Source organism: Seriola lalandi, unplaced genomic scaffold (genome assembly GCF_002814215.2).
Source record: "Seriola lalandi dorsalis isolate HSWRI2012SDOR001 ecotype SW California unplaced genomic scaffold, Sedor1 jcf7180002053930, whole genome shotgun sequence".
NCBI lineage: Eukaryota > Metazoa > Chordata > Actinopteri > Carangiformes > Carangidae > Seriola > Seriola lalandi.
The window spans coordinates 470,979-529,354 of NW_019524483.1; the positions used below are offsets into that span (position 1 = coordinate 470,979).

The following is a 58,376-nucleotide window of genomic DNA, read 5'->3' on the forward strand; positions in this document are numbered from 1 at the left end:
CTTCATTCTGACTCGCATGATGGTTAATAGTTAAAAATAAATAAATAAAAATGTAATTTGAAAAGTTTCAAAACTATTTCCATACAGTTCACACCTTTTAACCTTGGATATTAGCAGTTTATTTATTAATAATATTTTTTTCATAAATATGGGTTTTTTTCAGTAGCTTCCATGTTATGTAACCTATTGGTTAAAAATCTATTCTAATGTGTTATGGCCCAATCAGGGCACACTCCTTTATATTGTGTGTTAGTACTTTTTTATAATACTGTATCAGTATCTTACAATTAATATCTTTTTCTTCATTAGCTTCCATGTCATGTGACCTACTGGTTCAAAATTAATTCTAAAATGTGTGGGGGTCTTTTGAACTGAGTGTCTGTTGAATATCCAACTTCAAACTGATTTCACTTTGGTGATGACTGGATGTTGGTTAATGCTCTTATTAAATTTAGAGATGCAGTATCACTGACTTAACGAAGAAAATGCCTCTCTGCATAAACACATGTGACTGTAGCCATACTGTGATTTAAAATAAATGTCCAGCAAATAGCATCACTAAAGCAACAGACTGTAATCACTCCCTTTTGGTGTAATTGTATCTTTGTGTCTTGTACCACTGTGGACACATGGAGGAGTAACTAACTGTTGAGGCCTGAGAGTGGCGCCCAAGAGCTTTACAAAAAGCAGGGCAGATGAAGGGCAAGTCATTATCCATGTATCACATGGATGCTGAATAGCTAAATGCCTTTTTAAATTGTGTTACATCATTGCATTTATTCCCCTTTCTATTCCTTTTAATAATGAAACTTTAATATGTACACATTAACAATACCTATACAATCCTATAATGAAACCAGGATGCATTGTCATCCTGGTTTCATTATAGAATTAAAGTAATCTCTTGAAAATTAGTAATAAAAATCACATTATGAAGAACATGACTGCACATTTCTTAGAGTAAAAGTAAACTTCAGCCCAAACAATGGTTTTTTCACACAAAAGACACAAAGTTATCCTCTTGTGTTGACATTAAACCTGAGACATCAAGGTATTTGCTCTATAAACTCCACCAATTTTTTTTCTTTCCTTACACATTTTTCTTTTTTTTTTTGTTCCATTGAATTGATTTTGCTCACCTGAATCTTGATAGGCTTATGAGTATCAGAGCATCATTCCCCATATGTATCAGATTCATAGATCTTCTTCACATCAGACATTTTGACTTTTAATAGCAGAGAAAACACAGGTGGTGTGAATAGTATTAACGATTGCTCTTTTCCAGCAAGTATTGTGATGTACTGTAGCATTTGATTGTGTTATTAGTTACACCTGTGTTTAGCAAGTCAGTGGACCCACACCATGCCTGGAAGATGCCCCCCAATGCATAACTGAGCCACTGGGATCAAGCATTCAAGCCTTTACCCTTTTTTCTTTATTTCTGACACCCTTTACAAAGGCTTCATAAGCTGTAATTAAGGGATTTATTCATAATTAATGAATCGTAAACTATAAGTCATGACTAAGAGCAACTTTTGAGTTGCCAGGTTGCAGCAAGTCCTCTTCCAGCTGACACTTGTCTTGCTCTGTCATTTTGGACTGTTTGACCACTTAACTTCTAGAAGTGGGCAGTTGGGTAACTGAACTGAAATTAGACTTCAAGGATTGTTGTCAAAGACCTTAGTGATTTATTAGTATTTATATTTATTACTGCAAGTGCTTGACGTTTGATTGTGGCTTCTTAGAATGTGAGTAACATGGAACACGATTTTCCACAACCTGGCAACCTCGATTTTGTGAATTTTTTGCTTATATTTATCAACCATTAATGGAGCAATTAATCACAGAGTATAAACTACATAAGGTGACCTAAAGTGGTCCCAAAAGGTTTAGTTATGTTCCATAAAGTTGGAGATCTTATCGTGAAATACATCTTAAAGAAAGACATAAGTGGGCAATCTGAAAGATTTTGAAAGAGAAATCTTGAGTGTTTGAAAGAGAGAGAGAGAGAGAGAGAGAGAGAGAGAGAGAGAGATGTGGGTTTGAGGTTTTGTCAATGTGAACCAGTTGCTCAGAGAGGAGTCTGGTGGATGGAGGAGGACGGATGGAGGGAGGGGAACTCTGAGGATAAATGCGCTCTTTCATTTCAAAGTGAGAGAAATCCGTTACTGGAGGCACATATTTACATCGACAGGAACGCACGGGGGAAAAGGGGGTTGAAGTTAAATTATGAAAACCACCGGACAGGATCATGGATAACAAGTTATCAGAGGAACCGCGCTCAGCAACTCACCTCAAACTTTTGGCTTGATGGACGGATTTTTTGTTCACAGGAGAGTTTGATCCTCAAAGACGCGCTCCGGAGTCGGATAAAGCGCGCTGCTGACTGACTGTTTGGGAAGGTGTTACACGTTAGTGATGGTTTAATGATTCTGAACTGCGGCCTCTTGTTTGATGGGACAGGTGCAGTGATTTTCACGTGGGTCACTGAAGCGTCTATTAAGTTTTTTTTTTGCTTAATTTTAACCTTAAGACACCACAATACCTATCCAGCGTGGTGTCAGTAAAAAATATTCCTTCAGGGACTTTAAGCGCCACCACGCCAAAAACCACGGACAAGAATACTTTTTATTAATTGTTTTTTTGTTTTTTTTTTATCTTAATCTATATCTGACAACCCCCTTTCTGGTTTTGTGAACGGATCGGTCCTGAAGTGAGCCTCACACAAGTACAGCAGACATGCCACTGCAGCACCGTTTGACAGGATTTTACTCATCTCTGGGGGAAAGAGAGAGCTGAAAGAGCGCGTCTGTGCGTGCGTGTGTGTGTGCGTGTGTGTGTGAGTGTGTGTGTGTGTGAGTGTGTATGTGTGTGTGGTGGACGCCAATGTACTGCATTTCCACCAGCTCAGGGGAGACCACTTTGTAAACAAGGGGAAAAAGGAACAAAAATAGAAGAAAGAGAGACTGCTTTCACTCTGCTTCATAAATGGAGTTGCGCAAATACCTGTTGTGCCTGGGGTTCCTCCTCCTTTTCAAAGGTAAGAACTACTTTTCAGTCCAGTTTTTCAGTGGTATTTATGTTTTTCCCAAATTTTTCATTCAAAAGAATCAACTCCAATTTAATTTTTACATATGGAAAAAAAAATACTCAGGCAAATACTCCAGTCACTAATCCTAAAGCTCCTTAAACTCTACGAAAAGTCAAATGATTGATGCTTCTTCCCTGCCCAGTTGCTCTCCTGCCCTCCAGTGCTGTCTAACTGGGTGATATGGTCATTAACCTCCACAACTTTTCTTCTTTAACAGACAACATATGTGAATAATGGAGTCACACGTGCCTCCCCGAGTCCCAAAGAGCTTTGTTCTGTGTGACAGTAAACGACTGACCTTGAAGACATTCCTAACATGACTGTGTGCGGTGCAGCAGAGAGGCAGGCGTATTAAAACATATGGCCAAACTCCATTTGCCAAACAGATCAAACGTATAGGAAGTTACGCATGAGTCCAACAAAATGATGGTTCCTGGTTCAAAGTCTAATCCTTTAGTAAATCTATCAGTGATGTCCATACTGAGGAAGTATTTCATTCTCTTTGGAGGCCTTCAGCTACCAGAAGATGTCTGGAGCCATCAGAGATATTTGCATGTATCCTCTGCCAAAAGGTTACTGGTTCATCTCCGCTTTCAGCTGACACCTTCTAACCCTGGCAGCTGTGTAACACGACCTCACGGGTCACCTCAGCCATTTCCATCTCTCAGACTTGATGTCTTACGTGCCCTTAATAAGGCGTCGGTGCCACGAGTCTTTTCTCCATATAACATGTACATCAGCTCCCCTCAACTGCTCATGTTCACTGAGGCAGAGCGGCCTCACACACCTCATTGAGCCATTCCTGCTCACCAGGAAGAAACTGAAGAAAAAGACCATTGTTGTCTACCAAAACTTATGCAGTGGTTGCACTGCTGCATTACAGCATGCTGCCATTAAAAAAAATTAGATCAACAGGGTGAGATATTATGTTGTGCAAGGCATGTTGATTTCATATCTGCACTGAATCACACACACACACAGTGTCTGAAGTTGATCTATAGATTGAGATGTCGGCATTTGTGCCAAATTTGAACTTTAGACTAAAGCCTGATTATCCAGGCTATATGCAAAGTGCTTCTCATTCAGTAGCTGAGTAATTAACAAGGAATGCATTTAACATTGAGGTTATTCACACAGGCACACACACCTTTTTACACATACCAGCAACCAAATGTTGCCTGTCGTATGGTTTTATACATTACCCTCCATTAGCTGTTGAAATCAAGCATGTACAGGGTAATTTTCCCCCTCTTTTTTACCACCTAACCTATGCTTTAATTTGTGCTTTAGTTTATGTGATTTTAGTTTGTGTGAGTGTGTGTGTTCTTGCATGTGTGTGATGTTTTTAGCTTGTGCATGTGTCATACAGGAGCATGTAGTTGAGGGAGTATGTGTGTAATGTTAATGGTTTCAGCAGAGCTCCCCTGATGTGGGCAGCAGGCATCCCATGTCTGTTACACTCTGTTATGCTTTACTGAGATGTCGAACACAGGTGTGTGTGTGCCTATGTGTGTTGAACTCCATTTCACCGGTCATTCATAAATTCTTGCTATTATACTCCCAGCTATCTCCTTGTGTTTTTTTACTCTCCTATCATTTGCTGATTTTCATTCCTATACTCCCCCTCTTCCTTTTCTTCCACCCCCATTCCCCACGAGAGGGTGACAGAGATGAGAACAGAACACGTTTGAGATAATGGAGAGAAAATCTGTGAAAGAGTAAGATGAGGTGAAGTGTGTGTGTGTGTGTGTGTGTGTGGGGGGGGGGGTGCATTATGGGAAACATTATGAGTCAGAAATAAAGATGATAGAAACAGACAATCAAGCAGATATCTCTACTGCTGGACCTTTCACAGAGGTGCTATAAGTCAGCGATGCAAGTTAAAGACACTGAGCGAAGGACCAGGAAGATTGTACATTGTAGTATGAAGTTCAGTTTCTTTTCCTAAACATGTACACTCACATATGTGTATAGCCTACTACACGCTCACAACCATACACATTGAGCAGCAGTAGTGCCCAGAGCTGAATGTGTGGTTGAGAGAATCTGGACTCAGTTTGGCTTGATAAATGTTTGCCGTCAGTTGTCATGGCGATGGGTGGTCAGACAGCCTGCGGTACAGTGTCATATATATAAACCCCAATGAAAATGAAACCAGAGGAGGGAGGACAGGACAGGGAAAACGGGGAATGATGGTACCGTTTTGTGGGAGTCTGAGGGGTTGGCAAGGGAGAGGGGGGCCTTGTGGTAGAGTTACAGTGTGTGTTTCTGTGTGTTATAGAAGAGAGGGTAAAAAAGGGGGAGCAGTTTATGGTTTATGAGAGAATGAGTGAACTAGGAGGATGAAGGAGAAAATCAGTAGCAGGGGTTGTTATCAGAGGCTTGGTTTGTTGTGGACAGAAATTTGGAATTGGAAAGGGTGGGTGATGTTGCCACAAGAAAGGACAAGACAAAACGATCAAATTTAACAAAGCTGTGTGTAAGAAGGGTGGTGGTAGAGAATAAGAGGGAATAACTTCATTGCAGCAAATTGGGATAGAGAGATTTTTATTCATTCTAGCCATGAAAACGGGAGATTTAGTGTTAAGGAATTATTGTATCCTTGCCTACGCATATTCCCATTGGTGGAGTGTATTAAACATCTGTGTAGAATCAGAGAGATGGCCGATTTTCAAAGTCACTGGGGGTTTGGAGGTTGAAATATTGGGAGCTCATACAGATCTACAAGATGAACAGAAACAAGACTAAGAGACTACAGCCATACTAGCGGCTCTGCGAGACTGTATTTAGGCACAGAGGTATGGCCATGGTTACCATCTTAGTTTAGCAATTTACCATATTGAAATTAGCTAGTTTAGTACTGAACACAAAGTGCAGCTGAGCCTGATGGAAATGTTGTTAGTTCTAGATATGTAGTCATAAACCAAAGAACTGGACCAATTCAAATTTTGACCTGATGGCACAGAGCCAGGGCTGTGTAGGAACACCTGATTCTTTTTTCAGTACACACAGAGAAGGGATAGCTAGCTAACCATCAAGAGATATTAATTTAATTTGATTTAAAAAGTGTATTAGATTACAATCACTTACTCTACCTTTAACACAAAACCACAAAACATATGAACCTCAAGGTAGTGCTAGACGAGAGGTCAGGGCATCTCCAACATGTAATAGTTGTTGAGATGTTTCAATCAAGACCAACTGAAGGACCAACATTGCCATCCAAAAACCCACATCCTTGAAGCTTTGGGTGTCCAGTGAGTAAATCTGGGAACAATAAAAAGCATGAAACCTGATTGAAAATGCAATGACATTACAGGAAAAACATCTGTAAGAATGAGAAAGTGAAAGAGCAAGATGAAGAAATTACAGTATGTGCATGCAGGAGTAGAGATGGAAGAGAAACGGTGAACATATCTAGTTTCTCACTCAAAAACCAAGTGGAATCCCCCCCTCTGATTGGCCTGGCTAAGGTAACTGTCTGTGTGGATTTGTGGGGAAGTATCTGTATACAAGTGTGTGAGTAGATGGTGTATAATCACAGCAGCAGTGTTCTGGTCTTGTTTCCCATCCTGGACTACTTTTCTCCAGTGGTATCATTGAGTTATGTACGGCATGAGAGTTACTGTACCCCCGGATGCTGCTAAATTACATGTCAAGTCAAATTTATTTAAAAAGTCCCTTTAACAAAACACACCCTGCTTTTCAAGGCTACAAATAGCATACAGTAGATACACACGTACAGATAGTTAAATACCTACTGTGAAGAGCTTCATGGTGTTTCTGAGACTGACTTTCGTGGAAGGAATTGTCAGGTTTGGAGAGAAAGGCTCTGCTCTCTCAGGGAGCTCTTGAATAATCCGGCAGCAGTGAAGATCCTGGGTGAAGAATAAATCCCCCTTTGTATTACATGAAGATCAAATATTTGTTACATTACAGTACCAAAAATATAGCACATAAAGAAAAGGTTGGTCTGAAGGAGGGAGCTGTGACAGCAAACAGTCTTGGCGTGAGTGTATCAGAAGTAAGTAAGAGCAATCAGCTGATATAAATGACTTCAAGTCATTTATAGCTTTCTTGTAAAACATTAAAGGAATAGTTTGACGTTTGATATACTTGATATACTTATTCAGTGACAGTTATAGTTGCAGTCTCCTTTTCCTACAGTCTCCACTGGTTGCCTGGTAACCCCCCCCCCCCCCCAGGGTTAGGGTAGATTTTGTTACTTTTGAACAGAGACAAGCCGTTTGCCCACGTTACCGGTCTTTACGCTAAGCTAGTCAACATATAGCCTGTTGGCTGCCGGCTGTAGCTTCATATTTACCAATCATAGACAAGAGTTTTCAGAGGTTTTTTAGAATAGCATGACTAATTAAAACCAGGAGGGCAAGGTCACCCTAAATGTTTGGTGAATAAAGTATAATGTAATAGAGAAGAGTTGCGCGACTTGTGCAGGAAATTTGATTCTAGGCTGCACTGAACTCATAACAAAATTTACTTTGAAATGTGAAGTTTTTCTTACAACTAAAGAGTCTATCCTTAGTTGGATGTAATTGATTTTGAACTATTCATTCATTTAATTTCACTCTGATAATTGATGTACCTTTATGTCACTGGAATTTAGCATTTTCCTGCAGACTGAAAAAACAAGCTGTGTCTTTCATTTTAGTTAGAACTAGTTTTCATTCGTCAGTTTACACCTACGTTTTCACAACTCAGTGAACTGTCTGACAACCATTTTTGTCTTCTGTCTCCCTCACCTCTCTCTCTCTATGTATGAAGGGCAGGCTTGTGTGTCATAACAGGGGGCTTACTATACTCCATAGTTTTTCTAACCCACACCCTTCTCTGCCTTGCCTCTTCTCTCCCCTCTCCTCTCCCTCTTTCCCCTCAGACTGAACTCCTTTTTTCCTCAGAGGTTGCTTTTGGTCACTCTGTTTATCCACATTTTCAACCCCCCTCCTCTTCTCTCTCCCAGCCCACTCTCCAAGGCCAGAGGGAAAATAATAATCTAACTCTGCACCGTAGATGTAACTTCAGTTGTTTACAGTTTACAGTTCCATGTTTTGCGTGTTTTTAATTCACTTTAATGGCTATTGTGTTATGCATGTGTCAAATCATATTTTATACTGTTTTAAAGGAAAAGTTAGAAATTTTGCTAAAAACACTTTTTCCATTTTTCTTCATGTGAGAGAGAAGAGAAGATCAATACCATTCATGTCTGCACAATAAATTCAAAGTCATTAAAAAACAAACACATAAACCGATATTATTTTTACACTTTGGTTTTTATACGTATCAAACACACAAGATATAACGTCCTAATCTGTGATACGTTATAGGGGGCTTGTTGGCTTTTTTTTGGTGTCTTTGGACAAAGGTGGCCGTTTCCCTGTTTCCAGTTTTTGTGCTAAACAAAGTTAACCATCTGCTGGCCATAATTTCATATTTAATGGACTGATGTGAGAAATGTATTGATCTTCTCCTCCAACTCTCTACGAGAAAGTAAATAAGTGTGTCCTTTAACATCCAGTTTCCCCCTTTTAATTCCCCTTAAGTAACTTTAACTTTGTAAAAAAAAAATCTACTTCCACACTGTGTGACAGTCCCTCATCAATATTCTGTATCAGCTTGTTTTCTTTGAAGCTATGCAATGTTTGAAATATTCAAACCAAAGATTCATTGTTTTCTGCAGAGGCAGCACTTCATCAAATGGAAATATTCTTGATGCCTTATGAATCATTTTATATACATGTCCTCAAGATTATATCATATTTGATTGTGGAAACTTTGGGATCTTCACCAGAATTTAAAATTGACTTCTGTGCGACTGAACGAAGTTTGGCTGCACAGTAAGAGTTTTTAGTGGCCGACCAACCAGTCAATGGTGTTTAAAAGGTTATGGGAATGCCAGTTAAAAAAAACTAAGCATTGTACTTGTTGTCTCTTTGTTACTTGTTGTCTGTGTAATAATATGTTTTGTTATGTCTTCCAGAGTTGTGTCAGTGTTTCAACATAGATGTAAAGCATCCACGCATCTTCACGGGTCCAGAGGACGCGCTGTTTGGCTTTTCTGTTCTACAGCATGAAGTGGATGGAGAGAAGTCGTAAGTGTGTGTGAGACTGTGAGGGAGAAAGAGAGACAGCGAAAAATAAACAAATAATTAAACTGTCATAATTCTTACACAAAGAGGGTGCGTGATGATGTTTTGGTGATAATGGGCTTTGTCATTATGTTGAAGAATGCTGGTTGGTGCTCCCTGGGATGGGCCGCCCAACAACAGGAAAGGAGACGTGTATAAATGCATTGTGGGAGAGGAGAGGAACTCAAACTGCAGGAAAGTGAATCTAGGTGAGACAAACGAATAACCTGAACAAAATCGGCTATCCACGTAAAAAATTCACATCAAGTTTAGACATAAGTCACTTCATGCTAAACTGGTCTGTCCATCTGTCTCAGGTGAGACTGCTCTTCAGAACGTTTCCAAAAACCTGAGGAATTCCCACCTGGGAATGACCCTCACTCCAGACTCACCTGATGGCTTCCTGGTATGTAGTCTAAACACTGGAAAACGGGGATTTTTATTTTTGCTACGTGGGCATTGTGAGACATACTGTATGTGGGAGCCTGAAGGGATGTGGTGAGAGCAGATTGTCTGTTTGACTTGAATTTGAATGAATCATTTCCGTTGGTGTATTTTTATTTGACTCTAAATGCCACCATGTGCAGTTCACTGATCCCCTACTTGCAAAAAAAAAAGAGCCCAGGTGTCATCGCCCGAGGTGTCATCTTCAAATTGTTAATTTGACAAAGTGATAAATCAATTACTCTTTTTAGCTCCACCTACACCCAGGCATCCACCTGTAGTCTACCTTCCTGTAATGGGGGACATTATTATCGTCAGTCCCTGCTGTGCTGAGCTTGGTGTGATGATAACTTTGTGACTTCATTCTAGTATCTCCAAAATACAGCTCTGACACACACATCTTGTTGTTGCTCTCCAATCCTGATTTCTCCAGTTCCGAGGCGCCTGGCTTTCATACAAACACACTTTTGCAACTGTATGTGTGTGTGTGTGTGTGTGTGTGTGTGTGTGTGCGTGCGCGCAGTATGTGTGTGTGCATGTTAGTTACTCTTTCAGTATGTGTGCACATACTGTATATATGTGAGTTAGGCAATCGTGCTGGCGTGTTTTAGTGTCTGCCAGGTTTATACTGCTGCTTCGGGTGTGCAGTCGTGCACAGTTCATGAATGCTAGCCAGCATAACCCACTTTAATGTGTGTGTGCGTGTGTGTTTCTTAACCCCAGCGGTCAGGTCTATAACAGGATCGGAATGCGTCTCCGGCCCTTTGTTAATGACAGACCTACCAAAAGCCATAGCACCTCTCTCGCTTTTCTCCATCTTCCTCTTTTTCTCTCATCCCTCTCTCCATCCTTTCCTCCCTGCCTGTCTGTGTTCCTGAGGAGAAACCCGTCCATAATGACAGGGCAAGCAAAACCAGGATGTTTCTCTTTCTCTCATTCTACCCCATTTCACCCCACTTTTGGTCTACCTCCTTTGTCTCTCGGCTGAATGCATGAGTTTCTCTTTTATCTCCTCTATCCACACGCTCCCCATATTCTTCCCTCTTAGTATGAAAGCCAAATAAACGGCATGCTTTGAAGACAGAAATATTTGAAATGTGATACCTCCCCCCACCCCACACTCACCCCCTTACATTTAGCACAATCAGATTTAAATTGCTCTACCGGTCTGGTGTTCCAGCTCTGTTAAACCACTCATGACAACAGTGACTGCCAACATGTCAACAATAGTCTCTCTGCCTCTCCCTCATTTTTCTGTGACCTAAACCACACTATTGTAGTTTTTCCATGACTTATTCCTTCTTATGACTTGTTTTCTTTTTTTCCATGTCTATCCTCATTTTGTGTTTTTTATGTGCTTAAACTTGGGTCACCCGGTGACATATGTCTACGTGTTTAAACCCTTTGATAACAACCAAATAACCACCTACACGTCTCGAGAGCGGAACAGAAATAATTAGAAATGTAAACTGCTCAAATTGACTGTAAATGCTCCCGAAATTGCTTCACCTGTAAAACAGATGCTGTTGTGTGTGTCCCTTTGTGTGTGTGTGTATGTATGTATGTGTGTGTGCCTGTGGTTTGGCAGGCATGTGCCCCGCTGTGGTCTCAGGAGTGTGGTACGTCTATGTTCAGCACTGGTATCTGTGCCTCTGTGAGCGATGACCTAGAACCACGGGAGACCATCGCTCCAACAGCGCAAAGTAACCACACATTTGCTCTCACACACACACACGCACACACGCACACACACACTGAGGCAGAGAAACGTGCTGCACTGGCCTGTCTTAGCTAACCAAATACTTTTGAACTACCACATGTGGTAGGGTGCTCCACATACATGGACATCGTGATCGTGCTGGATGGCTCCAACAGTATCTACCCCTGGTATGAGGTCCAGAACTTCCTCAGCAACATCCTCAGCAAGTTCCACATCAGCTCGGACCAGATGCAGGTAAAAGTGCAAATCGACGTTTGTTTGCACTGCTTATAAATATTATTTACATTGGTAATGGAAACTTGCGGGTTTGAATTTGAGTTTTGTCTCGCACTTAAACCTCTGGAACCCCTTAACTGTTGCCCAGAACATTAAGACAAGCTAGTCCCTTGAGTCAAAACATGCACAGTGTGACACATATAAAGAACCAGTTTGGCAAATATGACCAGAATGAATTGCAGTAGTAATGTAAAGCGACATGAGCTGAGCTAGCTTGAGGTTGAGGAGGAATGGAGGCTGGCAGGGGGGGATCTTGGGACATTATTCTGAGCCAAACAACAAGAGGAGTGAGAGGGGGTTTGGGTTTTGAAAAGAGAGAGGGGGTAGCAGGCAATGTGAGGTGAAGAGGAAATACCTCTGGTTTTTGAATGAATTCAAAAATTCCCCAAGTGCACTGTTTGCTTTAAGAACAGGACTGGTACTTAAAGAGATAGTTCACCCCAGAAACATGAGTCTCAGATGTTGCTTTCCACAACTATGTGCCAGCACAACCATGAACATGTGGCATTGTTGAAATGCTTGCGTGTTTGTGTGTGTGTGTGTGTGTGTGTGTGTGTGTGTGTGTGTGTGTGTGTGTGTGTGTGTGTGTGTGTGCGTGCATTCAGGTTGGTATACTTCAGTATGGCGAGGTAGCAGTCCACGAGTGGTCTCTGAAGGACTACCAGACCACACAGGAGGTGGTAGAGGCTGCCAAGAACATCAGCCGTCAAGAGGGACGAGAGACACGCACTGCATACGCCATCCACATGGCCTGGTAGGCCCCGTCAATCACTTCACTTACTTCACTCTTACTGGCTAATCCTTCCTCTTCTTCGTATTAGAACATACTGTAGATTTGGCTGGCTAAATGGAAACTCTCTGGCTGTTTAGATTTTGGTGTAACATCCTTCTAGTTCTCTCCAAAAATATCTGTATATAATTTGTAGTTATAATGATAATCAGGTCTGTTTGCCTCTAGTCTGTTCTTCTTTCTAATGATATGCTCCAGTATAATCCCATCAGGCTGCTTTTGATTTATGGTTTACCAGACTATCAGAAGAATTAGATTAAACATCATGGAGTGCTTAGAGCTCCTCTAATCAATATTTTGATAACACTAATATTTTTAGTTTAACAGTGGATCACATGACTGTATGTAATGTGAAAGGAGTAACTTGTAGTGACTGACCTATACATAAGTATGATAAATCCTCCGCTCTAACAAGCCATTTTAACATCTTTCAGCCCATTGTTTTGGTAGTATGGCTCATAACTTTACTGTTTTGGTTCAGTTGCACTGCTCTCATGAAACACATTTCCAGCTGTAGCAGGCAGCTGTTTACAGCTTAAAAGCTCTGACAAGGCCACTGTATGCTACCCACCCAGCACCAAACAGCAGACGGACATAGTTAGAAACTAGCTGGTGAACACAGTGGAGCATTTAGCAGCTAAAGTTGGTGGAAACCAAAGGAGAACTAAAAGAAAAGTGAATATTAGACTTTGCCAGGTGAACACAAACACAACTCTGAATGAATGATAATGTTCCTCCTTTTTGGAAAAAAAAATTCATATATCTGTTCTTTTCCTTAAGTAAAATTAAAAAATATAGGTCTTTTACTTTTAATACAATTTTTTTCAATTGTGGTATTGCTAATTTTACTCAAGCAGGGAATCTCAGTACTTCTTACACCACTGTGTTCAAATTCTCTCCTCTTCATTACTCCTGGCTGTATCGTTGCTTGGTCTGTCATCACCTTCATGACTTCTCTTCATAGAAATATGTTGGGGGTGTTTAAGACTGTAACCCAAGTCTAAAGAAACAACTCTATAGGTTGAGGGTCAGTGAAAATCTCTAAGTCTTAAAATATCCCTTTCTTTTCAAAATAAAATTCCTGCTTTATTAAAGTCATACCCACATAGAGCACCACACCCAGACCTGATGTGTGGCCACGACTTCCATTTTGGGATGTGTGTCTTGGAGAGGTATTTTACTTTGACACATGCACGCGCGCGCGCGCGCGCACACACACACACACACACACACACACACACACACACACAGGTAATTGGAGAGTTCCTGTTTTCTGGTACATTTAAAGGTAAAAGTTGGAGAGGTTTAGGAGGAACATTTAAAAGGTAGTTGAAAAGCAGTGACTGGAAAATGGAGCCATTAAAATTGTGTAACTGTGGCCTTAAAACGCCAGCGACAGGAAAATCAGACAACACCACTACCCACTCTGTCCACTCCCTGCCTCTTACTGTCACTAGCTTCCCCCACTGACAGATGGTGAAAACACTGTGTAGGTAGACTCATCGGTGCCCATTACTAAAAAAGAAATATAGCACCCAAGCTACTGAAAGTTTTCTCATCCTGGTGTGTGTGCCAGAGTAAAGAAATCAGGCCTAGGTTACAGTTTCTATAATAATATTAGATTGATTTGATATCAAGAGGAAGTTATATCAAAATATAACAATTTACATTAAGACTTATACAAACATATGTACTCCCCCTTTACACATACACACACACAGATGGACAGATAGCAGTGCTGGTACTGGGCAGGAAAGTGACGGGGTAGAAAAACAGTGAGATTAGCTGAGCTGGACTAACTGGCTGCTGGCTCAGCACGGCTGCAGGTGTGGCACGGCCTGACCCCGCCTGGTCAGCCAAGTAGTGCTGCTACAGCTGTAAAAATACACACACAGACATGTACAGTACACACATGCATGGATGAATACCCCCACACACATCAGGGACTCACACCATACACTTCAAATTCACATGCATATAGTTTTAATCTTTATGCTCATCAAAGGCATTGACTGCATTTGTTCCGCGGCCCCTTAACCTCAACTTTAACAGCATGTTTGACTTTTAACCTTTACCCCTAGCCCTGTCCTTATTATAAACTTAACCCTAAACCCGAGCACTTAGCTAAAATAGCTCTTAAAAGAACAGAAGACGTGCAAACTGGTCCTTCTTTCTCTCTCTCTCTCTCTCTCTCTGGAGATTTTTGATATTCATATTCTTGTCAAGATGATCAGTACACACTAACACAGAGCTGGCCTGAAACTTTACACTTGGACTTTACTCAGGTAAAATCACAGAAAATTTAGACTTCGAATTGTCTGATCCAATTTCTGACTCACTTAAGTACCTGACTTTCTGGGTCTTCTTGGAAGATGACGGAAACGGATGGTAGTTTAATTGTCATCTCAGCCAAGTCAGTAGAAAAACAACCACTCATCACACAACCACTCGTATCACCTGTATCTGCTACACTATGTAACTCAATTCACAAATGCTAAAAGTGTAGTGATGACAGGGGAAAACAAATGGGAAAAAAAACTGGGAAACAATAAAAAGCAGCAACAGTTTGCAATAGAAGAAAAAAAAATTCACTGCAAAACCGCAGAAAATAACAGTTTAAAGAGACTTGACTCTCTTGTTTACTTTCTGTTTGAGAGTTAGATGAGATGGTCGATACCACTTTAATGTCCGTACGGGGAATATCGAGCTTCAGCAGGCAGACAGCTAGCTTTACTTAGCATAGCTTAGTTAAGCGTACAGACTGGAAACATGAGGAAACAGCTAGTCTTGTCAGGCTCTGTCCGCAGGTAACAATATCTGCTCACCTCTAAAGCTTCAGGTCTGGCACAAAACCGCCGGTGACACTGCAGCGGGTCATTATTAAAGTTCAGTTTTTTTACGGATTAAGCAAACAAGACATGTTAAATATGGAGCTATCAAGGTGCTGATAGGCAGATTTCATTACAGTTGGACAAAGCTTAGTTGTGTCCTACTATTTCCAGGCTTTATGCTAAGCTACGCTAAAGGCTGCTGATTGTTGATTAATATTTACATATACAGACTGAGTGGTATCAATCTTCTCGTCCAACTGAAGAAGATGTGTTTCCAAAGTTGTCAAACTATTGCTTTATTTATTAGGCCCATACTTTGAAGCGAATTGGTCTCAGCGTTTAAAGGAAACTCTCAAGCAAGTCACCCCCCACCCTCCTCCCACCCCCCACCCCCTGTGGTCATACACACACTGAACACCACAAACACTTAATGGATTTTGTGTCTCCTCACATTGTACACACAGTTACCAAAAACGGCACGTATGTTTTGACACTCATCTTCCTGTGCAGTAGGGCACCAGGGCAAAGTGTAATGTCGACATGTAAATGACAGTAATGGACTGTAGGTTGTACAGTTTCAAGGCAGAGTAGATGACAGACTCATGCATATGAACATCAAACAACCCTCTACAATTGCATTAGCCACTGATTTTTATATTGCTCCACCCGTCTGAGACACTCTCAGTCACCCACACACATACACATTAAAGTACACACACAGACCGCTGCGCTGTGTCATTACCATACTACTGTGACTCCATAAAATGGCTAGTAAATACAACCAGGCCTCCCAATTAGCCCTACTCACTTTCTCTCCTCTTTCATCTCTCCTTTCCTCTTTCCCATCTCCTCGTTTCTTTCATCCTAATTTTTCAGTGCTTTCCTCTGTTTGTTTTTATTCTACCTTCCTTTTTTACCTGTTTATATCTGTCTTGGCTCATCGTTTATCCCCCGCTTTCTTCTACTGCCCTGCTCGCTCTTTGGTTTCTTTCTTTCTTCTACCAGTTTTATTTCATTGAACACTTCACACAAACTTAATACCACATCAAAGCAGGATTTGCACTTAATAGTTTTACAGTTTGGCTCCATTTTACTGTCTTTTATCATTTTTTCAGTTCTTTTAAAATAGTTTCACAGGCCCATTTTATTCTTTTCAGTTACCTTTATTTGTATTTTTTTGTTTTGCTCATCTCCCTTCTCTCTAGCTATCTTTTCATTCTGTCAACGATTACAGTCTCCCTCCTTCTTTTATCATCTTCCCCATTCTTTTAGTCATCTATTTTTCCTCTCCTTTCTTTTACTTTGACTCCTCTCTTCTGTTTTCTCCTGTCCTCTCCTTTTCTGCACCCTATGTAATTTGTAGACTGCATAGGGGAAACAGTTGTTTTTAACTCTGAGTTTCTTGCGGCTGACCACAATGTTATATTTAGGCAAGGGCTGGAGTTAGGCCTGAAAATGACTGAGTTCACTAGCAGTGACTACTCTCCCCTGTGTGCGTGTGTGTGTGTGTGTGTGTGTGTGTGTGTGTGTGTGTGTGTGTGTGTGTGTGTGTGTGTTGGTCTGAGGCTTACCAACCCTATTCAACACTTGAAGCAGGTCCTGCTGAGAACAGGTTTCCTGCAGACAAACAGGGTGCGGCCTGGGTCTGTTGGTGTGTGTTTGTCATTAAGGTTTCCTCTCTATCATGGCACAACCGGATGGGAATGCACAGATGCGGTCACAGATGCAGTGACACATGCACATTGCAGTGACCAATTCGAGTCAACTGGCAGCTAATGTATGTGTGTCAAGCATGACTAATATAGTCTTGGAAAGGCCCAGTTGTGTTTTGAACCATTTATACTTGATGGGAAGCGACTCAAATCCAATGTCTCACTGTTTTACTAGCTATTCATTTTCTCAGAGAAGCACTTGAAATTGTATGTTATCTTATGGAGGACGTTTATTTGAGATTTTTGAAAACTGACTGGATACTCCCTGGTGTCCTCTTACTCCCTTTGACCCTTTCAATCCTTTAACTTTATACTTTTCTTCTCTTTTCCTCTCATGCTCTCTGTCTCAAATCAAATTGAGTTCAGCCAGGATTTCATAATTGGCATGACTGAATAACATCTTTTGATATATCTGTTTGTCTCACTTTCTCTCTGTCTTTGTAGCACAGAGGCGTTCAGCGCTGAGCGTGGAGCGAGGGAGGGCGCCACCAAGGTGATGATCGTAGTCACAGATGGAGAGTCACACGATGGGGAGGAGCTACCAGACGCTCTGGCGGAGTGCGAGAACAGAAACATTACGAGATACGCCATTGCTGTGAGTACATCTCATCGTGTCTCAATGGGTCATTGTCTTTGAGGAGCTGAAATATCATAATTTCTGGGTTCTTCTTTCTCCTGATGCTTAAAATATTCATCCCTGACATTCCAGCACATTGTCTGAAAGAGGTACGCTGACCATATACTCTACACCCTCAGGCAACTGCACAATACCACCACCACTCCCACAAAAATAACATCTCCAAATTACCAAATGAACCCCTTGGGTCTACTGAAATAGCCAAGTGGGAACAAAAACTCTTCCTTTCCAGCCCCACCCGACCCCCTCTACACACAGAAACGCACTGAGCGGTTGTATGGTTTCAGACTCAGAGGAGCAGACAGACTCTAGTGGCAGGACCGCTCGCAGACCCCTCCCTATCCCACAAGAGAAACTGGGGAACCTTCAGACTCCACTGGAACCACAGAAGAGGAGAACATGAGCCACCATTGAGAGGGTGCCAAAAAAGTGCCACCATAGAAATGTGTGTAGATGGCGTAGATCAGATAAACCAAGTGACCGATGGATGGAGAAGCTCAGTTACAAGTCTGTGTTTGTGCTGATGTTGGAATCATTATAAAGTTTGTGTGCTGGGAATCTATCTGGACGATTTAGCATAGAAAATGAAAGGTTTGTATTTACCATATTGTTATAGACCATGTTTTGTTTTGGGCAGTTTTTGCGGATAGGGACAGTGAGAGAGTGACAGTTGGGGAGAGAGAGGGGATGACATACAACAAAGGGCCATGGGTCGGACTTGAACCCATGGCCACTGCGGTAAGGACTGAGCCTAAGTGGTATGCGCTGCCAGTTGAGCCACCGGGGTGCCCCCATGTTTTGTTTTTTGTTTTTTGTTTTTTGCCTCACTAAAGGAATACATCTTGGGAAATTAAATGCGCTCTGTGTCTTAAGCATTGGTTCAGCCAAATTTAAAGACAGCTCACACTTAGTTTTAGTGGTTTCAAACCATGCAGATTGTTTTGGCTTTATTTGCCCTGGTTTGGAGATGTCCTTCTCTGAGATTTCTGCTGCCACGCTAATACAACAGAGATGAAGAAGTTGTTTGTAGTGCTCAAAGTAAGAGTGTACAGCCTATGCTTGACAGAAGTGCTTTGAGCTTAATGCTAACATGCTCACAATAACATGCTGATCGTAAATAGGTATAAGACCACCCCATCTTTAGAGTGTTCGCATGCTAACATTTGAGTATGAAACACAAAGTGTAGCTGAGGCTGATGGGAATTAGTGCCAGTAGTTTTGCGGGTATGTGGTTACAAACCAAAGTATTAGATGAAGGGAAATTTTAACCTGACGGTGGCGCTCCCTTGAAAAGTCAGAGGATCACCAAAGTTATTACAATTCGTCCTGAGGGGGGCATGAATGATTCAAGAGCCATTAATATTGTCCGTACTACTCTGGAGAACCCACAGATCTCACAGTGGACAGTTTTAAAGGGGGGAAACAGGAAGAGACTAAAGGTTAACTGTGTTAAAACACGCTGTTATGGTCATATCACTGTGGGTTTGGGTATAACTACTTGAACTATCTGACATGTGTTAGGTCAACAGAAGTTTGGTTTGAGATGAAGAAACAGACAGCCAGAGGCAGAAACTGAAGGTAATTGCACACGCAGCCTTGAATGATAAAAGAAACAAACAAAAATGGATGACGAAAACAACAGAGAATGAGCTGCTTTTTGTGTTCAAGTGTTTGCCCAAAAAGTCAAAGTGATGACAGGTAAGTGGTGCTTGTAACAGCAGCCATGTTTTGATGTTGCTCTCTGTGCTGCTGCCCCTGTGTGTGTGCGTGTGTGTGTGTGTGTGTGTGCGTGTGTGTGTGTGCGTGCGTGCGTGCGTGTGTGTGTGTGTGTGTGTGTGTGTGCATGCGTGTGTGTGTGTGTGTGTGTGTAGTGAAAATGGCTCACAAGAGAGGGCTGAGTTTTCAAAAGAGCACAGGCAATGCAAACTGTTTTATACATCAGTGCAGGTCAGGGGCTAGAAATGTGTATTTGTGTGGGAGCAGTTCATGTAGAACTGTGTAGTATGTATTGTAACTTCTTTTTAAAAAACTATTTAAATATAATTAAAATATAAAAAATATAGTTAAAATCTGGAAATCTGTTTTGCATTTTAACTTTTCTGTTTCTTCTTTATTTTTCTGTGTGTTAATGACTGTGTAAAAGCCGGCAGCGGTTGGAGGCCTGAGTGGAAGTTTTGCCTCTATAAGATCTTAATGTACATATTTATAAGTCGACTCTCTTCGCGTTACACACTACACCCCTCTCCGTCCCCTACCCTTTGAAAACAGAGGATTTCCTTAGTTTGCTTGGCAGCTGGAGTCACAGGGGGAGATTCTTGGGTTTGGTTTCTCTTATGGAATTTTCTCATTTGTACTTCAGGCGTCAAGCCATAGGCCACTGCTGCTACAATATATCTTGTGCATCAGTCATCTCTTCACCTCTCCGCCAGGCCTGTGCACCTCATTTACAAATCCCTGGTGGCTGCCGTTTCCTTCTGTCTTATGTTTTGTAGTCAGTTTGTTGCCTTTAGGTATTGCTTAATTACTGGTAAATTACACAGGCAGTGACACAGCTATGAAGTATGTTTATTTTCATGTTGGAGAGTTAAATCCTGCAGCTCCAGGTTACTTGTGTGCTATACTTCAGAGATTAGGGGGTGGTGTTGGCCCTCTCTTGTCTTCCCTCAAACTCCAGACTCTGTGATATCTCTCTTTCTCTCTTCAAGGTGGAGAAGCAATTGCTGTAATACATGCCAAAGTATCTGTTTAGGCTCTGTTTTTCTCACATTCACTACCTTTCTCTGCTTCCAGCACAAATCCCTCAATGTTTTATTGAACCTGTGTTATCTGCTTATTCATTCACAGTTTTTTTGAGTGTGCTCTCACAGACATTTTCTCTCTCTTTTTTTCCCACGCTGGGCTCCAGGTTCTGGGTCATTACATCCGTCGTCAGCAGGACCCTGAGACGTTCATTAATGAGATCAAGTATATCGCCAGCAACCCTGATGACAAATACTTTTTCAACGTGACTGATGAAGCCGCGCTCAATGACATTGTGGATGCCCTGGGAGACCGCATCTTCACTCTGGAAGGTGTGTGAAACAGGGAAGGAGTCAGGGGGTGAACGAAAGATGCACAAAAACAAAACAAAAACAAAAGAAAGAAAGAAAGCAGCAGTGTAACAGTTTGTTAACGATTAGCACCGAAGATCACTGGTGTTGCAGAAGGTTTTATTTGAAAATGACCCATCAAAATTCATATATAGTTTTGTCACTTGATGGCATATGTACTGTTTTATTTGTTTGTCACAAGCAAAAGCATAAAAATACAGATATTTACTGTAGAATGTATATAGCTGGGACAGTGACACTTTTCATTATGTAAGTCATTCTAAGATGTATCAATGCCAGGAAATGACCAAATCCAAATGCTGACTATTATTTAGATGATCCACTTCAACCACACATTCTCTTCATTAAAGTACAGATTTATTTATGTCAACCAGAAAAGAATAACAGCTTTAATTAACAGCTTTGGTTTGTCATGCAACTAATCTGTAAAATATTGGATTTATATATACAAAATGATATGGTGGCAAAATGTACCTAAGTTACTTTTTAGTAATAAGTAACTTTATTTACAGTGTATGACAATTAAAGCAAATAAACTCTGGGTTTAAAATGTGTTTGAACCCATAGTTTTCCCAATAACACTATTGGTTCAATCAGATTGATCATTATAGAGGAAACAAAACCTGGAGGTAATGTCTGAGAAAGGAGAAGAAATGGAAGCACAGGAATGTGAGTCAGAAGTGCAGAGGGATCAGTGCAGAAAATGGAAGAGAGGGAAAAATGTGAAAAAATAAACAGCGGTCCTGCCGAAAAAGCAAGAAAAGGAAAAGAAGGTAGAGGGAGTGTACAGCTATCACTGTAGTTGCGGGAACATGAGAGCAAGGCTGATGAAAGGTGATGCCACCCCTGTGAATGTTTAAGGAAATTAGAGAGGAAAGGACAGGAGGAAAGGAAAGGGCGAGGCACGTCTGCCACCTGTGGTCTTCAGGGTGAGGGTGATAATGATGCCATCTAGATGCTGAGAGTGAGAGGAAGGAAGGGAGGGTATGTGTAAAGAACTACATGACGACGGAGAGCGCTGACTTGTTGTCTCCGTCCACCTACAGGCACACTGGGCTACAATGAGAGCTCCTTCCACATGGAGATGTCTCAGATCGGCTTCTCCACACACATGCTGGATGTAAGTCCAACCTGTAGTTTTTCATCTGTGTGTGAAGTGAAAGCATTTTGCCTGTGTTTCTCAGCTATGCGCTGCTCTGTTCTTCAGGATGGCATTCTGTTTGGGATGGTTGGTGCCTATGATTGGGATGGTGGAGTGCTGAAGGAGGGGACCAATGGACGCATCATGCCGCCCAGAGAGGCTTTTGAGAGCGAGTTTCCACTGGAGCTCAAAAATCATGCTGCTTATTTAGGTACCAACATGTCATGCACCCAACATAGTACTCAAAGGATCATTACTGATGTTTGTCATGTGTTGATGCTTTACTATCACAGATTTTCTGTGGAGTGACTTGAGGAGTCTGTCCTTTACAGTGGTGCATTTATGTGTGGTTGGGAAGCTCCAACATGAGAGACTGGCTGGATTAACCTCACAGTAGCCTGATAATCAGATTGAGTTGCCATCTTATTTCACTTCATTTTATTATTTCCTTTAGCTGTTAATATTATATTATTTATATTCCGCTATTCTAATTTTGTATTCTATTCTTTTTCATCTCTATTCACCCTATATACATCACTGGACCAATCAGAGATGTGGGTGGTGATTCAGAGGTTTGGCACCAGGCTAATCTCGAAGTGTAAAAATGAGCCGTGGGCCCCAATTCAGACACAATACTCCTTAATTGCCCACAAATTAGTTTGGACATAATTTGACTGAATGAAAACATATTTAAGAAAATGTACTATGTACGCCTGATATCAGCTAAAATATCACCAACAGTAAAACTAAATTTTGACTCATTGTCCAAACTTGCAGTTAATCAAGTTATCGCAAAATAACTGCCGAACAGTGAACCTGCGGCTTTCTGTGGCTCCTGCGTGTCTGGTGCTCCAGTGAACTAGCTTTAACTGTTTCCAAAACAGAAACTTCTTTCTTTCCAATAAGCTCCAAAATACATGTGATACTTTTCAAAACATCCTTGTTTACTTATTGTTGTTCTTTCAACGTAACTTTCTGAAAACACAACCTGTGAATGCACTCCTGTTCTCCAGCCCACTCGCAAATCACAAATGACGGAGCTTTCCACGCGCACCTAAACACACCGCCCCAGTGGGATTTTCAAGACCAAGCTTTAGACCGCATGAACATATAAATGTAAACATTGACAGAAAATGAAAACAAGATGTGACACATTAATTATCTGAGCGTTATTTTACGTGCACTTTGTAGTAAGTGGGTTAAACGACACATAAACATCAGGTATGATTCTGCAACTCTTTACTGAAGGCCAAAATTTGAGCAGCAGTGTGTAAATGACGTGTGTGTAAACATGTTTTCAGGCTACACGGTGTCATCTGTGATAGTTGGTGACTGGAGGAGACTGTATGTAGCTGGGGCTCCCCGCTTCAAACACAAAGGCAAAGTCATCCTGTTTGAACTCAGTAATGAAGGCGATGTCAACATTGTACAGGCCCTCAATGGAGAACAGGTAACGCACTCTGCTCGGGTCTCTCTTCATTCCTTTCAGTCACTTTCATTTGTTCATTTATTTGAGCAGAAAACAGCGGGAATCTCATTTGTCAGAGGTTAAAGCAAGGACTCCATCTACTGGCAGTAAGCTGTAATAACATGTCTCTGTCTGTAGATTGGATCCTACTATGGCAGTGAGGTGTGCGGGCTGGATATCGACCAGGATGGCATCACTGATGTCCTTCTGGTTGCTGCTCCAATGTACCTCGGCTCAGGAAACAAGGAGGCTGGTAGAGTCTACATCTACACCCTCAGTGGGGTAAGACAGCAGTGACGCCGATCACTCCTCTCCATGGGGATGATTACACAGTCATTATGAGAACACACAACGTTTATCAAATTCTTGGGAGGTTTCCATAACAAGTTACCTCCAACTCCTCCCTCCTCTTTCTTATCTTTCAGGAAGAGGTGTTTGTGTTAAATGGTACTCTGAAGTCAGAGGAAAAGTCCCAGGATGCCAGGTTTGGTTATGCACTGGCAGCCACTCCTGACCTCAACCATGACAACTTCACTGACCTGCTGGTGGGAGCCCCGTTGGAGGACGAACACAGGGGGGCCATCTATGTCTACCATGGAGACGGTATTTACATCAACCACAATTATAAGCAGGTACTTGCCATTTACCTACAACTACAAGCTCGCCGGGACATTTCAGAAATCAACTATCAACTAACTTTTGTTTTTGGCTCTGCCTCTCCCATCCTCACAGCGTATTCCAGGGTCATCGATTTCTCCCTCCCTGCAGTATTTTGGCCGCAGTGTGAGTGCTCGGTTGGACTTGGATGGAGATGAGCTAATAGACTTGGCAGTGGGAGCGCAGGGCAGTGCCGTGCTGCTCAGGTGGGTCGACACAGACGAGCAAAAGGGAAAGTCATTGCCAGTGCAGATTTTATTTTATAGCTGCAAGCACTGGGATATAATGAATCTAGGCAATACATTAAATGCATCACCTACAGCCAGAAAGCTTCCTCATTAAGAATAATAAACAATACAAAAGAACAATATTGGATTGACTATGTAAATTCAAATAATCTACTTGCTAAAAAAAAATTTCTTCTAGCGAACACTTTTATTGTTTTTTTTTTCAATGACTGTCCCTCCTGTCCGCAGCTCTCGAAGCATAGTCCAGATCAATGTGAGTCTGTCCTTCCAGCCGCACTCCATCAACGTCATTCAGAAGACCTGCCAGAGGGGTGGCAGAGAATCAGCCTGTCTGAATGCCACTGCCTGCTTCACTGCTGTCTCTCGCTCCCCTGGACCACATAGCAACAGCTTTGGTATTTTCCATAAACCCCAAATTCACAGGCTTATAGTCTCGGATCCTTATAACGAGAAATATAAGTGTTGTAAATTGGCCAGGCACTCAAATTATTATTAAAAATGTAAAATTTCCTACACTCACCATCTGTCTCAATTACTGGCTCTCTCCTCAGATCTGTGGGTGTCAGCGATGTTGGATGACAGGAAGTTGTCTGCCCGGGCCCTGTTTGATGACAGCTCCCACAGACAGACTCAGCTGGCAGTCCGAGTTCACACAGGACAAACTCTCTGCTACAAACTGCCTTTCCATGTCTATGTGAGCGTCTGTACACACACCAGCCACATTCAAAAACACCTTCCAGCCTCTATACACATGCATCAGGACAGACAGAGTGACACTTTATTTATTTCTATCTTTGATGTAGGACACAGCAGATTACATCCGTCCGATCAGCTTCTCGCTGCGGTTTAAGATCAACAACACTGAGAGCGGTCCGGTGTTGGATGAAGGCTGGCCAACCACTGTCAAGAAATCTGTGAGTGGCATAATATTGACTGTTACCTTTACAAGATTTCTTATTGGATGACATTTCCTTCCTCTTTTCTCCATTAAACATGCCGTTCTCTGACCTTGTACCTCTCTAGATCCCGTTCTTTAAAGACTGTGGTGAGGATGACGTGTGCACCACAGACCTGGTGCTGCAGGCTCATATGGACATCTCTGGGACGAGGTACAGATTTGAGACATTCCTCTCTTCGCTGCATCTTCTCAGCTGTTGGGGTTTCAGTGAGTTTTCATTGTGTTGTCTCCACAGACAGAAGCCTTATGTGATTCGCAGCCCTCGTAGGCGTCTGGCGGTGGAGGTACAGCTCCAGAACAGACTGGAAAACGCCTACAACACCAGCCTGACGCTGCACTATTCACGCAACCTGCACTTCTCCAGCCTCAGCATTCGGGTAGACAACAGTCATATACCGCTAAACACATGCAGCACCACGTGTTACTAACCATACACATGCATCCACATGCGCTACCTAACATAACTTCTCCTTCTTCATCTCTCTTTTATCGTAGGAGGATGCCCACTTTAAGATTGAGTGCACAGCGCTTGGTGCTAACAGCCACTCGTGTAATGTCAGCTATCCAGTATTTCGCTCCCAGTCAAAGGTACGTCCATGCCAAGGAAAAGGCTCCATCACTCTCGACTCGGCCCACTCATACTCCACGTCCTCCAGCTGTAATGTGTCACATCAGCCGCCTCTTCTCCTCTGTGTTCGCAGGTCAACTTCATGTTGGAATTTGAGTTCAGTTGCACATCTTTGCACAATCGAGTCCAGATGAAGCTCAATGCTGCCAGGTAGATCACTAAAGCAGCATGTTCTGCGTACTCCACCATGCACACATTTTAGAGATACTGAAGACTCCAATAAACGTTTCATTTGTGATTTTGATTCCACAAGAACACACTGATAATGTTTTCTCTTCTTTGAAAGGAACCACAGTTTGTGTAACCATCTGGTTCTTTTACAGTGACAGCGTGGAGAGAGAGGATACTCTGGGGGACAACAGTGTTCAGCTGCAGAGTTTTGTTCAGTATGAACCAGACCTCTTTGTCAGCAGGTATGTGTGCACAGCGTAAAGATATTTTAGTTTCTCCTTGTTTTTCTGCATATGAGTGTTTATGTTCTGTTTTTTCCCGTTTTTCTGTGCAGTGACTCTAATTTGAACCGATATGAGGTTCATCCCACTCGAACAGTGTCAGAGGCAATTGGACCAGAGTTCTACACGCACCTCAGGGTATGTCTCACATGCTCATTTAAAAAAAAAAAAAAAAAGTTTTGTGAAACTTCCATTAAAAAAAGATGGGGCAAAATCAGAGCATTATTTGTTTACATTTGTAGCTGCAGAACCTCGGCTGTTACGCTGTGAGTAATTTGGAGTTGAGGCTGCATCTGCCCTCTGTGGCTGCAGGAGACAGTGTCTTCATGACTATCACTGATGTCTTCTCATACAACGTGAGTACTTCTTCTGCCTGAATGTCTGTATCTCTCTTTTCCATCATATCTGACTAATTTAAATTGTCCCATAGGCTACAGGAGTGAACTGCAGCGTGCTGAGTGATCTGGCCCAGCTGAAGGCCAGACAGAGAGACGTACGACCCCTTCATCCTGAAGACATGATGCAGAATGACATACTGGTGAGGCCCCGGGCAGCACAGCAGCTACTGAGCAGTGTGCAGCACCAGCATACATGTTAATATGTGCGTGTATTTATATCTACATGTCTAGAATTGTAGCAGGTCGTGGTGCACAGAGGTCGTGTGTGAAGTCCAGCAACTTCTGAGAGGGCAGGCTGCTGTCATTCGCGTCAGCCGCAGAGTCCATGATGACTTTTTCAGAAAAGTGAGATTCTCACTCACACACACACGCACGCACGCACGCACCAATCTTTCTGCCCTGTGATACAAACATTGGTCATCACCACCATGTCTCTTTCTGTAGGCCAAATATAAGTCAGTGAGGATAATAGGTGCCTATCGCCTCACAGCTCAGGAGACTAACCTCATCACTCTGGACACAGGAACAGTCTGGAGGGAGGTGAGACGGCTACACTGGTTTTTTGAGTGGCACAATGAGAATACAATGTACTTTCTCTTAACTCTCCTTTCCTGTGTTTTCCTCTAGACTGTACTGGAAGTGCTAAAGGGCCGAGCTATTCCCATCTCGCTCTGGATTCTGATCGGCAGCATCATTGGAGGTTTACTGCTACTGGCCCTCATCATTTTCGCACTGTGGAAGGTATATGTTACATTTCACTTCAAATTTATGTATATCTTTAGATCCCAGCAAATTACAGTGTTATATAGTTTATTTGGAGGGCGGGGGTCAATAACAAACTTCTTCCATACCAATCCAGGGCAAAAGGGTGAACTTTAAGATCCATCTGATGAACAGCACTGATGTAGAACCTAGACCAGCTTTTATATTTGTTATATCTTCACATCATGAACAAGTATGAAGTCAAATACAAATACAAGTATGAAGTCAAATACAAATACTAACAAACAAACAAGCAATTTAAAAAGTACTACATTTATACAGGTCCCACCTAAATACAAATTTGTTACCCCCTTATTCCCTGTACTTCTACCCTTGCACCTACTGGCAGATACCTAGAAAACATTTCATTGGTATTGGCTGTAATCTGAAGCATTATCCAAATCTACGTAAGAAAGAAAATACCAGGATGTGCCTTGGACAGAATATCAATCTTTATCTCACTTCCCATCAGCTGGGGTTCTTCACACGCAAACACAGAGGAGAGGATGAAAACCATGAGGACTGAGCCCAACATTTGCTGCCACGACAACAGTCATTTACTATGACAACTACCACATGAGCCGAGTCCACTTCCCACCAGGCACACAGATAGTCCTGGGACTGGACTCGCGACACAGATGCAACAGGGACCTTCAGGACCAAAGAAAGCATCACGAGGGTCAAACAGAAATGCACTACCCACTATTTCCAGGGTTGGGAGCACTTGTGTAAATAATCTTTTTCTAATTTCTAAGGAAAACCAAAGTGTATTAAACCACAATACTTCTATTTAATATACAGAAATCTTCATGGTTTTACATTTCAAGCAATCACTTTGTCCTATTTTTGTCATTCAGTTTTGTGTTTGTTCTGTAATGAAATTAAAAGTGTTGAAAAGTATTCATGTTCTCAGTTTTTTCATTTGATGATGCAAGTAGTAAAAACAAGCACTTTATTCCAAACTGAAAATTTCTAGCTATAAACTTTAAAGCAGTCGCATTTGACAGCATTCATACACAAAAAGTAAGGGCAAAATCTTCTTGAGTAAGATGGGTGAGTTGCAATGCTCATAAATCCGATTCAACCTGTGGATGTGGCAGTGGAGTTGACGTAGGACTCTAGAAGAAAGATGGTTTCATCTACCTGGTTCTCTGCTGAATCTAACCTGGAAGAAAAAAAATTTAAAAAATAGTGAAGAAAATAGTGCAAATGGTCACACTGCCAGATCACGGAGGTGACAGACATCTGTGTAAAAGAGAATTGTAGTTTTGTTTTGTGCTCCTACTTATTGATATGGACCCGTAAAGACTCCAGCTGTTGCTTTTCAGAAGCAGTGATCATCTCCTCAACCTCGGTCAGCTGTTCCGGCTCGGCCCCGCTGGCCTGCAGAGATGCCAGGATGGCCTCGATTCGCTGGGATTTCTCCAGCAGACGCCTGTCAATCAAACATGAAACCAAAAATAAGTGGCACGGTGTGTGAGCCGTACAACTTTTTAAAACCGCTCACGTTAAATTATCAGGCTGGCAAAGGCAGTGAGACACAGAAAACATGAGGATATAACGAGACACTCACTTGCTCTCTCTGGACTCGAACAGGCGTCTCTCTATGAGGTTGGCCACGGTCTGCACAGAGATAAATGTACACCACCGACAAGAAATCATTGAAGGCAGAAGCTTGTGTGAACTGAAGAGAATAACTTATGTTCATTGTTTTACCTTGTAGCAGTTCTGCAGCAGCATTCTTGCAGTTGGGAGTTGGTTGACGGTGTAAAGATAAAAGGTACGAGAGGGAGCAAAGTCAGGAGTCTTTGGGACTTCCTGAAGAATAAAAAAAAGTATATATAACAGTTATTCAGAGATGATGTGTAGGAAGATTAAATAAGCAGTGGCTGCTGCCTTTAATTTGATGACTCAAATCATCTTAGTGTGTCAGTTCCAAATGTCAGTCAGTCAGTGAAATAGACAGATGGCCACTTCTATTAAAGTCTCCCTGCATCATTGTTCACAGAACAACCAGCAATGAAAGATTAGGCTACAGTGTGGTTTTAAAATATCTCATTCATTTAGTGCATCTTAAACATGTGTGCCAAATAATTTTCAAAGTAGGTTTTTGGATCACATATTTTTTGGATTACTTCCTTCCAGGCAGCCACTCATGTTAATACACTACGAAAATTGACTTGAAGAGATGCCTCGTATATTTAAAGCCATCACAGCGCTCAGTATGTCCCCTTATTTTTTACCAAAGTAACAAATCATGTGTGGTAGCAGTTAAGAATGAGGATAGTTTTGGCAGCTTTTCCATGGTGTGTTCAAGTTCTTGTGGGAATGAAGGGAAAACGCATTCATCAATCCAAAACCTACTGTATGCTTTGGAAACAATCCACAACCCATCATCCTTTCTGATATCAAACTGCTGAATCAGAGACTGAGTTGGGTAACAGCTTGGTAGCAACAACTGAATGCAAAGAAAGGAACAGCGAAAGCATCTTAGCATGTCAAGCACATACCTGTAGCTGGACCAGGTTCTGTGAAAGCAGCGTGTAGAGCATGTCTTTAGCCTCCTTGGCTGGAATCATGGCAAAATCCTCCACCTGTTTCTGCTCCAGGTGACGTTTCCTTAGCAACAGACGGAAAATGCGTGCTGACCGGGAGCCAAATCTGATGACAGATTAAAAGTGAATAAACGAATGAGTTTTTGATGACAGAATAATTTAAAACCTCAAACACACACACACACACACACAGACCAACACACACACACACACACACACACACACACACACACACACACAGACCTACCTCTCCTGTACGACAGACTCAAGTGTGGCCCGCGCCAGATTGGCCAGTGCTCTGTGCAGATCTGAGAGATGAGTTAAGAAAAGCACCCACACCTTGTGTTTCATGAATTCAATGGTACAAACCAGTGTGGCAACTCATGAAATATGCTTAAATAAAAAAGGATACTGACAACATACATCCCTCCTCCGCTCTCACCAGCCTTCCCCACAAACTCCATCTACAAATAAAAAAGAGAAAAAAAGAAAAAAGAACAAGTGGATCTAAATAAAAGATTCTTGTGGATAAAAATGAAGAACACAAATGTAACGTGCCTTGCGGAGGTCATACCGGGTCATCCACCAGCAGAGTGAGGTACTGGTCTAAAATGGGCCTGGGGATGTTGTAGCTGCTCGGGAGCGAGCGAAAGATCTCATTGGCCGAGAGGGGCTTTGTGCAGGTGGCTGTGGGCGAAGTCGTCACCTCACTCATCCTCAGCATAGTCCTCACTATCTCACTGCTAGTCTGAGTTGTAAAAGGGAAAAGATTTAGAAAGATGATAAATCATCGCAATCACAAACAATCACAATACCAATTTAACCGCGTGTGGAAAAGAGCCATGCTCGGTGTTTAGATGTACTGCAGCTTGACCAAGACATTTTCTCCACTTCCTCAAGACTAAACTGATGGTTGAAGCATCTGTTCTTCCTTCCAGAATATATACCTCATCAACATTAAATTCACCACTCTGACTTGCAAAGGCCTGATCGACCCGATAAAACGCAGCAAGCTTTTACATTATTTACGGCGTCTTGGTGCTCATATAATTTATTTACAAGAAACCCACTTGAGAAATATAGGTAGTTGCAGGTTGAGGCGAGGTTGGATTGGACAGGTAAAGTATATTTCTCTGCCTCTTCCAGCAGATCAGGAGGGGTTGCTATTGTTTTACATATAAATCGATCCCTTCTCGTCCATGCTAAAACTGTCTCTGATTCTACTGGTAGAGTTATTATTACTGCTGGATCGATTTATGAAATTAATGTAATCCTGGCTCATGTATATGCTCCCAACTGGGATGATGAGGTTTTTTCCAATGTTACCGAATTAATCTTCACACCAGTTACTCTTGGGTGGAGATTTTAACTGCTGGTTGAATCCTTACTTGGATCGATCTCCCTCTGTCCCAAGCGCTCAGTCCAGATCTGCTAAAATAATTCAAACTTATATGGAGGAGTTTAATGTTGTTGAACCCTGGCAGTTCGTTTATCCTTCTAAAAAGGAATACTATTTTTTCCCCAAGTCCACTACACTTTCACACACATTGGTTTCTTTTTGGTGACAGACTGCTTGCATCTGTTTTCTGGTTGTAAATAAGATCCAATTGTTTTATCAGACCATGCCTGTTTCTGGGAATGTTTTTAAAAGTTAACAATACTCCAGATGTTACAGCTTCCTTACTGTGGGAAACCACGAAGGCGTTCATCAGGGGTGAGATAATCTCTTAGGAAAGAAAAACTTGTTCGGCTAGCACAACATATGTCTCGTTTAGATTCTCCTTATGCAATCTCTAAATCTCCAGAGATATATAAAGATACAATACACTACCGAGCTTTTACGTAATTCTCTGTCCAAATTTAAAGAACAGGGAGATGGAACAAGCAAATTATTGGTACATCAGTAGCATCAAATGTCGTCGTCTCAATTAATTCTGCAAATTAAGACTATTTCAAGTGTCCCGTCAGAGCCATTAGAAATCAACAAGACGGAATTTTATACTTCACTACATTCCTCTGAACTCAATTCTACTTTAACAGATTTTAATACTCTTTTTAATAAACTCAACATTCCTACTCTTGATCAAAATGTGGAAAGGGACCTGTAATGACCAATCAGAACAGTGGAACTTGAAGCTGTGGCTAGATCACTAAAAAGGGGTAAAAGCCCTGGAGCCCACGGTTTTTTTTTTATTTTAATTTTTTTAGAGTTGTTCTTAAAAATTAGTTTCAAGCCTCCGTGTGTAAACCTGACCTGGTCCAGTTTGTTGGCTACAGCGCTGATGATGGCCTGGTCTCTGAAGTGGAGATGGAACCTCTCAAAATTCACCTGCCAGTAAATCCCCTCATCACCATGTGTCTGAACAAAAGAGAGCCAGAGAGCATATGAAGGAGACAGAAAAAGAGATATACAACATGTAAGATAAAGGAGAGGGGAAAGAGATTCACCTCTAAATCTAACTTAGCCTTCTTTGCATTCCTTTGGTCCTCTCCATCTTCACTGGAGAGTAGGCGTTTGCCTCGCCCGATGAGTGTCATGTGTGGCACCTTGTAGCAGTCGGGGAAGCTCTCTGGTGTGGGCTGGGTGTTGCTAACAGGGGTAGCGGGGGTAGATGGGGCAGCTGGGGTAGCAGGGGTGGCTGGAGTGGAGCTCTCCTTTGTTCCAGGTCCCGCTTGCGGAGGACAGCGCTGAAGAAAATGAGTCTCCACCAGTTTGGAGAAGGCAGAAGACACCTCACTGTAATCCATGCTGCGCCCCTCTACAACAACAGGAAATACAAGGAGAACACCGCTGGGACCTTGCAAACAGTGACTTTCCATCATTACATCCAGCACAAATCCAAACATTGAATCATTGCCTTAATCGACAATTGCTCGCAAGGCCACAAGTTGCTCTAAAGAAACTCCAACTCTAAAGAAGTCATGGGAAAAATGCAACTAAATTTTGTTTCAGCTTTTAAATTTTACATGAATCACCCCTAGGGGATAAATAAAGTATCTATCAATTTATCTATATCTTTAAGTTTCAATATTCAAAATCCCCTCTCATATGGTGGTGATTTGGAGGACCTAGATTCTAAGATTTAAAAAGAACTATATTTTTGGGGAGTTGTTTTGTTGATTGACAGGTGTCGTGGCCTAATGCAGTCATCCACAGTGGCTGCCATTTGCTTGTTCTGCCTTGTTTCCACCAAGGCTTTCCACCCTATTGACCAAATTTGGACTCATGGATACCATGAGTCATTAACCAAATTCAGGTTTCAAAACATTCCATTCACTGTCATCAGACATCAAGATACAGACCCTCCATGTTCTGCGTGAGGCGGTCGGCGACCGTCTTAACAGTGCTGCTCATGGTCATGTGACCTCTCTGTAGTAACTCCTCTATGATTAGCTCTCCGGTGTCACCGTACAGTGTTTTGGCCGTGTAGATGTAGCGTGGGTAACGCAGAATTCTCAGTATTCGATCACAGCTGGTCTGATACTCTGTGGGACTCCCAGGTCCTTTACGACCTGCGCTGAACACACAGGTCCCATGCTGCACAAGCACACACAGAGACTTCTTTACCTGCATTGAGACAGAACGAATGACTCTCTTTACAAGCACACAAACAATTCACTTATCAAATTAAAACAGAAAATGTATTTGCATATTGGACGTAATGTATTAGCATGTATTGATCTACTCGTATTGCTTCAAGAATCCCATTAAAACATCAGTGTTGTCGGTGATCAGATTTTCCTGTAATAAAAGACTGATATCTACCTTAGCTAAGGTTATGACCTTGTAATCAGGTTTCTGGAGCAGTAACTGACTGTCAGGTAAAAAGATTTTGCATTTAAACAAATGATGCAAAAAAAACAACTATTGCACTACTGCTGCAGAATAATCAGGTAACTACAGTGCATGTAAACACACTGATATTACATCCAGCATGGATCGATCAACCGCCAACGTCACCTCGAAGGGTGAACTGCTAAACAATTTATATAATACTAAATATATAAAGCATAATAATGTTTCCATGGTGTGACGTGGGGATGGTAAAAACATAAGAGACAGTAAAAATAGGAGCGGTACCAGGTCCAGAGAGATGCCAGTCTCATGAATAATTGTTCTTAAATTCTGTGCTCCACTTCTGAGCAGGTGTGTTCCCAATTTTGCAACCACTTCTCCAAAGTGCTCCCGCAGCAGCAGACCGCACAGACGCACTTCCTGGGCAGTCATCTGCACACACACACACACACACACACACACACACACATACATACACATACACACACACACACACACACACACACACACAGAAACACACAAACGATTATATGGCTCATGTTTATGCTCACTACAAGTTTTACAAACAAATGTTCAGCACCTGTATCAACACAATAATCAATATAACACAGCTGTGCTTTTAATATGCAGTATATGTAGTGTGGGCTTAGGCTGACTGGTCAACCTTTCCAGAACACCTGAATTTAATAAAGCACCAATTAAAAGCATTGTTAGGACCAGAGAGTGTGCCAGTTAAAGGGTCACTCACTGAATGGTAAGATTTTTAAAAGTGAAATGTATTTAATTTTATTATGTTCGAGGAGGGCTATTGTTGCTATATGAAAAACACTGGTTACTATGTTCATATATGAAAAAAAATAGATCATCTTGGCCTCTGCTGTTTTGATTTTGACCTTTCTTTTGTTAATACATATATTTTAAGAGTCCCCTAACCCGAATTGAACTGCTATAGACGGGAAATGCCTGGTGCCCTGTTTTAGATGTTAAAATTCTTATCCATCATGCAATAGCGCCAGGGAGACTTCTGATCTGTCCAAAATTCAGTCTGCAGCATGACAACAAGCCCAAACATACAACCAGAGACATTAAGAATTGTCCTAAGAGACAAGAAAAACAAGGACTCCTGTAAGAGATGCTCTGGCCTCCACAGACCCCTGACCTCAACATCATGGAGTCCGTCTGGGATTACATGAAGAGATATTAGACACTGAGACAGTCTAAATCCACAGAAGCACTTCAGCAAGTTCTCCAAGATGCTTGCAAAAACACAGCTGCTGACTATCTTGAAAAACTGTGCACTTAGGACAAATGGTGCTGTTTTAAAGGCAAAGGGTGCTCACAATAAATATTGATTTGATTTAGGTTGTTTTTTTTCTGTTTACAGCACTTCTTTATGAAGTTTTCTGGTCATGTCATTATTTTTGAAAGCATCCTCACTTGACTGTTAGTGCCTAAAACTTATTTAATGTATTTATAAGTATAGTTCAGAAACTTGTGCTTCGCAGTGTAGGTATGTAAATGACAGGGCTTGTCATAGAATAAGTGACAGTATAAACAGAAGTCTACACACAACAAACAGCAACAAACAGTTTGACTGTTTTAAAAGAATAAAATTCCAGTTAGATTATTTTTAGCTTCGCTTAGAAATGAACGAAATGATACTGACCAGACAAGCCAAACACTTTAGCTAATGGCTAATACAATTTAAGATAATGTAATCCAAAACGTCTAATGCTTCACTAATATTTTTTACAAACCTTTCTGGACAGAGGCAATCGTCGTTTTCAAGCATCCCACAAACTACAGCTTGAACACATGCGGGTTCTCGTTGTCAACACATGAACACTTCCGCTCTACGGCTCCACTCACTCGGGTTTGCCCGGCGGAGGCGCGGTGCATGCCGGGCTGGAGGCGGACAGCTGTCCTCCGTTTGTGGAGGACCGACGTCAGTGTTTGTGTGCTGGTCTGGGGAAGATGGCGGAGGCTGCGGCTGTTCCCCCGCATCGATTTTTCTGTCACTGTTGTAAAGGAGAAGTAAACCCCAAACTCCCGGTAAGGCAGACGATTTTCTCTCTTTATCTATCACACTCTCTTGTGTAATACGTGTAGTTGACAAGTCAGTCTTTGTCCAAAATACCGTTTGTTTCGCTTGGTTGCTACAGCTAAACCTTAGCTAGCCTGTTAGCAGTTAGCGGCGTTTGTTGTTGTTAACTCACTAAATAAACTCGTGACACTCGCAGATGTCTTCGTCAAAAATAAGACATCGAAAGCAAATATCGACAGGTTTTATTAGATTACATGTTTAAGACAGTTTTGCCATAAAACTCGACACTTGACATCAGCTTGTTGTGTTATGCACAAAACAACACTAACAGCTGAGAGAAAGGTCTCTGTTATTACTTTGTAAATTTAATTTTACATCTTACTGTATTATTAGTTGGATGATATTAGGCTATCTTCATTTTCAGGAGTTGTTTCTGGTAAAACACACTTGACAGGAGGAGTAGGGGAATTTTTAAGAACACAGATATGTTTAGTTTCAGTTTTAAAGTTAAAAGTGAGACCAATATAATGTCTGGACGTTGACGTGACCTATTATTTCTACAGACTTTTATTAATTTCTGGATGTTTTAAACTATTATCTAGATCCTAGACTGTTGTGAAAGTTTCACATTTACTCTCATTTGCCAGTTTGTCAGGTACACCTAGCTAAAACTAATCTAGTCTTAAAACAACAGCCCTGCAGTAAATCCCAGATTCATGTAGGTTATAATCTTTAGGCACCTCTGTTTTAGAGAGGTATTGAGTCAACTTTGTGGTCATTTTGGAAGCTGTTGTTTGTGGTGCTGTATGATTGTATTGACTTGTACTGACTAGAGCTGAAATGATTAGTTGATTAATCGGCTACTGACTTGTCAGAAAATTAATCAGCTACAAGTTTAATAAATGATTAATTATTTAAGCTTAAATGTAAGATTTCTTTCCATTTCAAACATTTCACAAGTGAGGATTTTCTGGTTCTCATACACTTGCACAATAGTTAACCTTATATCTTTGGTTTTCATCTGATACGGCAACTTGTATTTTAGGAGACTGTGATAAACATTAAAAAAAACATTTATTTATATTGGCTAAATGATTTATCCATTAAAAAATTAAGTGACTGGCAGAACCAAAAATGAAAATAAGCATTAATAGCTGCCTACATCCTCAGAGGTTATATATTTAGTCTGCAATGATTGATATGAATATGGTATACAAAATATACCTAAAAAACTGTATGTATGTCAAGTGTATATTGCATTGCCCATATGGCTTGCAGTCATTGTGTCTGTCAGTCAGTCCACCAGAGGATCTTATTGACTGCAGACTGAATCTTTATTTTTATGATATGGTTGAGGGTAATTCCTGCCTGCACTGTCATGGACTCTAAACAGGCCTGCTTGTCTCAGGCACACTCAATCCTGTGGCATGTCTTCACTGAGCCAACTGACTGCAACACCCGAGTTTATCACTTCACACTTCTATAGTATATCCAATGGACCATCTCTCAGTCATGTGTCCTTTTATACAACAGATGATATAACCTCTGAGCAAATGACATACGATTGACATGAGCTGTTTTTACTTATGGCAGAGTTTTTCAACCATTTTTGTTTGCAACTCTGGTTTCAGAGCCACAGAGTTTTGTAAATCAATCAAATAGAAGGTATTAAATTGCCATATGAGTTTGAAAATGGTATTAATATGTATTCTGTTTTCAAAAGCACTCAGTCAGCTCCAAATAGAATATAATACAAATATATAATAAAATATGAGAGGCTGTAATTTTCTGACCTACTTTTTTCATTAACACACTATAAAACAAATATATCAGTCTAAACTCTGTCTGTATAGTAAATGACCCCAGGTGAGAAACTCAGGCTTACGGTGAATGGACAACAGATGATCCAGTTGTACCAGGTGGCAGTGGAGTGTTTTCCTCATTGTGTTACAGCGGGTTCTAAAACACAGCACACTTTAGGTGTGGTTGGCAGACCAGCTTTACCTCCTGGGTTACATTCATAAAACACAGGCAGTCATACAAATCTGGCTGATATTATCCTCTCAAAGACAAATTGTCAAAGTGTTCTTTTGTTGACAAAGCCAGTCAGCACAAGGGGGGCTGGGTGTATATGGAAGAATATTTTCCAGACATTACATCAGACAAAACTTTTCTCATGTGTAAAACAAATATATCAACCTTGATGATTTTTGTTGTTCTTTTAACTGCAATTTTATTGTAATTACTAATTTGAGAAATTTGGGAGAATTTCCTGCTTTTCACTACTTTATATCATTGTCAACTGGATGGCTTCAGGTTCAAGACATACGAATATGTGAGCCTGGTTTCTAGGGCATTCCAGGGAATGACTCAGTCTTTGTTGTTATTCTTTCCAGGAGTACATCTGTCCAAGATGTGATTCAGGGTTCATAGAGGAAGTAACAGAAGACTCCAGGTAACACGTAACACTTGTATTATTCTTATCTACTGTACATCTCGTCTGTAGACAGCATGAGATGTTAAGGCCTGTTAGTGTTTGTCTGGAACAAAAGCATGCTGAGGGACCTTTAAATGTTTTCTTCATCTTATTTACAAAGAACCTACATGTTATGCTGTTGAAGTTTGAGGGCTCACTGTGCAGTTTTGTCCCAGGCCAACACTCAACTTGAACATGTGTGTAGGGTTTAGTGAATGTTGCTAATATTGTGTCTTTTGTCCCCTTGTTTCCACTGTTTCCCTCAGTCTCCTAGAGGGTGGCGCTAACGGGATAGATGACACAGCCGCACAGTTTGCAGAGGTACGAGTTGATCTGAGGGATTCTGGGGGGAACAGGGTGGGGAAGGGGGCAAAGAGGATTGATTTTTAATCATTTGATGTGTTTTGATTATTTCTTCCCCTCCCTTCTCCTTTTACCTTTCCTTTGGCCCTTTAATTTGCTTTTGCATTCTCTCATATCCCATTTTGCTCCCTGCTTTCCCTTTCCTAATCCCACTTTTTATCTAAAAATCCTTTTTTCTTCCAACGGCCTCCTGTTTCCTCCTCTGTCATATCCCAACATCCCTGTAGCTATGGCACCTATTGTTACTGGAGCGGCCATTTACAACAGACAGTGACACCCCTGACTCAGAACCTCGGCTCCCTGGAGGACGCCTGGGAAGTCTCAGCGATCTGGGGGGGTTAGGAGGGGGACCAATTGGGGGGTCAGTCCCAGCAGGCCTAGGGGGACCCATGGGGGGTCTACTAGGAGCTGGAGAACACTGGGGGCCAGGACGCCCCCCTCGCCTGCACAGCCAGAGGAGATACCGGTCCAGAGGCAGCAGCAGGCCAGACCGCTCGCCTGCTGTGGAAGGGTGAGTAACTGTCTTCTGTTTTCATCACCATCCTCTTGGCTCTCTTGTCTGCCTTGCATACACCCACTTATAATAATGACTGTGCTATTTATGCTGTTACAATCCTAACTGTTCTTATTTTTGGAAATGCCATTAAGTGTTGAGTATTTTCTCTGTACGATAGGATTGTGCAACAGTTTCTTGCTGGCCTCTTTGCCAACTCTGGAGTCCCTGGCTCACCTCCGCTCTCATGGTAAGATGACATTAGAGTAGTTCCTCAGTGGTACTGCCAGTGTCACAGTCTTATGGCTATTTCTTATCAGCTTGAGTCATCTGTGTTTTTTTCAGGACGGGGATGCTGCACTCTAACCCAGGGGATTACGCCTGGGGACAGGGAGGGTTAGACGCCGTGATAACGCAGGTAAACCAAACTTAATATAGCTTCTTACCAACTTTGTGTTTTAGTCACCTTTTAATTTCTCTTCAGTTTACAAGTGTGTGTGTGTGTAGTTACTAGGTCAGCTGGAAAACACAGGACCTCCTCCAGCAGAGAAAGAGAAGATCTCTTCTCTCCCAACTGTCAATATCTCTCAGGAACAAGCAGGTCAGACACTCTTCGTAGTTTTTCTCTAAATTTATCTGTGCAGGTGTTGTTTGTTGTGCATCCTTAACTAAAAATTTCAGCATTTCTTGCAGCTGGAGCTGGACAAGAGCTAAATACAAACCTGGAGCTAGTTGTAAAGAGTTGTAAAGTCTTTGCGTAAAGAGGTGGCTAGTTTTGAAGTAGAAAATAAAATTGGGTTGCACCACTAAAAAGCTGTCTTACCTGTTAAAGCTGTTAGTGCTATATGCTGTTTAGTCACAAAGCAATCAGCAGTTGAGACAGAAGTCACTGCAGTATGATAAGTTTTAACATAAAAATATCCAGAAATAACACTTTCAAGGGGCAAAGCAATAAACACCAGTCCTCTGTAAATTAGGTATTATTTTGTTTAGTTGTATATGAATACATGGGGACATATCCTCATCTATCCCCTGTAAAAAAAAAAAAACGCTAATAACACATTTGTCATAATGTAAATACATGCTGTCTGTTTAGCATTCAGATAGAGCATGAACAGGCACTTGTGTTATATGCTGTTGCCACCTGCCAAGAGAAGCCTCTGAAAGTGTGTCTGTTTGGGACGAGATGTTCATTAACCTTGAGAGTATCCGTTTGTTACATAAATTACATCTTTTTGCTCACTGGTCTTTCACTGCCAGTGTTTTTTTTCCTCCCAGTCCTGTTTTGGAACTGTTCCTCTTGACTTCCTCTTCTGTATATGCTGTCCTGTTTTACCACTGAGCTGTAACTGTGTGGTTAGCTATAGAGCTGAGCTTTTGCAGGCCTGCTGATAACTGACTTATTGGGATAATGGTCTGTGTGCTTTTTTCAGGCTTTTGTCTCAGTGTTTTTAGTCAGTAGTCAGACCATCCTCAGTACCCTTGTATAGTTTTAAATCCCTGTTTAGAAATATGATGATGCAAACTTGTTTTGATTGTAATGATTTGATGGATGTCCCCTTGAGAAAGTGACTGATGATTACCACCAGAAATCATTGAATGATTAAAGAACAAACAGACAAACAGGTCTATCCTTTCTCCTTTAGACTGCTGTATGGAATGTCCGGTGTGCAAAGAGGATTTCTCTGTTGGAGAGCCGGTCAGACAGCTACCCTGTAACCACTTCTTTCATTCAGACTGTATAGTACCATGGCTGGAAATGGTGAGTCACTACAAAGAAATCAGAACTTAATAGAATGAACTCATGAGCTGGATCCTTATTGACATGTAGTGGCGTACAGTATATGAAATATTTACAGTGCTCATGATGGTATTAAGACCTAAAGCGAATTTGAACACATGCTTTGGCTACTTGGTAATCCGCATAGAGGGTGAGCCTGGCAATAGTCTATATTTCTGTTCTTGTAAACAAATCAAATGAAAAGACCAAAACCAACAATTTATTAATCCCACGTCCTGTCTATGACACTGAAGACATAAATCTTAAGTAATGCCTCATAAATAAATTATTTTCATTTAACAACAGCTGGGTGCTGCAGTTTTTAGCAAATCTTACTCAAAGTGGGGTAGCAGTGCATTGTGGATTTTAATGGAGACTATTTTCAGTTGCGGATTCATTTGGTGCCCAAATGAGTATTTACAGCAGCAGGACCATGCATGTGGGATGAACTCAAAATAAACATTTCCCTTGTTTATGGTAATGAAGGAACATGTCTTCCAGTGTGGCGGTGTGGCTATGACACATAGGAATAAGATGTGCCAGGCTTTGGCCTTGTTAGTTAGTTGGATCCATCCATTGTTGGTTTGAGTCCTCTCATGAAATTTATCAACAGTGAGAAAATGTGTAGAATATTACCAGCCCAACCCTTAGAATTGCTTCCAATAGAGAAATATTTGATAGATTATACATGTTCAGATTATGTTTAATCAATAAAACATTTGTTTAATTCTAAATCCAGGATTAGTTTACCCATGCTGAACTTGCCCTGCGCCGCTAGTCCTTTGACATTGGCTGATGTATATTTGACTGAGCAGACAGGAATATCACGCAACCAAATTATCTTGGAAAACAGGACTAAAATAGGGAGCCCACTTGTTAAAACACTTGTGAGAAAACTGCCCAAAGCTAATGTAATGTACATTCTGTTCTGTGGCCACGCAGCATGACACATGTCCAGTGTGTAGGAAGAGTTTGAATGGAGAAGACAGCAGCAGCGAGCCCCCATCACAGTCCCCCTCCCTCTCTATGGACCCTCGCACACAGGAGAGATGGTCCTTCTGAGACACCCACCTGTCTCATCCCTTGGTTCTCCACGCCTACATTCTACAACACACCGAGAAGACAAAAACGCTTCTCACTTTCCGCTCTTCATCTCTGTTGCAGTCATAATCATCTCAGTCTGATTTTTTTTTCTTTTGTATTTTTCTTTTCTATTTCAATGCCTTTCTCCTCAACCATGTACACAGTTACCTGAACAGACGTCTTAACAGTCCATTGAGGTCTGCTAGATCTTTTTTTTTTTGCCTAATAACAAACCAGCCTAGATTGATGATGATCAAGCCCATGTCTTCTGTACTTCCACCTCACCAGCAAACTCCTTTTCCATCTTTCTTGAAACGCACTGTTGAAATACACTCTTGTGGGGAAATGCCAGACTTTATATCAAATACCATTCCCTCTTTACTCACCCGATGATTCGCTGAAACCTGCAACTGAGCCCTGTACGGCATATGGGAATACAGTAGGGGTTAATTTCACTTTTGGCATTTACAGAGCCTGGACCCAACAACATGAACACCTATAGCCCTGCAATAAATGTTCTGTTTATGAAGGCTTTAATGTAACATTTTTGTTGAGATTGTGTCAGGAAGACGTTGATTGAACTGTGGTTATTTATTCTGGTGGTGTTTAATTGGATCACATTGTAAGGGTGTTAAAGTTATTGTGTCCATCCTCTGTAGTGCTGCTATTCAGCAAAGAACACAGGAGTATTTTATAGGAATCATGTTGAGTCGCTGCTGTTTAATGGCAACAAATGGAAGCTTTGACATCAAATGAAAGCAAGGGATTCCTCACATCTTTCGGGACACTTCTACATCTGAAAAGAATAATCACAAACGTTGTACCAGTAAGGGAATGAAATAAAAAATCTACAGCGCTCAGCCCATCATTTAATGCTTTATGATAATGATTTCACCATATTCCTTCTGGTGTATATATTATAAACAGATGGCACCCCTCTGTCATTTTATTCCTCTGTTTATGACCGTCTTTTGTTTCACATTTTTATCACATTTTTTTGATGTAAATAATTTTAGTCCCAACTACCTACGGTTTGCAAAGGAAAAAAAACATTGAGAATGGAGACACAAATGTGAAATACCTGGTTATTGAAACTGTATATTATATATATGAAAAAAAATGTCTATGAGGTATTAATAAATTGACAAAAAAAACTGTCATAGTTTCATTTTCATTGCTCACAATCCTGTTTATACACATCATCTTATATCCTCTGCACCAAAAGATACATAAAACATTAGACATGTGACATGGGATATTTTAGAAGAATGTGTGGTTTATTTAAAATTCAAAAAATTAAATAGCAACAAAAGAAGGCATATACAAGCTCTGTACATTATTTATATGATTTCTTCTGAGATTTGACATGGTGAGGACACAAAGCGTCTTATTAGCTGGAAATCACAAGGCACACTTGAGCATAGGTAATTCTGGTGAGTTGATACATTCATTACTTCCAGGTACCATCCCTGATAAGAACTGGTGCACAAGAAAAGGCATATTAAGATTTTGGCTGCCTGTTAAATGAGTCAATGTTATTTTAAGTGACCAACGAAATCAATCTGTGCTATGCTGAAAAGCAGGGCAGGTGGTAGAAATATACCTATACCCTCGCATTTATGGTCAGTGTGTGTTCCAAGCAAGTGTGAGCAATGAATGAGCCGGAGCAGTGGAGGTGATGTAGCCCACAGCCGGATCCCAGACTTCAAACTGGATCACTGATGATGACCTACAAAACAAACATGCACCCACAGTTCAGCACAATCCATTATCGCTTACACATATTCAAACAGATTTAAAGTAAAGTACCTGTTGAGCACGATGAGCACTACTGAGCCATCTGGTCTGACGAAGGCGGTGTATTCCAGGTTTGTTTTCCGACTGGCAGACACCCCCACTCTCCGAGACCCCTCCCACAGGAATTTACTGTGTAAAAAGGAGATTTATGTGGTTCTCCTTGGACTGACACCTTGTGACGACGGAACAGGTGAAACACGACATACAGTGTGAACAAACATCATGTACTACCTGAAATGGGCCATGCTATAGAAAGATGGCTGCTTGTAGAAGATGTCGCGCTTTGCGTCCACTATAACAGGACTGTCCACAAAGTTTTTAACCCAGTTTGGTCCACCAGTCTGGTCCAATGCCAGGTTCCAGTCAGTCCAGCCAACCACATAGTGATTTAAGTCCTGCCATGGAGAAAACAGCCACAGCTTAGTATCTAGTCTGTGCTGTGTAACTTTGAAGTGAGATGTGTTGTTCTGTTTAAATTAATCCATCAGACTGAAGCCTGGTGTTTTGTTTATATGTGACAAGGACATCGCATCTACATAAACAAATCCCTCCTGATTCTCAAGACGTCTAGAGGCTGAATGCACCCGTGCAAAATGGATAGAATGGATGGAGTCCAATTTCCTTTGAGAATACAGAAGAAACAAGACACCAGTTCCAGCTTGCTTTGATGGCCTGCAGGCAGTTTCTGAAGAGTATGTGCAGCAGAGTGCAACTTGTAAACCTGCACTGCAGCATCAGGGTAGGTGACTCACCTTTCTGGAACAACTCACAGCTTGTCAAATCTCACATCTGTTACCGTGGATCTGACTGAACAAGCAGAACCCTCATGCATAAGATAAGATGATCATACCTCTATAATGTCATGTGCGTACTGTTCAGCCCTGTCCCAGCTCCCCAGCTTCACCCCTCTGTCTAGTGGGCTCCACCCAGCACAGGCCTCCGTGCCAAACAGGTAATACTCCGGATAGAGATGATGCGTGACTCCCAGGCTTATCCCAGCTGGGACAAGGCGGTCCATGTACCAGTGAACTGCCACACCGTGAATATACCTTCCTGCATGAACATCATTTAGGACCTGCAGGGACAAGGGAAGGAAAAGGCTTGAGTGAAAACTAAATTTCCACATCTAACGCAGGCAAAAAAGGGCACCAATGTCCTTTTTAATGATATGGGTTGTGGCTCAGGAGGTTGTCCGCTAATCACAAGGTCAGAATGTTGAAGTGTCCTTGGGCAAGATACTTCAGTATATAGGCGTGATGTACAGTATGTGTGTGCAAATGGGTGTGTGACATGTACTGTAAAGCCCTTTGAGTGGTCTCAAAGACTAGAAAAGCATTATGTAAGTGCAGCCCATTCACCATTTATTTATTGAAAAGTCTTAAAAAGGTCTCATAAGTTATTAAAAACTCCTACATTTCATTCACAACAATCCTACATATTTTCTCTTCACTTCTGTAGACAGTAATATTAGTTGAAAACATATTTGCATCTTATTGTGGGCTATCGCCTTTACAGACCAATAAACTAAAAGTGAGTTTGTTTCAACTGTGGATTATTCATGCGGGATGCTTTTTAAAAAAATACATTTTATGTTTCAGTCAGCACCATTGGAGCTGCAGCAAACACTATCACTACTGCTAGCTGCAGTAGCTAGGAAGCTTATCATCTCATAATGAGCAAGAGCGGATTTTGGCAAAAGCTTAAATTTATCATTTTTATCCAGGTCGCATTAATATAACTGATTATATCATTAGGAATTATTGTTATATACCGCTGGGAAGTTCAGTGGTATAATAATAAATAATCTTAGGCTGAATTGCTCCTACTGGTTTTCCGTCATACTTTCATCCTTTGGGTGGTATGACTGTGAAACGAGGTATTAAATTGTGCGGTAATAAAACGGTTTGAAAAAAAGCCTTAAATTTAACTTGGCAAACTCTGTAGACATCTGTTTTGTAGACAGAGCCTTGTTTAATCTTTTGTCCCGTCTCTTGTGGAATGGTTTAGGATGTTTCCTCCCTAGATTATTTCCTTCTGACAACGATTTCGATCCCAAAGATGTGGGACAGGAAGATGTAAAGGCTCCTTTATTCCCACAGCTGTGTCACCGCAGAGTGAATGGTAGCTAACAACACTTATTTTACATTTCCCCCAGCATTCAAACACTGTTACCTTACCTTAAATCCTCTATACTTTGTTGAACATAAAGTAGTTATGATCTTAAGATGTTATCTTTTATCAAGTTCTGCTGTTATATGAATTCTTTACTGAAGAGTTCTGATTTGTTTTCTGCAACACCAGTGTAGCCCCAGGTATAATAAAGTTTAGTATGGCCTCTCCCACTACTTCTGTCCTTGGACTCACCACTTTGGCCCAGTGAGGCAGCAGCAGGCGGTTGTCATCCAGTATGAGGATGTGAGTGTGTGGGTATGATGAAGCATGCAGAGCAGGGCCCAGGTCCAGAGCCACCCAGTCCCGCTGCTCCTCAGGCGTGAAGCCCAGAGCCTGGAAACTGCAGTGAGACAAAGACACTTCTCAGTCTGTTGTGAAGCCATGAGGATGGTTAATACTGTTTCGTATTAAATTCAGTTGCAAAATGAATTGAGGAGAGACCTGTAGTTTGTCAACTGTCCTGCAGAGGGCTCGTTCCCTGTGGTCAAAGCCCAGAAGGTCAAGTTATATTTAGCATATTCCTCAAGGAATCTGAGAGGAAAGATTAAAGCAACCATCAGAATAAATTTCCCTTGTATCAAACATTACCAATGTGTGACATCACATTAAGGCAAAGCCATATGTCACCTGATATAGTACTGAGCCCATGTTTTATGCTCTTTGCCACCAGGATGGCCATTCAGGAAGCCCTTTCCTATCAGTGCACCATTAGTTTTCATCCAGGCGGGGGCGCTCCAGGCGCTAGCCAGCAGGGACAGGGGGTGAGGAGACAAGGCCTGAGCACGCTGCAGGAGAGGGATCTGAGGAGAAGAAGCAGAGGTGAGATGAGAGTGGAAGGACTGATAGACGCATGTGTGTGAGACAAAGTAAGAGAAAGAAACCTTCATGTTGATGTCTTCATGGGCCAGAGTGAAGTTGTCCAGGTTGTAGTCTCCAGGTGTGTCAGCGTAGGTGTACAGACGGGTGGAGAAGTCACAGCTGGCCATGGGGACTCGCACCACGCTGTAGCCGATACCTGCCAGAGACACAGCAGCAGTAACAAATAAGGCTGGGTGATCAATATGGGTGTCCTTTTGTTTCTGTACACAGATACAGTATGTTGCTGTGTGTGTTTTATAATTCATAAAAACATATTTCTGTTTTAAACTTTACTTTAACCCCCACTATTTAGCAATTATAACAATAAGTTCATTAATGGATATTATCACTTTGTAATATAGTTGTAAGCCGATGTAAGTGTTGCATTTGTCAACAACTATAACGCCTCCTGTGGGCCGCCGTTAATGGAGGCTACAGAAACAGTAATGACGTGAAATGTTTTAAATCATTATTGTAGGTAATTACTGTACATTAACACACTTTATATCTGCTTACAACGACATTATAGTGTCTTACAAACCATTTATATTATTCTATAGAGCTTATGCTAAGTAGGGAGGTTTAAAATAAAATCTTACCCAGAATTGGATATTGAAGCTTTTGTTCTACACATTTTCATGAGAGTTTGGTGTCATGAAAAGGGAGAAAACAGTGGAACAGCTCATTACTCTGAACATTAGTTTGAATATTTTCTAAGTGATTCTTCATACATTATGGTGATATGTTAAAAAAAAAAAAGCGTTACTGAAACCATGATAATGTTGGAAACAATATTGCCCTAATAACGATCGATTGTTGCTTATACTGGACAATGTGGATTCTTATAATGATTATGATGATGATGATGATGATGTGTCACCCGAATAAGCTACATATAGACACTGTGCGAAATGTAATTTATGTTGTAAGTTATGTTGAGTTGTTGCTTTGTGTCAAACACTGATTTCTACATGTTCATATATGAAAAATGCACAAGCAAGAATAATACATTTTGTATCTAATTCCTGAATATACCTGGGAAGAACATGAACATCACGCTTCTCTGGTGCATTACCGTGGTATTACAGGCAGCTACCAGTGGAAATAAGTGGCCACATACGTTTGCCTATCTAGTGTACCTTCACTGGAGAAATACTGTCGTAGCAGCTGGTCCTGTGCACCAGCAGACAGGGACAGGATGTTGATGGCTGCTGCGTCTGTCATAGCTCCTCCAAATCCTCTGATCTTCTGGTACTTCTGGTAGTGAACGATAGTCAACCTGAGGCCTGACAGAGACACATAAACAGGAGAGATACTCTGTACCTGCTCCAACGCCACTGACAGCACAGTAAAAGCGCACTGCATCACTCACCTGCCTCCGTGCTGTTCACCTGGACCTGACCCTGGCCTCGCTGTAGTCTGCTGCCCGCCATGCTGCTCAGGTAGGAGGAGTACTGACCCAGTGGAGGCAGGGTTACGGACCCAACACTGTCACAGTATGTTGAATTACACTCACACACCACTGAGTCATGGCCAAAGTTTCTGGCAACACATTTATTGCTTTCTGGGAGGAGAAGAGGGTATTGTTATTTTTCTGTCACACACTGAACTGGTGAAGAAAGTCATAGTAATAGTATTGTGTTGTGTTACCTGTTGAGAGGGTCACTTGTGCTGTGAGGAAAACAAGAGCCAAAAGCACAGCTGCTGGCAACGACAGCGCCATTTTATCTGGAAACAAAGTAGATCCAGGTGACATTGAACTAAACACGGGTTAAATCTGCGTCAAACAGCAAAACACAAATTAACAATGACCCAGCTGCTGTGTTTATTTAGCTGACACACACACATTTCACTGTCTTTCAGAGCACTTCACAGCAGATTAACTCACCTCAGAGGGGCCTGACAGAAACTCTGGCATGCCCTGTGAGGTAATTCAAATATCTACACTCCACCGTCACCTCACGTTCGTCCGGTCTGCCATACCGGAGACCGCTTCCCCGTTAAGTTTGTTGCGGCGAGGAAATGGACTTCTGGCAGCAGTCATGTGATTTTGTAAACTGTCACGTGAACACCCATGCAACAATCTGTCCCTGCAGCCAGGTGGCGCCGTACCTACAAATAGGTCATAGAAAAAAATATATATATACTTTATTGACTTTTTGGACTATTCTGATGTTTACAAATGTTTTTGATCCAATTGAGCTGCTTAAATAAAACTGGCTTTGGGAAATATTTAAATAAGTTATCTTATCACAGCTTTGCTCCATCTCTGCTGCAATTTTCCTTCTAGTTTCCAAACAGTGTCATTTGCAGAAAAATAAATGGCCATTACACCACTGTGTTCAAAAATAAGACTTCAGTTTCACATGGTCACATGATTTAAATTAGTCTATTTAATTATTTGATGTAATTTACACTTTTACAATTGTCTTGTTTCTGTATGTACATCCATTTTAGATTTTTTTGAATTGGCTGCTGTGACTGTGCAATTTCTCTTTGGGATTAATATATTCCATCTATTTTGCAATTAAAGATTGCATTTTGAATTTCATAAACAGTACCACTCTCAGAAGAAAAAAAGAGTTCTTCCCAGTGGATTCCAACTAAATTTCTTTTCATAATTAAACAGACAGTACTTCTTTACTTTGTTCAACATTTTATTATCAAAGTAACACACATGCATCATAATTTACACATTATAGACATGGACGTTTGTATGTTTATGTATTTCCAGGACAGTGATATTGTTTGTGTGATGTTTGTGTTTGTATGTGTGTGGTTTGAGTCTGTCTGTGACTTCACAGGAAGGCACAAATCCTTTCCAACATCGTTGGATTTCTGTTGCTCAAGAAAATGAGTTCTTTCTTCCCCTCTTCTGTTCGGCCTGATGGAAAAAAAAAAATCCAAGTTAGTAAAACAACATCATTTGCATGCCATTAGTATGTAATAGCAAAGCATCAACATGATTATCATTTACTCTGTGGATGCTGCAGCCACTGGCGGTCCATATAATAAAGGTAACAGCTCTCAAACTCCTTCTCGCTGTAGTTGGACACAGACATTGGGACAAACGGGTCCATGGTGTCAAAACCCCTCTGATGAGCAGAACAGACAGGAAGTCAAAATACAGGAAATCAAAGCTGTCGTCTTCAGGTGTGTTTGACAGACGAATCCATCATTGGTTGAATTAGCAAGTTCAGAGATGCAACATGATCACAAGCAAGGTCAGTTTCATTTGCATGATCACAAGAAAGTCCGTACGCAACACAAGCCCTGTCATAATATTCAAACAAAAACAGATATCAGTATTTATATAATTCAGATGCACAGTGGGAAGAAATAAGTAATACATATTTTTAGATGTGTATAAACCCATTAAAAAAGACAAGTTCAAGATAAGCCCACATGGTCGCTGGTCATGAAGAGAGGTCTAAATTATTCATTTTGTCCAATTATAACATCAACATTTTTTTATTTGGTGAGACGAGTTCTGGTATACGACCCTACTTTGAGTTTTATAGTTCAATCATTGTCCAGCATAAATGGAAGAGGTGGGTGACGATGATGGATTTACTTGTCCATTAGGAAATTGATCTTTTGACATGCAGCAGACATTAGATAAATACGACTGCAATAAATAATATTATAATCCACTACGACAACATGACGACACAACACTGGCAACAGGTACAGCTTTCAGCAACAAAACAAACTGAACAAACCAGACAGGATGGAAACACATTCGAGAATTAATTCTGGTCAAGTTTCTGTTCCACAAGGCTTTTCTTATATGCTTCTCCGCTATATAAAATAGCGCACTTCATAGAGAGGGAAGGCCCACATATGTGAAACAAAGGGTGAGACTCATCTTATTATGTTATATGCAATTTGTTTTCTGGTAATATTACTGGATATACTAGCTGTTAAAAGTTGAGATACTTATATATATATTTATATATATATATATAATGTATTGTGTCTATGACTAAAAAGAAGCACTAGCCCCTGACCCTGATGATTGAAGTGATGCAGCCTTCAGGTCATAATTGCAATTTCTTGACTAACAACCAAACTTAGGGAAAGAGAACAAAAGACTAATCTACTGTCAGAGCTTGAAGGCAATTGGTATGGATAAAAAAAAAAAAAAAAAGTACAATACCTCTCCTAGCAGCTCTTGAGGCAAGTAGGCAGATTTTGAAATGTAGAGAGACCCTGTCTGAGACACAGTGGCGATGATGGCGCCTCCAGTCTGAGACAGGAGAGTGAGTGTTAATGAGGAAAAAAAAGAAAAAAGAAACATAATATTCTCATGTAGCTATGGTCAACGCCTTTAGTGTGTTCTTCTCACCCAGTCGTTCTTCATCATCTTCCTCAGGTTATAAACCAAAGTGAGCTCATGTGGATCCACCTGATGATGGAGAGAGAGAGAGAGAGAGAGAGAGAGAGAGAGAGAGAGAGAGAGAGAGAGAGAGAGAGAGAGAGAGAGAGAGAGAGAAGGAGGGAGGGAGAGAGAGAGAGAGAGGGAGAGGGAGAGGGAGAGGGAGAGGGAGAGAGAGAGAGAGAGAGAGACACACATAAGACTTCCTGTCAATGGAAAGTGGAACAGAGACATTAAGACTAGTATGAGCATGACAGGATTGTGAATATGTTTCCTCACAGCGCTCTTATCCTCCTTCTTGATGGTAGATCTTCCCCACAGGGCATTGACACCATCCACAGCCACGGCCAGGCGGAAGCTTGACTCCGGCTGCCCGCTTTGCAGCCTCAGTTCCTTCATCACCGCCCCCACCACATCACTGCTGCTCTTCACACGAGATATACCCTACGGCAAAGGAAACTCCATCAAAGCCTGATATATTATGTAGGGGAAATCTTAAGGACTGAAATAGTAACAGTAGTAACAATAAATCTGAGCAACTGGGTTATGGTCAAATAGCACAATTGTACTTGTACTTTTCAGTACAGATGCCAAAACTGGAGCTCTGAAACAGATTCAGTGAGAAAGAAAATACAACATCTGTCAGTCTAACCTATTTTGTCAAGTAACGTCCTGTCAGATGGCTGGTTATCAGTATAAGATCTAACCACATTTATAAACCACAACAAGCTCACAGTAACACAAGCAATCACCTAGAAATAGCTTCACTGCCAGGTCAGACTCACTGTAGCAGCACTAATATCCCAACGTTTCCCTTATCTTAGAGCAAATGATATGAACAACAACAGCTGAGCAAAATGACAAAAAGTGAATAAATCTGCTGCTCGTTTAGTCCTTTGTACACGTGTGGTACAAAAATATTGTGCTGATCCATCACCATGCCCAGCTCATCGAATATTGATCACCACTAAGCACAGGCAAGGTAATAGATGAAACTTTAATGATCCCTGTGGGGAAATCAGTCCAGTAGGTAACAGATAGAAATATGAAAAATGTCTTGAAGGAGGAGATAAACCACATCTCCAGTGAACAAAAATATCAAAAGCAGAAAAATAAAGAGCTGAAGGCAGGACATCCAGGCTCCCACTCGTTTGCACTGTGAGGGGACTCACCTGATCCACCAGCTGTCCTAGTAGACTTCCCTCCTCAGTGAACTCTCTCTTTGTCCACACATAACGATGCTTTGTCTTTATCTGGGAAAGAAACAGCACAGTTTCACTGACCAGTTCTATATGGACTAGGTTCTCATCTGAGTTTGAGCACCAGGTTTCCAATGTTTCTTTCCTCACAGAGGAAATGTGGGAAGTAAGGATCGAGGTTCATATAAAGTTATACATGTTTTAGTTCCACGACAATAATTACACCCATTAATATCTCAAACGAGAATCTTTAAGCTGCTCAATGTTTCCTTTCTAGTCACATTACTTGCATGTGTGTCAACATGTTTAAGACTGTGTTGCTTTGTGGGGGAAATGCCATGTGAGTCCTGAGTAGAGTTAACTTCCTAGATCGTCTTTAACAAACATTGTCAGATTATTCTATAATGTGACTATTTACCTTATTACAAGGCAGACAGTATTTTGATAAAGGTGTTTATATTGACGGCAAACCTGTTCCATCCATTTTCATTTTGACACACAACAGAGCAGGGTCTGACTTCGTACTGATTACAATAAAATGTCAGACTTTTCCTTCATCATGCTGCTCTGTTGTTACTGTATTAACGCCTTCTTTTTACAGTTTTACACATGGGTAGATTCAGGTGGTATCAAGCAGTTTAACTGCTTAACATATATCAGTAACTGCTGTGAAGACACAGTGGCAGCTCATTTAATGCCCATTAATGCCTAAGCGCTTGTTAATAATGTGACAAATCTTGTAAAACTCCACAAGTCTTATACATATATTCAGAATCATTTAGTTTATATTGTAAAATTGCAGCAAATGTAAATCAACTGAGACTGATGTTCATGAACTAAACTGCCTAAAAATTGTTACCGTTGAAAGGAATTTCTCATTGGTGGTCCTGAAGCTTCGTAACCATTCAGCAGCTTGTAATGGCTGGTCAAAGCGAGAGGTGTTATAGGATGACGGCAGCAGCTCTTTACAGTTCTTCACCCAGATGTGGGCTGTATATAGTTATTTTAAAAAAAACACACACACAGAGAAGACGTAGAAGGGTTAACTATTGAAACTTTCTGGTTACCAGTCAGCAATCTGTTATGTGTGACAGTAGTTGTCTCACCGTCAGGAATATGCAGCACCAGCCATCCCTGTGTGTAGCAGAAGTGGAGTGCGTGACAGAGAGACATCGTCTTCCCACTGCCCTGCAACCCGTCTGAACAACTTCATAAGGTCAACAATAGTCAACAAATCAGGGTCTTCAAGAGGAGTGTGTTCATTTTTTCTGTCTGTGTTTGGCAACTGTGTATTTTTGAAGGATACAGAATAAATATCGATGTGCAGGTTTGCTGTAGTCTGTTTTCTTCAGGTACGAGATGACCTCCAGAGCTGGCTGCCTCACCATTATACAGGCTTCATTGAACGCCTTCACCTATAAAACCATACATGAAAAAATGTCTTAATTGTAGACATTTTACCAAGTCACAAAATATTATCCATGACCCATTAAAACAAAAATATATTGTGCATGAGATACAAACAGGAACCCACCTGCTGTTGATAACGCCAGGGGAGGCCACGAGGGAACAGCGTGTGGATGTGTGCAGAGGGCAGAGTGTAATACTGTCCTATATGTTTCTCAGACTGACACGCCTGGAGAGACACAAACAGTGAGCTCACCAGCTAAAAATCACAGATCACCAATCATAGCACACCATGGTGAGGATATTAGTTGTCTGAACACTTTGCTCACCGGATCATTCTCCTGCGTTCTGAAAACTGAGAACGGCTCAGATTCTGACACTACAGCCACAGCCTCCTGCTGCTGCCCACATCCACTGGTATGGAGGGTCCTTACATGTGTTACCTGTTAAAGTTTAGTGGAAGGAATATTCTTATTCACAATTTATATACAGTACAGGCCAAAAGTTTGGACACACCTTCTCATTCAATGCGTTTTCTTTATTTTCATGACTATTTACATTGTAGATTCTCACTGAAGGCATCAAAACTATGAATGAACACATGTGGAATTATGTACTTGTGTGTGAATTAACTCTTAACTCTTAAATAGGTCTTGTATTTTAGATTCCTCAAAGTAGCCACCCTTTGCTTTTTTGATAGCCCTGCAAACCCTTGGTGTTCTCTCAATGAGCTTCATGAGGTAGTCACCTGAAATGGTTTTCACTTAACAGGTGTGCCTTGTCAGGGTTAATTAGTGGAATTTCTTGCCTTATTAATGGGGTTGGGACCATCAGTTGTGTTGTGCAGAAGTCAGGTTGATACACAACTGTTAGAATTCATATTATGGCAAGACCCAATCAGCTAAGTAAAGAGAAACGAGTGGCCATCATTACTTTAAGAAATGAAGGTCAGTCAGTCCGGAAAATTGCGAAAACTTTGAATGTGTCCCCAAGTGCAGTTGCAAAAACCATCAAGCGCTACAACGAAACTGGCTCACATGAGGACCACCCCAGGAAAGGAAGACCAAGAGTCACCTCTGCTGCTGAGGATAAGTTCATCCGAGTCACCAGCCTCAGAAATCGCAAGTTAACAGCAGCTCAGATTAGAGACCAGATGAATGCCACACAGAGTTCTAGCAGCAGACACATCTCTAGAACAACTGTTAAGAGGCGACTGCACGAATCAGGCCTTCATGGTCAAATAGCTGCTAGGAAACCACTGCTAAGGAGAGGCAACACACAGAAGAGATTTGTTTGGGCCAAGAAACACAAGGAATGGTAATTAGACCAGTGGAAATCTTTGGTCTGATGAGTCCAAATTTTATATCTTTGGTTCCAACCGCCGTGTCTTTGTGCGATGCAGAAAAGGTGAGCGGATGGATTCTACATGCCTGGTTCCCACCATGAAGCATGGAGGAGGAGGTGTGATGGTGTGGGGGTGCTTTGCTGGTGACACCTGAACCCAATCGAGATGGTTTGGGGTGAGCTGGACCGCAGAGTGAAGGCAAAAGGGCCAACAAGTGCTAAGCATCTCTGGGAACTCCTTCAAAGCTGTTGGAAAACCATTTCAGGTGACTACCTCTTGAAGCTCATCAAGAAAATGCCAAGAGTGTGCAAAGCAGTAATCAGAGCAAAGGGTGGCTACTTTGAAGAAACTAGAATATAAGACCTGTTTTCAGTTATTTCACACTTTTTTGTTAAGTACATAATTCCATATGTGTTCATTCATAGTTTTGATGCGTTCAGTGAGAATCTAAAATGTAAATAATCATGAAAATAAAGGAAACACATTGAATGAGAAGGTGTGCCCAAACTTTTGGCCTGTACTGTATATTGCGTTTTTGGTATATTTAGTCATACACTGAAAGCAAAATATATACAGGGGGACAAGAAATATAACACAAATAGAACAAATAGTAATGTGTGTTAATACGTGACAAAATATATTTTTAGATATAATACCTAACAAATTAATCCAATACCTTAATACACTGATGAAAAGCCTTCAGCTTAAATTGAGCCAAATCAAAAGGCTTGAATGTAAACATGTACTGTGATCTACATTTATCCGTCATGTCATCTGACAGGCATTTTCAGAAAAAGCTTAACTCATGTTTTATGATAAATTTAAAGTGCATTTCAAATTGAAATCACACAAGTGAATCTTTCTGCAGCTCCTCTTGGACTGAATGGACGCACCGAGTGTTCAAAAGAAAGATGCTGAGTCTTAAATGAGTACATAAATACCTCAACAGTGTCATTATTCATTATATTTTCATTATCAATTAATCTGCAGACCATTTTCAATTATTTTTCTGTTGATAAACTACTTGATTAATGGACTAATAATTGAAGCTTTCTAACAATTTACTTAATGTTCCTTTTGACCATTTTTACATAGTTACCAAATGAGTTTACCTAAACCTATGAGGCAGTATATTTTGATACACTGTACACCAAACCTGGAAAATAACTACACCAGTTATCTTACCCATGGTTAGATTTCTTTAGAGGGTTTATTGACAGGCATGTAAATTAATGCACAGTTACATAATTTCCTCCCTTGCGTTGTAAACAGAGCAGCTGCCCATGGTCAAAATGTTTAAAAGGGATTATGTCATTGTACAGTCCACAGGTTATGTGTCTGCGGCTTCTCACTTCAACGTCTTGCTAATAGTGACCTCACCGTTTGCCGTAGTCTGAAGGACAGTCTGTGAAGCGCCATGATCTGAAACACGGAGGAAGACATGAATTAAAGTCATATTTCAGGAAACCTCAGGCTCCAAAGCAGCAGGTAATGTGCAAACTCACACCACAGTCCCGTAACCTTGCGTAAACCCTTAGCTAACAGCTAACGTCAGCAGTGCGGACCTATGTGAGCACGTGAAGCCGGTTACCTGCATTCAGCTCATTAAATGTTCACTGGCGAGGTCTTCGGGTAATGTCATATAGAGAGAAACGTCCTGGCTTTTAGGTTAGGCAGAGAGTAAACCTTACACTTCCAGGCCAAGTCAATGTGCCAGAGCCACCATGGACACCGCCATCATGCAGCGCTGAGCAGGAAGTGACGTGACGCCATCACAAATCTGTTTGGCCAATCAGGTGCCAGGAGCCAGGCGACAACAACAGAGGAAAATGGAGTTTATCCGACTTTGACATGTTTCACCTGTAATAATAATCCATGCAGGTAGACTAATGACACCTGTAAACACATTGTGGAAGTTTTCAGTGCGTAATAACCAGTTTAAAAGCAGTAAACATGGCTCTTTTGACAGGAGTCCTGTGAGATTTTGCCCACTTTTTATTTTTTAAACGTATAGTAAGGCCCAGTGGGGCAATTAACTATTAGATCTGTAGTGGAGATAGGGAGATTAAGAAAAAAATGTTACAAGCCACTTTTACAAAGGAGACAACGATAACAGTGTATACTAACATCACAGAGCAAACTTACATTACTCTTACCTCTATATGTGTTATGCTTTTGAAGTATCAATATCCACATTTTGTACCACACTTTCAAACTCCATATTGCTGCGTTTGTCATATCCCATGTTCTACATTCAATTTTTACTCAATTCTTACATTCTACTGAGTCCTTAGGACTACATACTTGCTTTTTCTACTTTTTATCATCTGAATTTGCTCTTTAAATTCTGTTCTATTCTAAAAAATATATCTTTGCATTTTTCTCTATTTCATTAGATGCACTATGCACAGTCTGGATATAGTAACTAAGCATTTCACTGCACACTGTGTGTGAATATATGTGTGTGTGTGTGTGTGTGTGTGTGTGTGTGTGTGTGTGTGTGTGTCACAATCTTTTTAATCTTCCTTTTCATTTTTAGAACTTTTTAATTTGCAATCATGATGTGTGCTACACATACAGTCTACAGCAAACATCATACAAATAATTGACTGTATGTGAAATGTAAAGTAGCAGCTGGATTACCAACCAGGCTAATAGAGAAGCCCCTAAAGCTCAAAGCCACAGGAGCTCAAAAAGTTCACTCTTTGTGCACAAGTTATACACAGTTTGAATTCATTCAAATTGGCTTAGGAATATGCACTGCTAAAATACAATATCAACAAAGGTATTTGTGTATTTTCATCTAATCTGTGTCAAATCTAGTTGTGGTTTAGATAGTTTGGTCTAGCTGTGGTTCTTTTTGATTAAGTACATCTGTTATTGTACCTAAGTGAGCAGAGCCTTTTTCTTTATCAAGATCTGATCTGATTTGATTTGAGCCACATGGACCAGTGACAGCTAATCATAGGGTGTCATTTGGTTTCTACTTAACTTAAACACTAGGGGCCTTATGGCAAGTCCTGCATCATTACAGCATGCTGAGGATCTGTCTTATAATGGGACCCAAATCAAAATCCAGCTTTAAAAACTTTATTTTTAGGTGATATTGCCTTCATTAGTGCATATTTTTAAATAATTGTATATTTCATTTTGATTGCCAGTAG

At 41.1% G+C, this 58,376-nt stretch overlaps 5 protein-coding genes across 5 annotated transcripts; 2 read left to right on the forward strand and 3 right to left on the reverse strand.

Annotated features, from left to right (window-relative positions):
- Positions 1–2,084: 2,084 nt before the first annotated feature.
- itga10 (integrin, alpha 10) lies at positions 2,085–28,366 on the forward strand. The gene is made up of 30 exons (XM_023402374.1): positions 2,085–3,040; positions 9,087–9,198; positions 9,334–9,443; positions 9,552–9,640; positions 11,267–11,381; positions 11,505–11,632; positions 12,280–12,428; positions 17,452–17,602; positions 20,550–20,715; positions 21,801–21,874; positions 21,962–22,106; positions 23,197–23,345; positions 23,502–23,645; positions 23,789–23,995; positions 24,096–24,226; positions 24,497–24,663; positions 24,820–24,962; positions 25,072–25,182; positions 25,292–25,377; positions 25,462–25,603; positions 25,722–25,814; positions 25,928–26,004; positions 26,178–26,267; positions 26,360–26,444; positions 26,549–26,662; positions 26,737–26,844; positions 26,936–27,049; positions 27,149–27,244; positions 27,332–27,445; positions 27,939–28,366. The coding sequence occupies exons 1-30, from the start codon at positions 2,989–2,991 to the stop codon at positions 27,990–27,992; spliced, it is 3,516 nt and encodes a 1,171-aa protein (XP_023258142.1). The 5' UTR covers positions 2,085–2,988; the 3' UTR covers positions 27,993–28,366.
- Positions 27,610–35,718, reverse strand: polr3c (polymerase (RNA) III (DNA directed) polypeptide C). The gene is made up of 13 exons (XM_023402375.2): positions 35,575–35,718; positions 34,103–34,249; positions 33,325–33,589; positions 32,470–32,780; positions 32,276–32,380; positions 30,596–30,769; positions 30,434–30,485; positions 30,269–30,329; positions 29,977–30,127; positions 29,183–29,284; positions 29,040–29,089; positions 28,752–28,901; positions 27,610–28,631 (listed from the first exon to the last, which is right to left on the reverse strand). Exons 2-13 carry the CDS (start codon positions 34,247–34,249, stop codon positions 28,547–28,549), a joined length of 1,653 nt encoding a protein of 550 aa, XP_023258143.1. The 5' UTR covers positions 35,575–35,718; the 3' UTR covers positions 27,610–28,546.
- Positions 35,719–35,735: 17 nt separating this feature from the next.
- Positions 35,736–43,214, forward strand: rnf115a (ring finger protein 115a). The gene is made up of 9 exons (XM_023402378.2): positions 35,736–35,869; positions 38,258–38,316; positions 38,604–38,658; positions 38,928–39,211; positions 39,375–39,443; positions 39,539–39,611; positions 39,701–39,794; positions 40,840–40,955; positions 41,916–43,214. Exons 1-9 carry the CDS (start codon positions 35,792–35,794, stop codon positions 42,033–42,035), a joined length of 948 nt encoding a protein of 315 aa, XP_023258146.1. The 5' UTR covers positions 35,736–35,791; the 3' UTR covers positions 42,036–43,214.
- Positions 43,215–43,312: 98 nt separating this feature from the next.
- gba1 (glucosylceramidase beta 1) lies at positions 43,313–48,922 on the reverse strand. The gene is made up of 12 exons (XM_023402376.2): positions 48,772–48,922; positions 48,534–48,611; positions 48,256–48,447; positions 48,023–48,169; positions 46,907–47,040; positions 46,653–46,825; positions 46,467–46,556; positions 46,218–46,365; positions 44,704–44,928; positions 44,085–44,248; positions 43,866–43,982; positions 43,313–43,785 (listed from the first exon to the last, which is right to left on the reverse strand). Exons 2-12 carry the CDS (start codon positions 48,604–48,606, stop codon positions 43,680–43,682), a joined length of 1,569 nt encoding a protein of 522 aa, XP_023258144.1. The 5' UTR covers positions 48,607–48,611; positions 48,772–48,922; the 3' UTR covers positions 43,313–43,679.
- Positions 48,923–49,519: 597 nt separating this feature from the next.
- On the reverse strand, positions 49,520–56,975 carry dap3 (death associated protein 3). The gene is made up of 13 exons (XM_023402377.2): positions 56,804–56,975; positions 56,593–56,634; positions 54,197–54,310; positions 53,995–54,096; positions 53,767–53,875; positions 53,567–53,659; positions 53,320–53,450; positions 52,434–52,514; positions 51,541–51,705; positions 51,232–51,291; positions 51,043–51,132; positions 49,861–49,978; positions 49,520–49,767 (listed from the first exon to the last, which is right to left on the reverse strand). Exons 1-13 carry the CDS (start codon positions 56,807–56,809, stop codon positions 49,682–49,684), a joined length of 1,197 nt encoding a protein of 398 aa, XP_023258145.1. The 5' UTR covers positions 56,810–56,975; the 3' UTR covers positions 49,520–49,681.
- Between the last annotated feature and the right edge of the window lie 1,401 nt (positions 56,976–58,376).

What these genes read in the sequence shown, in the direction of transcription:
- itga10 (XM_023402374.1), top strand. Translation starts at nt 2,989, where the DNA reads ATGGAGTTGCGCAAATACCTGTTGTGCCTGGGGTTCCTCCTCCTTTTC. An exon ending in CTGCAGGAAAGTGAATCTAG is followed by an intron (nt 9,444 to 9,551) that starts GTGAGACAAACG and finishes CATCTGTCTCAG; the next exon opens with GTGAGACTGCTCTTCAGAAC. An exon ending in ATGATGACTTTTTCAGAAAA is followed by an intron (nt 27,050 to 27,148) that starts GTGAGATTCTCA and finishes CTCTTTCTGTAG; the next exon opens with GCCAAATATAAGTCAGTGAG.
- polr3c (XM_023402375.2), bottom strand. Translation starts at nt 34,249, where the DNA reads ATGACTGCCCAGGAAGTGCGTCTGTGCGGTCTGCTGCTGCGGGAGCAC. An exon ending in AGGCTAAGTTAGATTTAGAG is followed by an intron (nt 32,381 to 32,469) that starts GTGAATCTCTTT and finishes TCTTTTGTTCAG; the next exon opens with ACACATGGTGATGAGGGGAT. An exon ending in CTCTGCTGGTGGATGACCCG is followed by an intron (nt 30,486 to 30,595) that starts GTATGACCTCCG and finishes TTTTATTTGTAG; the next exon opens with ATGGAGTTTGTGGGGAAGGC.
- rnf115a (XM_023402378.2), top strand. Translation starts at nt 35,792, where the DNA reads ATGGCGGAGGCTGCGGCTGTTCCCCCGCATCGATTTTTCTGTCACTGT. An exon ending in AAGTAAACCCCAAACTCCCG is followed by an intron (nt 35,870 to 38,257) that starts GTAAGGCAGACG and finishes TATTCTTTCCAG; the next exon opens with GAGTACATCTGTCCAAGATG. An exon ending in GGCTCACCTCCGCTCTCATG is followed by an intron (nt 39,444 to 39,538) that starts GTAAGATGACAT and finishes TGTTTTTTTCAG; the next exon opens with GACGGGGATGCTGCACTCTA.
- gba1 (XM_023402376.2), bottom strand. Translation starts at nt 48,606, where the DNA reads ATGGCGCTGTCGTTGCCAGCAGCTGTGCTTTTGGCTCTTGTTTTCCTC. An exon ending in ACGCACATGACATTATAGAG is followed by an intron (nt 44,249 to 44,703) that starts GTATGATCATCT and finishes TCTCCATGGCAG; the next exon opens with GACTTAAATCACTATGTGGT. An exon ending in TATAGCATGGCCCATTTCAG is followed by an intron (nt 43,983 to 44,084) that starts GTAGTACATGAT and finishes CTTTTTACACAG; the next exon opens with TAAATTCCTGTGGGAGGGGT.
- dap3 (XM_023402377.2), bottom strand. An exon ending in TGCACATCGATATTTATTCT is followed by an intron (nt 53,660 to 53,766) that starts GTATCCTTCAAA and finishes GAAGTTGTTCAG; the next exon opens with ACGGGTTGCAGGGCAGTGGG. An exon ending in GGTGCTGCATATTCCTGACG is followed by an intron (nt 53,451 to 53,566) that starts GTGAGACAACTA and finishes AACTATATACAG; the next exon opens with CCCACATCTGGGTGAAGAAC.